Source organism: Cavia porcellus, unplaced genomic scaffold (genome assembly GCF_034190915.1).
Source record: "Cavia porcellus strain 051 isolate PalLab524CR breed Dunkin Hartley unplaced genomic scaffold, mCavPor4.1 scaffold_3, whole genome shotgun sequence".
NCBI classification, from domain to species: domain Eukaryota; kingdom Metazoa; phylum Chordata; class Mammalia; order Rodentia; family Caviidae; genus Cavia; species Cavia porcellus.
In genome coordinates, this window is record NW_026947486.1 from 19,723,561 (window position 1) to 19,795,649 (window position 72,089).

Sequence of the window (72,089 nt, forward strand, 5' to 3'; positions counted from 1 at the left end):
ATCCTTGCACCAGAAGGGATTAAGACTATTTTTAGTAGCATTCCAGGTATCTTTGATGTGCACACTGAGATAAAGGATGATCTTGAAGACCTTATTGTTAATTGGGATGACACAAAAAAGCACTGGTGATACCTTTCTTAAATATTCAAAGGATTTGGTAAAAATGGACCCTCCCTTTGTAAATTTCTTTGAAATGAGCAAGGAAACAATTATTAAATATAACAAGCAGAAACCAAGATTTCATGCTTTTCTTAAGTTAAACCAAGCTAAGCCCGAATGTGGACGACAAAGCCTTATTGAACTTCTCATCCGATCAGTACAGAGGCTACCCAGTGTTGCGTTACTTTTAAATGATCTTAAGAAACATACAGCTGATGTAAATCCTGACAAAAACACTTTAGAAAAAGCTATTGGATCACTAAAAGAAGTAATGATGCATATTAATGAGGATAAAAGAAAAACAGAAGCACAAAAGCAAATTTTTGACGTTGTTTATGAAGTAGATGGATGCCCAGCTAATCTTTTATCTTCCCACCGAAGTTTGGTACAATGAGTTGAAACTGTTTCTCTAAGTGAGCACCCCTGTGACAGAGGAGAACAAGTAACTCTCTTTCTCTTCAGTGACTGCCTGGAGATAGCAAGAAAATGGCACAAAGTTATTGGCAGTTTTAGAAGTTCTCCTGACCATACTCCACAGCCAACTTCTCTTAAGCATATTAACCTAATGCCCCTTTCTCAGATTAGGAAGGTGCTGGAGAGACAGAAGACTGCCATAATGATTTTGCCTTGCTTGTAAGGCCACCAACAGAGCAGACAAATGTGCTGCTTAGTTTCCAGATAACATCAGATGAACTTCCCAAGGACAACTGGCTAAAGATGCTGAGCCAACACGTAGCCAACACCATTTGTAAAGCAGATGCTGACAATCTCATGTACACTGCTGATCCAGAGTCCTTTGAAGTAACTACAAAAGATATGGATAGTACACTGAGTAGAGCATCTAGAACAATAAAAAAGACTTCAAAAAGGGTTACAAGAGCATTCTCTTTTTCCAAAACTCCAAAATGAGCTCTACAGATGACTCTCATGCCATCCCATAACTCAATGGAGGGAAGAAGTCCTCCCAACAATGATAAGCATGTAGTGAGTCGCCTTTGTAGCATCTCATCATTAGCAGGTATCCCATCTCCTTCCCTTGTCAGCCTTCCTTCCCTCTTTGAAAGATGAAGTCACACTTTAAGTAGATCAATAACTCACTTGATATAACACTATAGAAATTTGTACTCAAATAAGAAACTGACTTACATGGTACTTGTAATAGTTAATACTTGGTGAAAGCTGAAAAGAACATAGGGAACACTAAACTATGCCACTTGATTTTTCTTCTTGAAAGATTGCTTATCTCTTACATTGTTCAAATTAATGCCTTTAAAAATTATATTGATTTTGATGTAATTTATCTCTTTGCATATATGTCTTCTCTGAAGACCAGAATTTAAGTTATTCATGTTTTAGTATCTTTGTAACCTATTGTATAGTAAATACATTTTATTGGTAGGTGCCAGTTACTACTGTCAATCCGTATAGTATTCATGAATGAATTTATAGAAGTACATATTTGTATATCTCAATTTACACAGATTAACTGATATTATAATAATTACCAGAAAAACATCTGCATATATTTCCTATTAAATAGTAGGGCACTGGGCACTGTTTCATATGTATGTTTTGATGTACTTAAATGCTTTTTCAATGTTTATTTTCTTTTCAAATATCTTCAAGATCTTGAATTTGGATTCATAAAGATCTGTCTTTATTAATAAATATGAAGAAGATTGCTTTAAAGTATTTTTGCAAATTGAGAAAAGAAAGAAAAGCTTAAAAATATTGTATGTATTGCAAAAGCAAGATATAAGTATAAACAGATAATATAGCTCGGGTGATTTTAGCCACTAGCAAATTTTGATTTAGTTTTCATTGACAAGAATACCTTATCATCTATCCAGCATGCTTCAGAAGAACCATAACCAACAAAGAATGGGACTGAGACCTCCTTTATACACCTTTATAGAAGAAACAAAAATATGAGAAGAGGAAGCAACAAGAAAAAGTTCCCAGTCCCCAGATCCCAACCCTGAGAACATTGGTCCAGGAAAGGTAAATATAAAGGAGATTAAGGACAACAAATATGCAATATCAGACATGGCACCAGTAGACATAAAGAGATATCTTCAGGACCTCATAGATGAGTTCAAAAGTGAAATATTTAACCAAGTAAAGCAAGATATAAGTAGATTAATAAAAGAAATGCTAAGCACTTCTCAAGAAGACACAGATAGGAGAATGGGGGACAAAAAAAGGAGAGAATCATTTGATGAAGAATATAAAGAAAATATAGAATGTATGAAGCATGTTCAATGAGATTACCAGGAAAATAAAAACTTCATTGAAAGCTGGCAAAACTGCTTGAAAGAAACTAAGGACAGATTATCAAACTGGAGGACAGGTTTGCAACGTGGGATCATGAAAGGAAAAATTTCCTTAAAATAACAAGAAAACAGGCAGTAACAATACAAAGGCTAGAAGACAATAAGGGGATCTACAACTTGAGAATGAAGAATGTGAATGAAGAATTAGGGGTACAAAGAAAGGAACTACAAAGGCTATTCATAGAAATAATTAAGGAAAATTTCCCAAACATTGGAAAAGGAAATGATACTCTGATGTATGAGGCATGCAGAACTCCAGCCACCTACAACCAAAACAGAGCTACACCCAGGCATATAATAAAGATCCCAGAAATTCAATATGAGAACAGAATATTAAAAGCTGTCAGAGACAAGAAACAGATTACCTATAAAGGAAAACCCATCAAAATTGTGGCAGATTCTCAATACAGACCATCAAATCAAGAAGAGTTTGGAGTGAAGTATTCCAAACCCTGGAAGAAAAAAACCTATACCCTGAAAAACTGTCTCTGGAAATTAATGGAGAAACAAGATGCCTTCAGGACCAAGAGGAACTGGGGGAATTTGTGACCACCAATCCAACTCTACAGAGAGTTCAGCAGGACATTATATATAGAGAGAAAAGTACTAGGATTCCAGGAACAGTGGCAGAGAGGCCTCAATGAATGGAGCAGAAAACAGAATGAAGAAGATAAACACACAACTGATGGCAGAAAAAGAGCACAACAGAAATGAGGCAGAGAAGGTTGGCTATAATCTGTAATATAGATGGCCTTGATACACTAAAAAAAAATAAACACAGGCAGAGTAGATCAGGATGTAGGGTCCCCGAGATGCTCTTTATAGGAAATATAATGAACCTGAAAAAGGGTATATGCACTGAAAATCAAATATGAGAAAACAATACTCTATGTGACATGGAACCAGAGAGAAACAGGAGCAACTAGACCAGTATTTTTGGATAGGTTGGAAAGACAGGCTTTAATAGGTAAAGGAATACAATTAGAGATCAAGTCCAGGAGGGAGAAGGTTCAGAATCACTTAGGTAAATAGCAGGTTACCCCTTCAATCTAAAAACTGAGGGTGTTGGTGAGACCCAATAATGCACAGTGCACCCTGGGAAGTGAAAGGGGAGGAATATTCTTTTAAAAAGATGGAAGAAGATATTGTTAATAGTGTATCAGGATTTAAAACCCATATTACTTGGACCTCACTGCTTAGATGGATTATATTCTGTCCCAGTTTGTCTACTTGCACTAGATCTGAGGGCACAGACAGCTATCCCCAAAATAGCAGCATATAGTACAGTAATCATCTTTAATTTCCTATTAACTTAATCTGGAGCCCTGTATAACTTATACTGTTTTACCATGACTGATCTTAGTTAAATCTGGTTTGTTTGATTGCTGCTTGGAATCAATAAATTTTATTCAAAACTGTTATGATTGATACTATCAAGTTTGAGAGTATAGGCAACTACACTGAAGATGACAAGATTCACTATGATACCCATTCTGGTTTGATAACTATCTGTTTTGTAGTTTTACACTATCTACAAAGTTGTGTTTTTATTAATACTGTACTAATATATTCAATTATACTATGTCTGATGATATAGCCAATTCTATTGAAGATAACAAGAGACAACACAGTTACCATGGTAGAACTCCTTGTACAGTGGTTTCATGTCTTTTTTTTTGTTTTATATGTTTATAGGAATATGCGTTGTTTTGTTTCTCCTTCTTTTTTTTTAAATTTTATTTAAGAGGAAAAAGAGAAAAACACAAAACAAAACAAAGCGGTGTAAGGTTACACATAATACAGAACTACAAAAAAAACATAACATTAAGAAATCACCTGTTAATAGAATACATATTATCATCTTGGAAATAGTTGCTCAAATCACAGTATCAAAGAATACAAAGTGGACATTCAAACAGGGAGACTGCAAACAGCTGTGTTCAATGATCCAAAAACATTAATATAGTCAGCTACTCAACACCCCTAAACACTCTTGCTGTTATATCCGTTAGAGCTCTTTTTTTTTTCCTCCCTCTCTTTCTTACAACAAAATTTACACATTTTGGATTTTATTACTCCTTAGTTCTTATTACTTTTGGGGGGGGGAGAATAAAGTCAAATATGGCAAAACAAAGCTGTCAGTCAAAACCAAGGATAGACATAGCACATGATGTAGAACAGAGTACAAGGTTATCAACAGTGGTTATCGACGTCTCTTGTTTCCTTAAAAAGAATTGTCTATCTCATTAGATATTATAAAGTTGGACAAAACAGTAGAGAACAAGACCTATAAAACTGAGGCATTGTGTTTCTCCTTCTAATATAGAAAGGATAGAAATACATGTTAAGACTCATACATGCATAGAACCTATAAACAGTTTATGAGAACTGATCTTATGACACATGATGAACAAATATGGATAACTGCATGTATGTTTAACTGTATAGGATTGATAACCGTATTACTAAGTTTTTGTTGGATAGTTTAACAGAACCATTTGCAGTCTCACTGTTTGAATCCCCCCTTTATACGTTTCACTTTTGTATTTTGAGCAACTATTTATAAGAGGACATTATGTAATCATCAACTAGTTGTCTTACTGCTTACATTTTTCTTTGAATGTATGTATTATTTCTACTCATTTTCAGTTTTGTGTAGCCTTTCTTTAAATAAAATTTTAAAAAAAGAATACCTCATCAGCCTCTGCTTTTATATTTAGCTTGCTCATTTGATTATTCACTCTTCTATTAATAATTTTGAGCATTTATGTGTTTATATGTATTTTTCTGGTAGAAAACATAACCTTTATCATTTCATTGTAGAAGCATGAGTTTCCCCAGAAGGGTGGGGGTTCTCAGAGACAACAAATAACGTAATTTTCAGTATGAAGTTAGAAAAGTTTTGAATGTTCCCTGGCATATATTATAACTGGTGGTTAATTTTAACTTTGAACTTCCTCACTTTAAGTTTGCATGTATGCCTCTTCATGTATTGAGATTCTGAGTCATGTGTGGTGGCTAAATACTTTCTTCTCCGTTGAAAAAATAAAAAGACAAAAAAACAATAAAATTTGTTCTCCAAACTTTACCCTCTTCGAAAAAGTCATATTTACTCTACAAAGAAGACCCCAAAAACTCCACTGAGACTGCTAGATTTAATAAAATTCAATAGTGTAGCTAGATTGTAAGTCAATGTTCAAAACTCAATAGGCTTCTTATACACAAACAAAACATTCATTGAGAGAGAAATTAGGGAAACAACACCTTTGACATTAGCATCCAAAAAATTAAATATCTAGGCATCAATTTAATAAAGGATGTAAAAAACCCCTACACTAAAAAATACAGCATTCTGAACAAGGAGATTGAAGCAGATATCAGAAAATAGAAAGACATCCATTCCCTTGGAAAAGAAGAACGAATATAATGAAAATGCCTATACTTCCAAAACTGTTAGACATATTTATAGCTAAATGGATACAACTTGTAGGGATTGGAACATTTTCATATCCAGCATATCCCACAAAATTAGAGAAAACAATCCTAGAATTAATTTGGAACCAGAAGAGATTGAGATTAGCAAAGGCAATACTGAGTAACAAAGGCAAGGCAGGAGGTATAACAATTCCTCATACGAAATTATACTACAGGACACTGTGATAAAAGCAGTGTGTTACTGGCAAACAAAACAAAACAAACAAGGATCAATGAAACAGATGAGAAGGTGCAGAAACAACTCCAGACACACTAAACCACTTTATCTTTGACAAAGGTGCCAAACACATTCACTAGAGGAAAAATAGTCTCTAATAAATGGTACTGGAAAAATTGGCATCACACATGCTGGAAACTAAAATTGGACTCATATCTTCCATCATGCACTAAACTAAATTTGAAATGGATCAAATATCTAAAAAATAAACAGAAATGCTAAATCTGCTGAAAGATAGAATAGGTAAAAGTCTTGAAGACATTGGTGTGGACAAAGACTTTATGAATAAAACCCTGATCACACAGGAACGATCACACGGAATCAACAACTAGGATCTCATCTTATTAAATAGCTTTTGTGCGGCAAGAGAAACCACCAACAAGATGAAAAAATAACTCACGGTGTGGGAAAAAATGTTTGCCAGCTGTTCCTCACACAAAGGATTACTATTAAGAACATATAAAGAACTCAAAAAAATCAGATCTCCCAAATTTAAAGATCCAATCCAAAAATGGGCATCTGCGATGAATACATGCTTCTCAGATGAAGAAATAGAAATGGCAAATAAATGTATGAAAGATGTTCAAAATCACTGGTTATTCAAAAGATGCAAATTAACACAACACTGAGAGTCCATCTCACTGCAGAAAAAATGGCTATCATCACAAATCAACCAATGACAAATGCTGGTGGGGCTTTGGAAAAAAAGGAATCCTTCTCCACTGTTGGTGGGAGTGTACACTGGTGCAAACAATGTGGAAATCAGTGTGGAAATTCCTTTAAAAACTAGGATTAGAGTTCCCATTTGACCCACCTACTTCTCTTCTAGGTATCTTCCCAGAAGAATGAAAGACATCATACCACAGTGATATAGGTACACCCATGTTTACAGCAGCACAATTTGTAATAGCTAGATCTTGGAAGCAACCCAAATGCCCATCAACTGAGGAACAGATGAAAAAAAGTGGTCTTTTTATGCAATGGAATACTTCTCAGTCATAAAGAAGGATAAACTGGAGACTTTTATAGCTAAATGGATACAACTTGAGACCATACTCATAAATGAAATAAATGAGACTCACATATGTAAATATTGCATTGCCTCCCTAGTATGAGAAGCTGAAATAGTAAATATGATCCAAAATGTATAATTTAATGTGAAATGGTAATTAAATGCCTATGTCTGGTACTCTGAGTAACTAATGTAAATATAACAATACACAATGTATTAATCATTGTTACTCTCCTATTATCATGGTTTTTTTTCTTTAAAATAATTTTGTTTTAAAAAGCTGTATCCCCACCTGTTGGGAGCCGTGGCACTGTCAAGTCATCAGACGTGGTGATTGCGAGGCCTGTGGGAAAGTACAAAAGCCTGAGCTAGATTACCCCTCTCATCGAGCCCGCCTGTGTGGCACCTGTTTCTTATCACCCCACTAAGTTCCCGCCTCACAGGGTAGTCTGCCTAGCTATTAATCCTATATATAGCCAGTGCCTCCACCCCCGAGAGAGAGACTGAAGCACAAAAGGAGCCGCGGGGAGCGGACCGGTAGAGGCTTCGGGAGAGACTGAAGCACGGAAGGAGCCGCGGAGAGCGGACCGGTAGAGGCTTCGGGGCAGACTGTATAAGGAGAGAATAAAGAAAAGCCTGACCACCGCCAGACCTTGTCGTGTGTCTTTCCTGCCAGCCGGGAGCGACATCGACATTTGGTGGCCCGCACGGGGATTGATCAACCCCGAGACGCGGCGGTGGACTGCATTCTCCTACACAGTGCTGCAGCTGCAGGACAGGTGAGTAGAGGATAAGCCTGGGCCCTGGGTGGCGCGCACCTACAGGGTTTGTAGACTCCTCTCAACCTCACGCGTAAGTGGCGGGTTTCTTGGGCCTCACGCGGTGAGTATGAAACATAACACCAGAACTTAAGGTAATAAAAGAGTGTAAAACATAAACATAGAAGTAAAAATAACAGAAGATATATTAAAAATGGGAAACATGCCAAGTAAAGATACACAGCCTTGGTGTTGGTCCTTCGGAGACTCCTAAAGTCCAAGGACCTCAAGGTGGGGCGTAAGACTTTAGAAAATTTCCTTGCAGAGATTGACAGCTTTGCTCCCTGGTTTCTGCCTACAGGGCATGTAAACCTGCCCTCCTGGGAAAAGTTGGGCAGAGACCTTTCCCTAGCAGAGCGGGAGGGTAGAGCTTCAGTCTCTGCTCGTCCATTGTGGGAAATGATACACACGTGCCTAAAGAGTGAGGGTAGTTACGGGGGGAGCTCTCAAGAACTTGTAGAAGTACGCGAGGTGTTTGAACAGGCACAGTCAGGAAGCTCCCGAGAAGGGTCCGTCAAGGAGGGCAGAGATACAAAAGAGGAAGCCGAGGCGCGGTTTGTGTCTTTCCGCAGGAATCGGGACGAGAACCAATGTGGGTCCCAGAGAGGTTGACGCGACAAGTCCCTCGACTGAAGATCAGGCCTGTTCCACCAGAGGCCAACCGCAGACCCAACAACAAGATGAGCCCTAAAAGAACTGCAGGACAATCCCTTTTTGGGGGCCTGGAACGGCTTGCTCCCCTATGTGCTACCCTTGTATACGCATGGCTCGCTCGCATGGCCTACGACCGCGTTTAAAAGTGACAGGCTTCCCACATTCTCCTCCCTAGACAACAACATGTAGCAGGGTGGGTGAGTCAATGACGGGTAAGAGCGTGCCTCCCCAGCACGACTCAACCTAAGCCAGGCCCTACCACGTTCCGCTCGAAAGCCGCTGGATTGTTAGATAAATTTCTCTCCGAGGGGATTCGTGGAGAGAAATGAGTGCATGCCTATGTGCAACCAGGTTCCGTCCGGTTCATTCCTGGCCCTAGAAAAAAGGACGAGGGCCTCAAGGCCTTGGTGGACCCTGGGACGGCCGACCAGGGTCTACGCTAAGGGCCTACGGTGGGCCTCAGTTCGGGGCGTAGGCCTCTGCACTCTATCCAGGACGGGCTGCGATGCGCGTAGCCATCATTTAAAATAAAATAGGGGGAGATGTTGGGAGCCGTGGCACTGTCAAGTCATCAGACGCGGTGATTGCGAGGCCTGTGGGAAAGTACAAAAGCCTGAGCTAGATTACCCCTCTCATCGAGCCCGCCTGTGTGGCACCTGTTTCTTATCACCCCACTAAGTTCCCGCCTCACAGGGTAGTCTGCCTAGCTATTAATCCTATATATAGCCAGTGCCTCCACCCCCGAGAGAGAGACTGAAGCACAAAAGGAGCCGCGGGGAGCGGACCGGTAGAGGCTTCGGGAGAGACTGAAGCACGGAAGGAGCCGCGGAGAGCGGACCGGTAGAGGCTTCGGGGCAGACTGTATAAGGAGAGAATAAAGAAAAGCCTGACCACCGCCAGACCTTGTCGTGTGTCTTTCCTGCCGGCCGGGAGCGACATCGACACCCACCATCAATAACCCACCCCCCAAAAAAAAGGCTTTTGCAGCCCATATAGGGACAATACAAATTAATACCACCCTTTAAGAGCTTTTCTTTTCTTTTGCTTTTTGAGACAGGGTCACACTATGTAGTTCAGGCTGGTCATAAACTCACTTTGTAGGCCAAGCTAGCTTCAAACTCAGAAATCCTCCTGGACCAGCCTCTTGAGTTCTGAGATTACAGGCATGAGCCACCACACCCAGATCAAGGGTTTTTAAAACAGTGAATACAAAGAGTTTCAAAAATCTAACTGCAGTGTCTAGGAATTCTAAGTACAAAAGATAAAACTTCAAAAGCTTAATGCTAAAATAAAATTACAGGGTGAAGAGGGAGAGCTTTGCAGTATCACTGCAAAGAATCAGTCACTGATTGGGACTAGGAGTGTTTCAGATTTCAGAGATGTTGTTGTTTTGGGGGATTGGAACATTTTCATAGGCTCTACCAGTTGGACATCCTTCAGTCAAATATCCAAAATCACTGTGCCAGTTAGTGCACACCTGCAATTCCAGCACTCTGGGAGGCCGAGGTAGGAGGATCACAAACTCAACTTGGTAGATTTTCTCAAAAAAATAAATAAATAAAAAGGGCAGGGTATGTAATGTGGTGCGAAGGCTCTGGGTTCAAATTCCAGTACCACCAAAAAAAATCCAAACTCCAAAACCAGAAAACTGTTATAGCAGCATTCAAAATGTTTCAGCCTTTGCAGCATTTCATATTTTGGATTTCAGATTAGGGCTCCTCAACCTCTGTTGACACCGCCTGTATAGAGTAAAAGTACCCATTAGCTAACAGCACTCAGCAGCAGTGCTACAAAAAGACAAGCTCTTTACAGACACTGAAGTTTTAATTTCACATGTCACTTTCACATGTAACAAAATATTCTTCTTTTGATCTTCCAATAAAGAATGTGATAACAACTCTTAGCTCATGGCTATATTAAAAAGTAGCAGTCTGGATTTGGCCCATTGCCCACAGTTTTTCAATCTCTGATCTAGATGAACCATGACTGGTCATGAGTTGATGACCCATGAGACTCAGCAATGAGCATCATAGGGGTCTACAAGTCCCTCTAGTTTATGGGTGCTTGAAAAGTTCCATAGGAAAGGTTTTTATTTAAGCATTATCATAGAAATGCAGTACTGTAAGTTAATGGCATGGATACACAGCTGTGGAGGGAAGAAGCAAATCACAAAATGCTCCCAATTATTTAATAGCCAATGATCACATAGATCATGTATTCTTTTCATTCTCATTTTGTTTTTTATAGGTATGTTCTACCAATGAGCTACATCCCCAACCCCTTTTTATCTTGACACAGGATCTCACTAAACTATCCAGGCTGTCCTCAAAGTTATGATCCTCCAGCTGGGCGTAGTGGTGCACACCCATGAGGCAGGAACATTGCTGTGAGTTTGAGGCCAGGCTGTACTAAAAAGTGAGTTCAAGGCCAGCCTGAACTGCATAGAGAGACCCTGTCTCAAAAGAAAAACCAAAAAATGTATGACTCTCCTGCTTCAGTCTCCTGAATAGCTACTATTACAGGCATATATCACCATGTCTGCCTTGGATCATTTCATTTGTTTTTGTGTTTTTTGGTTTTTGGTTCTTTTTTCAATACTGGGGATTGAACTCAAGGCCTTTGTACTTAGCTACATCCCCAGTTCCTTTTTATTTTTATTGAGGCAGGCTCTCGCTAAGTCATTGAGTTGTTGGGCTTGAATTTGTGATCTTCCTGTGTTAGCCTTCAAGACTGCTGGGCTCAAAGATGTGTGCCACCATGCCTTACAGATCAAGTATTCTTTTTATTTGTGTACTTTTTAGAGGCAGGGACTTACTGTGTAGTTTAGGCTGCCTTGAACTCACTATGTAGCCCAGGCTGGCCTTGAATTTGTGAAGATCCTCTTGCTTCCTGTAGTCCCAAATACTGGGATTAGAAGGTTAGGGGTGCTACCACCTCCAGTTTGACTGTGCATTCTCAGTAGGGATATTGCCTTCAATGGGACCAAAATGGGTTCTTGGAGGCAAAAGAAAATCTTGGATATTACAATGGTCTGTGGCCCTCTAAACCTAAGCTCTACCTGACAACATCTTATTCTTTGGTATTTCTTTTTTTTATTTTGTTTTGTACCAGGGATCAAACTCATGACCTCATGCTTGCCAGGCAGGCACTTGTGCTACTGAGCTAAATCCCCAGCCCCTGCTTGGTGTTTCTTTTGCTGGATTTTCTTAGGTATCACAGGGGCAGTAGTAACCTGAGGTCATGGAAGAGCTATGAAATATACAAAATCAGTGCTACAAAACTATAAAAAACAAGTAATAATGAGGCACTAACATACTTAATTGTCATTCCAAACCTCACAGGGTAAGCCCTGCTATTATCTTAATTTCAGTGTGGAAACTAAAACAGAGAAATGTTACATGACTTGCCCAAGGCCATACACCCAATGATTAGAAGGTAAAGTGATTGAAGGACAAAAAGCAAAAAACTCCTTCCGAGCTGTGGCAACACCAAGAATTTTAGATATGCCACTTGGTCTTCTGCATGTTCTTAAAAATTAATTTCCCTCCCAAATTGCAGAGGATATTTCTAACTAGGGAACAACATCAATGCATTGTTTACATTGTGTTTTACTGTTTAATTAAATATTTCTTTTTCTAATGCTGGGATCAAATCTAGGCACTCGAAAGAACTATGCAAGTGTTCTACCACTGAGCCCTAATTTAAAATCTTCGTATTCAAAAACTCAATAAAGGCCTGGCATAGTGGCACACACCTGTAATCCCCACATCCACTACAAAGTCGTTGGTTTTTTTGTTTTGTTTTGTTTTGCTTTGTTTTGTTTTGTTTTGGTCTTTTTGAGACAGGATTTCATTATGTAGTTCAGGCCAGCCTCGAACTTGCAGTGACCCTCCTACCTCAGCCTCCCAAGTGCTGGGATTACATGCCTGAGCCACCACCATAGGCCTCAAAGTGCGTTTAAAACCAGTCTGCACTACACAGAGAGACCCTGTCTCAAAAAAAAAAAAAAAAAAAACAATGAACAAATAAAACTTGATAAAGAGAAGGGGCTGAGGATGTAGCTCAGTGGTAGAGCACTTACTTAGCATGCACCAGGCCCTGGATTCAATCATTAGCACCGATAAAAGAAAGATGAAATAAAAGAAAATCCAAAAATTAAGAAATTTGCAGTTGTATCACTGGTAAAGGAAAGGCATCCGATTTGGTATATAAAAACAACTCCTACATACCAACAAGTAAAATGTGGTGTGTCCTTTCATAAAAATGAGCAAGAGGTCTGAAGTAGTACCTCATGAAAGAGGCTCTCCTGGCGATCCACACCTAGGTTAAAAAGGTGTTGAAGCTCCACAGTCCTCAGGAAACCAGTGTAAATCCAAATCGCAAGTCACACTGGGGATGGAGCTCAGCGTCCCCGTGTCCCAATCCAGCACTGATCACGGATCCTCATCCCCTAGCCCAGCTCTCAGCCCCAAGGCAGGCCTACCCTCCAGGCCGACAGCACTCCACAACCCACCCGAAAAGCCCTTTCCTCTATGGTCCCTGGTAGCTGTGGCCGAAGCAGTTGCTTACTTTGCGCAAGCTCAGAAAGGGTTCGGAAGCCGAACTCTACCAAGAACACAGATGGCGTCGCGTAGCCAGCCAGGCCTCGCGCTGCTACTTGAGGATCCTTTACAGGCGTGAGTCTCTACACCCAGCTCGCGTGCTGTATCTATTTGGAGTTAGTCTTGAGGGTGCAGCTTGAGGCTTGAAAGCGCCACTATGCGCTCCTGGGCGGGACAGTGGGTTCCCGGGCTCCTGGAGAGGTAAGAGAGTAGCAGAGGCGCTGAAGCCCTGTAGGATGGGACCCTGATGACGGCCTTTGGGCCAGATGGCAAAGACACTGCCTTTGACATCTGGTCCAAAGGACATTCCTTTGCAGAAGCCTTCTTTCTAGAATGTCGAAAAAACGATGAGAGCCAGGTTTGGTGGCATACTCCTGTAATCCCAGCACTCGGGAGGCTGAGACAGGAGGATTGTTACAAATTCGAGACCAGCCTGGGCTACCGCATAGCGACACCTTACCCTCCCCCACTCCTACAAAAAAGGAGAGAGTGAGAAAGTGATGAGATCTTCCACATTATGCATCCGTTTAAGGGAGGCTCACACACATGTGACCAGCCACTCACAAGCTGGCATCCTTGCTCTTCTGCAATTCCAGGGCTCCTTTGAGGAGGCACACTGTGTCATTTACTGCCCTCTGGGCCTTCCATTGACGTCTTGTGATCTTTTGCAGCCTACGGCAAAGCTGAAGCATTAAGAAAGAGAGAAGAGCCTGTGTGGTGGCACATTCCTGTAATCCCAGCACTTGGGAGGCAGAAGCAGGAGGATTGCTGTGAATCTGAAGCCAGCCTGGGCTACATGAGATCCTGTATGGAAAGGAAAAAAATAAAAATAAAAAAAACATTTTAAAATAAAAACCCAAGGCAAGCTAAGTAGCATTGATCTTTAGAAGACTTAACCAAGAGTTTGATTGGAGGTCAACTTGGAAGGAGGTAACAGACTTGACAGTCTTAGGTTCTACGGTTCATAAAACGGAGGAGCTCTGATGCTGTTATTGTTGCAGGAGGCTGAGTTAGTTAGAAATATTATAGGCAGCCAGACAGGGCTGGATCCTCCATGGAGCTAGTACAGATACCTTGCAACTGTGGGGGAGACAGACACCTCCTGCTGTGGGCCAGGCCTCAAGACAAAAGATCAAATAAATGCATCCACATCCTAAGGACTGATTTTCTAGATAGTTCCCTATCATCCTGAGGAAGCCAGGAGTCACCATTCCAACCCCCTAGGGAAGAGTCACTTGTCGAAATCTGATTGACTTTCTGGGCTGTCTTTGGATGGATCCCAGCTCCCAAGACCCTAAAGTAGGCACCCCTGCATATATACATCTTCCTTTTGTTGGGCTTTGTTTGACTTTTTCTTGCATTTTTGTCTTTGTCAAGGCCTTGTCTCTGGGGTTTACAGATTAGTCTGAAGATGCCTTATAGAAAGTTAGCTTATAGAGTTCATGATTTTAAAAGGGGATGCATACATATCTACTGCAGTAGTATAGTGTGACCCTAGAGTGAAAAAACATACAGACTCTGCCAAAAACATATATACACACTCCAGGGAAAAAAAACTTACATAAATATTTTAATACTAAATTTATTGAGACATCATGAGATTAATGCAAGTAACTTTGGCCTCTAGCTCTAGGTCTAGAAGCTAATGGCTCAAAGTGTCATTAGCTTCTAGACATTCATTAGTTCAGTAAACTGCTGCTTGGGTCACCTTGGTCATGGAGATTACTGCACATGCATTTTCAGTTTCTTCTCTAATGGCCAGCTCTGTAGTGGGTTATCTGTGATCTGGGGCATCCTCTAGGATTCCCCATACTAAGGTAACACCACCTGTTATGAAAACATCATGCTATTTTTCTTTATATACATGCATGGGTGTGAGTATATATATATATATATATATATATATATATATATATAATATACATTTATATATTAAATAAGAGTTTTCCTTTATATTAGGTAGTGACCTCTTATCTCCTTTGCATTTTATTGGAGGTGAGAGAGTGGCTATCTTGGTTTCTGGGCTCCTGGCTTCCACGTGCTTTGCCTGTCACCTCTTTCCCTGATTGATACCTTCGTTAGAGAGAATTCCTTCCTTTCTTGTAAATTCTTACACCATTTGTGTTGTCTGGTACCTTTCTATACCTGGTTTTCTTCTCTTTCTACCTTTGTCCTTTTAATTGCTCCTAAAGGAATTCCTCTGGTAAGTTTAACCTTTGATCAGAATCAGTCAGAAAGCCTAATGAGGCCCTTATTCTATTTTTCCCTACCTACAGACTTCTATCCCTACAGAGTCTCATAATTCCTAACCATACTTCTGTGTAAAAATATAGTTACTAACTACAGTATTTGCTTACAGTTCATTTGTTTGTAATAGTCAGTCAAGATATGTGATTGTTTTCTAAAGTTACTTAAGCTAGTTGTTTTCTTCCCCATGCCCTTAAGTGGGGTTATGTTTTGATTTACCTCGACTTGCACAGTAGGTTCTTTCATTTCCTTTGTTTCTATTTCTGTTCCATTTTAGGTTCCTCCCAACCCTTGAATCCTGGTTCATTTTAATGTATGAATTTTTCATCCATTTCCTTTTTTTATTTTATTTCCTCTTTCTTTTTTTTAAAGATGTAAAATATTACTACTGGATCTGAGAGTTAAAACTCAACAAAGAAATATACTTAGAAGTGTTGTTCCCTGCTCATTGCTAGTATCTATCACTTCCCTTTGCCACCGTGTTGTTGCACAGCTATATTTGTTAGATAATGGATCTCATTTATTATTATTTTATCTTCATGCTCGAAGTGGAAGTGTACCCCGAAAGGTGAGCTCTCTGTGATTCCAGTTTCCAACGCTCTTCTGCAGTAACTATCTTCAGAATCTTGACCTTTGGGATCCTTGGATTCCCTGAGTGTGATTTGTTGAAAGCAGGTGGGAAAATTCAGCTGTTCTCCTAGTTGTGGAGTCACCTAGAAGTTGAGGAGTTTCACTATTTTATTTAAATTTAAATTTAAGAAAGATAGTTTGCCAGGCATGGTAGTACATGCCTGTAATCCCAGCTCCTTGGGAAGCAGGTACAGGAAATTCTTTTTTTTTTTTTTGTCTTTTTCCTTTTTATCGGTACCAGGGATCGAACTCAAGACTGCTTGCTTGCAAGACAGGCGCTTATGCCGCTGAGCTAAACCTCCAGCTCCGTAAAGGAAATTCTTAAATTCAAAGCCAGCCATTTAGTGAGATACTGTTGAGATCAAGTAATAAAAGGTAAGACAGGCAGATTACAATATAAAGGGCCTGAGTAAACTAACTGAGTAACTTAAGTAAGTAAACTAATGGTGAAGACCTTAGTAAACTAAAGATAATCCTTGGGAAATTAGAATGCAAAGGACAAAGGACAAGTACCTGAGTGAACTAATAGAAGCCTTGGAGGGCCAGAATGCAAGAAACAAAGAAATAATACAGCCTGCTTTCCAGACACCAAAAGCCTGGCAGCAGCAAACAACAATTACCTCCCTGCATTCTCTCTCTGCATTGCTTTCTACACCAAAGACTGTAGAAACCAAACTTCTGTGTAAACTGTCTGTTTGGAGCTGAGTGACTCTTTGCTGAGGACTGTACTGTGTTTAGCAGCATCCCTGACCTCTACCCACTAAATGCTAAAGTCTACCGCCATTCCAATGGTGACAAAAATTTTCTTGGGATATTAGTGTTGTACACTAGCAAAAAGAGCTTTTGTTATATTTGTATTATACCAAAATACCTGTACTGTGGCCTACTGTTCTATATGAGTGTTTCTTTTCCTCTGGGTGACCTAACTGATATGTTAATCAATGCTTTCCTCTGTAAAGAATTGTAAAACCTAACCTAATTGATATGTTAACCATTGTTGCCCTCTACAAATAACAGATGTGGTGCTAAAATAAGGTAACAAAAGATTGTTAATTGCTGCTAGACTCCTCTGTTCTCTGCTGAGGAAAACAAAGGTCTTCCTCATGAACAGATTTACTGACCCACGCCCATAACCCTTACTTTGTGAGCTGTGATGTGTACATAAGGGCGGCAAGTGTAGAGCAACGACACACAGCTTTTGCAGTTTCCAATTGCACTCTGTCGCTGGACCCAGGATAAAATAAATCAGCACTGCTTTTTAAAATATGTTTTTGCCTCATTTTTTGAACTCGAGTTTGGGGGCTTGTTTGTGGATTACAAGATTTGCGGGCTTACTAGTTCTGTAGGCCCAAAGGCTTGGGGTAGCGTGGTGCCAGAGTCTCAGTAGCTCCAAACATAGAAGGGGATTTTCAACAGATCCTGAGGAAGCTTTCAAATAACACTTGAAACACAGAAATATAGGAAAATGACAAAACGAAAGACTAAATTACAACCTCAAACCTCCAGCCCATCTCAAGAAACCCTAGGAGCGATGTATATAGAAGAAAATATATCCCATCCACCTCATATATCGGACACAATAGCCACTGAAATTGACAAGCAACTCCAGGAAGCTTTAAAGAAATTCAAACTCGAAATAATCTCCCAGATAAAAGAAGAAATGATAAAAGAAATGAAAGAGATTCTAAATATATCTAAAGAAAACACAGATAAAAAATTGGAGGAACTAAACAAAAAGATAGAATCCCTAGACGAGCAATATAAGAAACAAACAGAATACATAATGCAGATGCACAGAGATATACAGGAAATAAAAAACTCCACTGAAAGTTGTAAAAACCGCCTTAATGAAAGTGAAGATAGAATTTCAGACCTTGAAGACAGGATTGCAGCTAGTGAACAGGAAAGGAAAGATCTTTTGAAAATAACAAGGAATCAGGAAACAACAATTCAACAACTGCAGGACGATGCAAAGAAGAATAACATAAGAATGATAGGGATTAATGAAAGAGAGGGAGACAACATGAAGGATGTCAGGAGGATATTTAGAGAAGTAATAGCTGAAAATTTCCCAAGCATGAGATCAGAAACTGACATCAGAATCAGTGAAGCATATAGAACTCCAAACAGTCATAACCAAAATAAAACTACACCCAGACATATAATAATCACCATCCCAGAAATCCAACACAAGAATAGATTATTAAAAGCTGTCAGAGAGAAAAGACAGATCACTTATAAAGGAAAACCTATCAGAATCACAGCAGACTTCTCAGCACAAACAATAAAGTCAAGAAGAGCATGGAGTGAAGTATTCCAGATCCTAAAGCAAAACGATTTCCAACCGAGACTGATATATCCTGCAAAACTATCATTCAAAATAGATGGTGCAATACGATACTTCCATGACAAAGAACAGCTGAAGAACTTCATGAACACCAAACCAATCCTGCAAAAAATATTGAAAGACAGTTTAGATACACAAAGGAAAAAACCACTAAGCAAAGCAAATAATTAAACAGAACAGAAAGATAAAGATGCAACAGCAGAGAGATAACATTCCTACAATTAACCAGCATTTAACAGTAATAACCATTAATGTAAATGGTCTCAATGCACCAATTAAAAGAAACAGACTAGCAGAATGGATCAAGAAACAAAATCCAACCATATGCTGTTTACAGGAAACCCATCTAACCCAGAAGGATACTCACAGACTGAAAGTCAAAGGATGGAAAACAATTCTCCATGCAGCAGGAATCCAAAAAAAGGCAGGAGTAGCCATTCTGTTTGCAGACAACGTGAACTTTAAACCAACAATGACCATAAAGGACAAAGAAGGTCACTACATACTCGTAAGGGGAAAACTCCAAGAGGAAGAGATAACTATCTTAAATATATATGCACCAAACTCCAGAGCACCCAGTTATATAAAACAATTATTAACAGAAATGAAAACTCAAATTATCAGTAACACAATTGTAACAGGAGACCTTAATACACCACTGACACCAAGGGACAGATCAACCAGACAGAAAATGAGCAAAGAAATAACAGAACTGAATCACACCTGTGAACAAATGGGTTTGATAGACATATACAGAATGTTCCACCCAACAACATCAGAATACACATTCTTCTCAGCAGTACATGGATCATTTTCTAAAATAGACCATATATTAGCTCACAGAACATATTTAAGCAAATGCAAAAAAGTTGAAATCATCCCTTGCATATTATCAGATCATAGCGCTCTGAAATTAGAAATTAATGACAAAAGATACTGCAAAAATTCCACAAACACATGGAAACTAAATAACACACTCTTGAGTAATCAGTGGGTCACAGAAGAAATTAAAGAAGAAATTAAACAATACCTAAAAGAAAATGAAAATGCAGATACAACTTACCGGAATCTGTGGGATGCAATGAAAGCCGTTCTGAGAGGAAAATTTATTGCACTGAGTTCCCACATCAGGAAAACAGAACGAATACAAATAAATAACTTGATGCTACACCTCAAACAGCTAGAAAAAGAAGAGCAAGTCAAGCCCAAAGCCAAAAGAAGAGAGGAAATTATAAAAATCAGAGCAGAAATCAATGCAATAGAGACTAAGAAAACAATCCAAAGAATCAACGAATCAAAGAGTTGGTTCTTTGAAAGAATAAATAAAATTGATAAGCCCCTAGCCAACCTTATTAAAAAAAGGGAAGAAAAAGCTCAAATTCATGCAATAAGAAATGAAAAAGGAGAAATCACTACAGACCCAATAGAAATACAGAGGATCATCAACACCTATTTCGAAAACCTCTACTCTCAAAAGTTTGATAACACAGAAGAAATAGACAGATTCTTAGAAGCATATGAAGTACCAAAGCTAGATCAAGAGGATATAAAACTGTTGAATAACCCAATCTCTGCTAATGAACTTGAAAATGTAATTAAGGCCTTACCCACCAAGAAAAGCCCAGGCCCAGATGGATTCACTGCAGAATTCTACAAGAAATATAAAGAAGACCTAATGCCGACACTCCTCAAACTATTCAATGAAATTGAAAGGGAAGCAATCCTTCCTAAGTCATTCCTGGAAGCAAACATTACTCTAGTACCAAAACCTGAGAAAGACCCAACTATAAAAGAGAACTATAGACCGATCTCCCTAATGAACACAGATGCAAAAATCCTCAATAAAATATTGGCAAATAGGATCCAGCAAATCATCAAGAAGATTATACACCATGACCAAGTGGGATTCATCCCAGGAATGCAAGGATGGTTCAACATACGCAAATCAATAAATGTAATCCACCATATCAATAAAGCCAAAAATAAGAATCACATGATCATTTCTATAGATGCAGAAAAAGCCTTCGATAAGGTCCAACACTTATTCATGATAAGAACTTTACAGAAAATTGGAATAAATGGTCTTTACCTCAATATAATAAAGGCCATATATGACAAACCAACAGCCAGCATCATACTAAATGGCCAAAAATTGAAAGCCTTTACTTTAAAATCGGGCACAAGACAAGGATGTCCTTTATCACCACTCCTATTTAATATAGTACTGGAAGTACTAGCCAGAGCAATTAGGCAAGAAAGAGAAATAAAAGGGGTAAAGATAGGAAAAGAAGAAGTTAAATTATCATTGTTTGCAGATGACATGATACTCTACATAGAAGACCCCCTAAACTCCATTGAAATACTCTTAGATACAATAAATAAATTCAGTAATGTGGCTGGATACAAAATCAATACTCAGAAATCAATAGCATTCCTATACACAAACAACAAAATTACAGAGAGGGAAATAAGAGAAACTGGACTATTCACATTAGCAAGCAAAAAAATGAAATATTTAGGAATTACTCTTACGAAAGAAGTGAAAGACTTATACAGTGAAAATTATAATACACTGAAAAAGGAAATTGAAGATGATCTCAGAAAATGGAAAGACATCCCTTGCTCATGGATAGGAAGAACAAACATTGTGAAAATGGCCATTCTCCCAAAACTGTTATACAGATTCAATGCAATCCCAATAGAAATTCCATCAACATACCTTATAGATCTAGAGAAATCACTCCTAAATTTCATCTGGAACCAGAAGAGACCCAGAATCGCAAAGGCAATTCTAAGCAGCAAAGACAAAGCAGGAGGCATCACAATCCCTGACTTGAAGTTATACTACAAAGCAACAGTAGTAAAATCAACATGGTATTGGAATCAAAACAGAGCCGAAGATCAGTGGAATAGATTAGAAGATACAACCACAACTACGAACACACTCAACCACCTTATCTTTGATAAAGGAGCCAAGCAGGTTCACTGGAAGAACGACAGTCTCTTTAATAAATGGTGCTGGAAAAACTGGCTCTCCATTTGCCGAAAACTAAAGCTAGACCCATGTCTATCACCATGTACTAAATTAAAATCTAAATGGGTCAAAGATCTGAATATTAAAACAGAAACACTAAATCTATTGGAAGACAAATTAGGTAGAAACCTTGGAGACATAGGAGTAGGTAAAGAATTCATGAACAGGACTCAAACTGCACGGGAAATACTTCCCAGAATCAATAACTGGGACCACTTCTTATTAAAAAGTTTCTGCATGTCAAAAGAAATCTGCAGCATAGTGAAAAGAAAACCCACAAACTGGGAAAAGATTTTAGTGAACTCTCTCTCAGACAAGGGCCTCTTGTCTAAAACATATAAAGAATTAAAGAAACTCAGACCTCCAAAATTCAAAGATCCAATCCAAAAATGGGCATCTGAGATGAATACCCAATTCTCAGATGAAGAAATGCAAATGGCAAATAAATACATGAAAAAATGCTCATCATCATTGGTCATTAGAGAAATGCAAATTAAAACCACACTGAGATACCATCTCACTCCTGAAAGAATGGCCAGGATCAAGAAAACCGACAACAAATGCTGGAGAGGCTGTGGGGAAAAGGGAACTCTCCTGCACTGCTGGTGGGAGTGTAGACTGGTACAGCCTTTGTGGAGATCTGTCTGGAGATTTCTCAAAAAGTTGGGACTGGAAGTCCCATTTATTCCAGCTATTCCACTTCTAGGCATATTCCCAGAAGAACTGAAAGCATCACACCACAGTGATATATGTGCACCTATGTTTATAGCAGCACAATTTGTAATCGCCAGATCATGGAAACAACCCAAGTGTCCATCAACTGAGGAATGGATAAAAAAGTTGTGGTATTTCTATACAATGGAGTATTATTCAGCTATAAAGAAGGATCACATTGAGATATTTATCAATAAATGGGCGCAGCTTGAGACCAAACTCATAAGTGAAATAAATCAATCTCGCATGTGTGAATACCGAATAGTTTCCCTAATGTAAGTAATGATTCAAATATATAAAAATATGTGGTAATCATGATTCCCCATTAGGTGGCCTTGGAGCCTTATAAAGTTTTCACTCATTAATTAGAAAGGCTTTATTCTGGGCTTCTTGATTTGAAAATATTTGAAGCTAGAGTATATGAAGTTTTATCCAAATATTTCAAGGAAAAAGACACTATGGTAACTACTATTAAGTCAGGTTATATGGTGGTGAAGTACTAGGTTGTTGAAACAGTCATGCTGTGACCTCTATTGTTATATTGTTATGTCCTGTTTTATCTCAATCTCCCCCTTATTGTTTTAAAAAAATTAGTCATTTCTTATGTTTGTCTTAATTAAAGAAAAAATTCAAATAATTAGGATATATAAATAATAACTCTTTTTGATTTCCTATTAACTTGTTTTGAAGTCCTGTAGTACTCCCACGATCTTGTTTTGACTGATTAGACTCTGTTCCATTCTATATGGTAGTATCAAGTTTGAAGACATAGGCAACTACTTTGAAGACAATAAGATTCACTAAGATACCCATTCTGGTTTGACTATTGTCTTCTTTGGAAGTCCTGTAATGTTTACAATGCCTAAGTTGTATTGGTCTTGTTCTCTACTGTTTTGTCCAACTTTATAATATCTAATGAGATAGACAATTCTTTTTAAGGAAACAAGGGACAACGTTGATAACCATAGTTGATAAACTTGTACTGTGTTCTACACCATGTGCTATGTCTATCCTTGGTATTGACTGACAGCTTTGTTTTGCCATATTTGACTGTATTCTCCCCCCCCCCTCCCCAAAAGTAATAAGCACTAAGGAGTAATGAAATCCAAAGTGTGTGAATTTTGTTGTAAAAAAGAGAGGGGAAGAAAAAAAAAAAGAGCTCTAACGGATATAACAGCAAGTGTGTTTAGGGGTGTTAAATAGCTGACTGTATCAATGTTTGTGGATCATTGAACACAGCTGTTTGCAGTCTACCTGTTTGAATGTCCACCTTGTATTCTTTGATGCTGTGATTTGAGGAACTATTTTCAAGATGATAATATGTAATATACTAACAGGTGATTTCTTACTGTTATGTTTTTTTTTGTTTGTTTGTTTGTTTGCTTTGTTTTTGTTTTGTTTTGTTTTGTTTTGTTTTGTAGTTCTGTATTACGTGTACCCTTACACCGCTTTGGTTTGTTTTGTGTTTTTCTCTTTTTCCTCTTAAATAAAAAAAAAAAAAAAAAAAAAAAAAAAAGATTTGCGGGCTTGCTCGGGATTAATGGGTGACCCCCCCCCAAATTATTTTTTCACTGATTGATTGGCTAAACATCTGTAAGTATTTGGGGTTTTTTCTTTTTTGCCTGTTTGTAATCTGAGTGCACATATTTATAACTGCAGATAAAATGAGACAACATCTGGGGACCTTTTACCCCTTTTTGTATTTTAGGACTTTTGGGGCCCATTCATAACTTTGGGTTTCGGCCCATATGGGGTTTTTTGGCCCATTTGTAATTGGATGCGTGCAGTGACTGCAGATGAGCTAGGGCTCTTTCTGCACTGGACTCCGGGGGCTATTGCCCGTTTGTAATGTGGTTTAAACATTTGTAATGGGGTTTAAACCCATATGTAGAGCTTAGGCCCATGTGTAGGGCTTAGGCTCCTGTGTGTGACCTAGGCCTGGGTGGGGCATTGGGGCCCGTTTGTGTTCCTTTAGCTGCCAAACTGGGGACAGGAAAACCCTCATTTGTGTCTTTAATGTTGGTCTTGTCTTTTGTGGCGCCTTGTTTAACGTTTTAGTCCTCAATTAATTACTTGTAACCTCGGCATGCCTTTTAAAAAGTATTTTTCTTTCTGGTTAAAATGTGAATATATGTGCATATATATATGTATATTTATGGTTTTTAAAAATCATATCAACTTTACCAAGTAAAAACCAGGTCATACTGTAATTGAGTCAGTTAAAAAGGTTACAGTTTTTTTTTAAAAATATAGCATTTTAATATGGTAAAAAGACATAAAATGATTAAATATGTTTTAGACTACTAAAATGGTCATTTCAAGGATTTTATTAAAGGTTTTAATGTTGTCTAAAAAGCAAGAGAAAAAGTAATTGACTAGTAATAAGTGTTAAAAAAGTGGTTTTGTTTTAAAGTAAAAATATAAAAGAGAAAAAAATTCATCTTATACTGGAAAAAGCCGATCTAAATTTAAAAGAAATAACTATTGTGCCTAATGTGATTGGTGATTATAGAAATAAAATACAAGTTCTTGCATGTGCTGTGGACATCTGGGAAATTATGCAGCAGAATTAATTTTGTTACTTATGAAAAAGCCCTTTTTTGTTAAGTATGTAATTTCAGTAAAACAGTGGCCTGCCACATGGCACCCTGGGACAAAAAAGCAGTATGCCATCCAGTTGAAGCCTGCCCTCTGATCCGGAATGCCAGAACCATGTTTTCCTTTTTTCCACCCTGATTGGACAACCAGAGGTAAGGAGGTTCCCCAGTATCGCCAGTTGTTCTCAGTAGCCATTAGGGCACCCTTAAAAACCCACCAATTTGCCCAAGATAGTAGAGATGAAAAAAAATGGCTAATAAGTCTCCCTCAGGGTTTTCTGAAAAGACTGTAAAAGGCCTATCACATTTATACATCGGTAGCGCCTAAAAATGCAAGGGCCATTAATATTCCCTTTGTAACTCAGTCAGCCCCAGATATTAGACAAAAATTGCAAAAGTTTGAGAGATTTGAGGGAATGCCCTTCGGTCAGTTATTAGAGGTTGCTTAAAAGATATTTAACAACTGGGAGGACCCTAAAGATCAGCTATGAGGTGTCATGGTTTATGTCTGTGGCCCCCAATCCTCATGTGTTTGAATTGTGCATAACAATTCACTCATTGTCTAGTGCTTAGATTGATGGTGTCAGTGCTCCACCCACATAGGGGTGGAGCCAGGATGTGATGTAATGGCAAGAAGAAGGTGTGTCTTGCTCTTTGCTGGTTCCTGTTTGCTGTTTGCAGCCGCCATGAACTGTGGCCCAGCCATGCCCGCCTGCCTTGGAGCCAACTGAGTGTGGACTGAAACCTCCAAAACCTATAAGAAATAAACCTTTCCTTTCCCAACTTTGGGCTTTCAGTATTTTGTCTCAGCCACGAGTAAAAAGTAACTAAGACAGAATTTGGTACCAGGAGTGGGGTCGTTTGCTGTGACTATACCTGACCATGATTTTCGAGAGGCTTTGGAAATGGCTTGTGGGCAGAATCTGGAAAGGTTCAGACATGTCAACTGGATGCATAGAGCTGGAGAAGCTTAGGCTGTTCTGTAGAGGAGATTCTAGTCAGAGCTCAGGAGACCAGAAAGCTGATAAAAAGCCTGATGGTAAAGACCAGGCTTGGGAGGTTTCTGCTGGGAAGAAGGACTGCATTAGTTATTGGACTCCATATGATGTGTGTTATGGCTTGGCAGAAAGTTTGTCTGCATTTTGCTCCTGCCCAGAGACTTTGCCTGAGACTGAGACAAAGCACAATGGACTGATTAATCTTGAAAAACAAATTAAAAAGCAATCGAACATTGAGGGTGTGGCATGGCTATTGTTGGGGGCTTTCAGCCAGCTATATGTTTCAAATCAAGAGCAAAGAGCCCAGAAGGATAATTTACAATGCTGTGAGTTTGGCCAGAAGGAAAATTCCAGGAAGGCTGTGGATTGTAAAGAGAGAGTTAAGATTTTGATTGTTGATGGGGAACAGAGAGATAAGAAAGATGGCCCCGGGGCATCCCAAGAAGCGGGTCCCCACCCTTTGCAGCCTCACTGCAAAGGTAAAGGAATTTGTTCAGAGGAGAAGGCTGCAGAGCACCATGCTCCAAAATGGTGACAGAGGCCATATGAGGTTCCAGAATGGTGACAGAGGCCACATGAGGTTCCAGAATGGAGGCAATGTAGAGAAGCTTTTTCTCACAATCAGGCAAACAGAACCCTGTGATCCAGGCAACTGAACCCTACAGCCAAGAGAGAGAAAAGCCAGGCTACTGCTTCAGCTGGCAGCAGACCTTGGTGGCATCCACAAGGTGCTGTTTTTAGGTGCAAGGAAAATGCACAAATTCTGAGGTAAGACGGCTTCCACTTCGATTACAAAGGGCCTGGGAGGCCAAGCAGTGTGCCCCTGGGAAGGCAATTTGTGAAGATGTAAAGGTGAAGCCAAAGATGCAGTGGAGACCCCAAAAGTTTGGAAAAGCCAGGAACGTGGGTGATCCAAGGAAAACTGCAAAAAGTGAGCAGAGAGGATTTAAGAGAGAAGCTGCCAGAGCTGATATCCCTGGAAGTGCCCTGGGGGTGGAATCACCCAAGCCTTTTGGAGCTTGCAACCAGATTGCTTCAGATGCTGAGCATGGAACTCTAGGACTTAATGTTTGTCCTGCTGGATGTTGGACTTGCTTTGTTTCCAATACTTTATATTCCCCTGTTTGTAACTTTTGGAATGGTAATGTTTATCTTGTGCCTTTGCATTTCAGAATTGTTTAACCTTGTTTCCTCTGTACAGGGGGTTACAGTTAAGAGTTTGCCATAGATCTTGGAGGAGACTTGCAACTTGGACTTTTCAGCAATGCTGAAGTTGTTAGGACTTTGGCAACTCTAGGAGGTGGACTAAATGTCTTTTGTATGAAGGATATACATGAGTCCTGGGGCCAGGGGTGTCATGGTTTATATCTGTGGCCCCCAGGCCTCATGCGTTTGAATTGTGCATTTGTTATTCGTTCATTGTCTAGTGCTTAGATTGATGGTGTCAGTGCTCCACCCACATAGGGGTGGAGTCAGGATGTGATGTAATGGCAGGAAGAAGGTGTGTCTTGCTCTTTGCTGGTTCCTGTTTGCTGTTTGCAGCCGCCATGACCTGTGGCCCAGCCATGCCCGCTTGCCTTGGAGCCAACTGAGTGTGGACTGAAACCTCCAAAAACTGTAAGAAATGAACCTTTCCTTTCCCAATTTTGGGCTTTCAGTATTTTGTCTCAGCAAGGAGTAAAAAGTAACTAAGACAAGAGGTTTCTGCTGGGCAGAAAGACTGCATTGCTTGTTGGACTTTCCATTTTAAAAAAAAGACTCTTTCCTCCCGGTGGATACACGCCATCCAACAGATTCCAGTCTCTGTGACTAAAAGGCAAGTGCAAAAATTTCTAAGAGCCATAGGACTGATCCAGAGTTTGAGACCCTGGCAGAGGCCTGTTGCCTATCTTTCCAAGAGACTTGATTATGTGGCAGCCGGATGGCTACCTTGCCTGCGGGTGATTTCCTCGGTGGCCCTCCTGGTAAAAGAGGCTTAAAAATTGACTTTTGGAAACTCTTAATTGTCCTGTCCTATTTGCTGAAGGCTCTCATCAAGGCTCCACCAGACTGATGGCTGCCCAACTCCCAAGTCATGCATTATCAGGCGTTACTTCTAGATCTGACTACCATCAGTTTCAAGGGAAGAGCAGCTTCAAACCCTGCTACCCTGCTGCTTGATGATGCCCCTCCTTGCCCCTCCAAGACTGAATTGGGGACCAGACTTGACAGATGTGCCACTATTCAGTTACTTTATATTTATCTGATGGAAGCAGTTACATCTATCAAGATAAGTGGGTCGCGGGAGCTGCCATTACCACAGACTCTCAGATTCAATGGGAACCAACCTTGGAGCCAAAAACATTGGCCCAATGGGCTAAACTCATTGCCTTCACTGAGGCCTCAAGTTGTCAAAGTATGCATTTGTTACTGCCCGTGTTCATGGGGCCATTTATCAAGAATGGTGCTTATTGACTTTGGGGGTCAAAAGATTAAAAATGCTCCCCAAATTCTGGACTTATTGGCTGCCATATGAATGCCAAGGAGAGTGACTATTATCCACTAAACAGCCCACTAGGCAGGAGATGGCCTTGTTATACAAAAAATAATTTGGCAGACACCACCGCCCAAAAGGCAGCCACAAAATCAGTGGGGATTGTGATGGCCCTGACATTACTGCTGATCCCACCTACTTTGTCAGAGCCTATTTACACTTAAAAAGACTTGCATCTAGCAGCTCAACTTCCGAGTGATCCCTGGGGACTAATATCAAAGTTATCCCAGTCTGTGAGCCTCAGATGCCCTCAGTTCCAATTGGTGAACCCAAAACAACTGCAACAAATAGAAACTGATCACTACATGAGACTATGCCTAGAAAACATTAAGCTTGGACTTCAAGAAAATAAGTACTTATTAGAAATGATAGATGGGTTACAACTTTGCCTACTAAAGTCTGAGTCAGCCCTGATAACTGTTTCCCTGTTTTGGCCTCCATTTTTATCCATGGGGTCTGACAATGGCCCGGATAACTTAAAAACTAACCTAAGCTTTGCAGATCAATTGGAAACTCCATTGTGCTTACCAGCCTCAAAGTTTAGGACAAGCAAAAAAGATAAGTCAGATTTTAAAGACAATAATTACTAATGGCCTTAAAAACTAGCGAGAACTGGGTATGTCTCCTTCTTTTTGCTCTTTTGCATGCATGATGTACCCCCTACGTTGCAGGTATTTCCCCTTTTGAGGCTTTGTATGAGAGGCCTCTTCCTCTTATCCTTAAGATTTCTAAAGAAAAATTAGCTAATTTGGCTAATCAAGATCTTATTAAGTCCCCCCCCCTGACTTTTCAGCCATTTCTGACTTCCATCCACTGGTTATTTCGCTGCTGCCCACTTCGAGGACAAACACCCTGCTGTGGAGCCTGGACACCAGTCCTTAGCAAGAGGCATCAACCATAAATCTCTTGAGCCACAATAGACTATCAAAGTAGCCAAAAAGCCTGCCTGGATTTATCATTCCCATTTCAAGCAGTTCCCAGCTTCCAAAGGCAATCAGTCTACAAATAAGTGGGCTGTCATTCCCTCCAAGAACTTTTTAAAGCTTGAGATTGACAAATGTAAATGATAATCTTGTGTTCTCCCTTATAGAGACCCCAAGGAAGCGTCTGTCTGGCTTTAAAAAAAATTGTTACTTGTATGACAGAATAGAGTAAATTTAAATGTTAGTTTTCTTTCTCCTTTTGGTGAACAGCTCTAATAATGACAGCTGCAAGACCTTTGTTAATCCTCCTATGGGGCCTTGTATTGTAAACAAGTTGATAAACTATGTCAAAGGTCTTAAAGCTTATGATTTTAAAGACGCAAGGTTATAAACAGAAACCTAACAAGCCAATGATTTGGATCACAGACCAAAATCAGTTGGGGAATGTTGCACACTAGCAAAGGAGCTTCATTATATTTGTATTATACCAATAGACCTGTAATGTGACCTACTGCTCTATATGCATGTTTCTTTTCCTCTGGGTGACCTAACTGATATGTTAATCAATGCTCTCCTCTGTAAAGAATTGTAAAACCTAACCTAATTGATATGTTAACCAATGTTGCCCTCCACAAATAACAGATGTGGTGCTAAAATAAGGTAGCAAAAGATTGTTAATTGCTGCTAGACTCCTCTGTTCTCTGCTGAGGAAAACAAAGTTCTTCCTCATGAACAGATTTCCTGATCCACGCCCATAACCCTTACTTTGTGAGCTGTGATGTGTACATAAAGGCGGCAAGTGTAGTGAAATGACACACAGCTTTTGCAGTTTCCAACTGTACTGTGTTGCTAGGACTAGGATAAAATAAATAGCACTGCTTTTAAAAATATGTTTTTGCCTCATTTTTTAGACTCGAGTTTGGGGGCTCATTTGTGGATTACAAGAATTATCAAATGTCCAATGGGGAGCAAAGTCATCCCTGATTGAGAATCACTGTTCTAATGGTTTATTAACAGTGGCAATAAATACTAAGTAAAATATTTTGTGGATGACTTCTGTTTTCATTTTTCTATGCCATATTTTAGGAAAAAAACATTAAGTGATGGGTATATTAGAATGACAAATCTGTGGGTAAAACTCATAGCTTAAAGAAAAAAATAATGTCAGGCCTGGTATGGTGATGATCTCAGCAGTTTGGCAGGCTGAAGCAGGAGGATCACAAGTTTAAATCCAGCCTGTACAGTTTAGAAACTTGGCAAAATTGCTTCAAAATAAAAAAGTTTTAAAAGGTTTGGGTGGGGCTGGGGATTTAGCTCAGTGGCATAAGTGCCTGCCTTGCAAGTGTGAGGTTGTGAGTTCGATCCTGGTACTGATAAAAGCTAAAAAGACAAAAAAAATTAAAAACAAAAGGTTTGGGTGTGTAGTTCAATGTAAAGACCCTGAGTTCAACCTCTAGTGTTGTAATAATAATCAGAATAATGTCAGAAGGGTTGGTAATTTAGCTCTGCAGTAGAGCATGTCTCTAGCATTTGCAAGGGCTTAGACATTATCCCTCCAAGTACAAATTAATAGTAATTTCAGAGATGACATGATCATCTATATAGGAAATCTGATAGAAGTCATTAAAATGCTAGTGATACAGTTAATTTCGCATTAAGTAATGCTTTGATATAAATTTGACTTCAAAATTTTGTTTTTGTTGTTTTTTTTTTTTTTTTGGAGATCTGTCTCCATAGAAAACAACCACAAGCCAAGGATTGCTTACTTGTATCCCGGACTGGCCTTAAACTCTCAGTCTACTAGCTTCAATCTCCTGAGTGTTAGGACTGCAGAAATTTGTCACCACATCTGGCTTAAAGTTTACTTTTTTAAAAAAGAAATAGAAATACATTGTACCTAATGAATGGGCTCAATGAATAATACTTTTGGGAAGTCCCAAATAGCTCCCAGAGCTATCTACTGCTGGCCTTTCCATCTGCCTTTTAGGAATCAGAAGATCCACAGGATGCTAAGTCTTAGCACAGTGGCTGCCATTATGCAGAGGTCTGTCACCAACATCTGGGCAGAGGGGGTCTCCTATCTTCTTTGTGGAAAGTTACTGCACACTGAGAACACCACTATTCTGATTTTCCACACCATAACCTGCAGCCCTGACAGTCAGTAAGTCCCCAGACTCAATTGGCCATAGACTTTCCTGCTTGAAAATGTATTCTCTATCATCTAGACACACTCTGTACAGTCAATGGGTTTACAGCCTTCTCCCATGGTAGAGACTAGCATCATGGTGAAGGATCAGCCATGCAGAGTCCTCCTATAGATCTGTGGCATGGGCCAGTATGACCATCTATATCACATTCATGGGGAGTATGTGTTAAGATCTCTTGTAAGGGTCTAACACTGTGCTCTGGGATAGAGCTCTGGCTTAACATCTGCAGGCCTTGGGTTCTATCCCTAGCACTGCAGGGGAAGAAATGATTCCTTGTAGCTAGGCATGTGATGCATGCCTGTAATCCGAACACTTTAAGAGATAAGGTAGGAAGATCACAGGTTTAAGCCCAGCCTGAATAACTTATCAACTTAGCAAGACTCTGTATCAAAATAAACTCACTGACCTCTAGACTTTAGAAAAAGACTTCTGCCTTACTCCTTGTAGCAGATTTCCCACTGGTCCCCAAAGATATTATGTCATAGTAGTTGAAATCTGTAAATGTTACTTTATTTGAAAATGGTTCTTTTGAGTGTATGATTGAGATTATTCTAGACTTTCTGGTCCTAAATATATTTCTAAGTGTCCTTATCATGCAGAAGCAAAGGAAAATTTGACACAGACAGAAGAGACAGTCACGTGACTATAAAGACAGACACTGGAGTGTTGCATCCACAAGCCAAGGATTGCTGGCAGTCACTGGAAACTAGAAGCAAGGAACAGACTCTCTTAGAACCTCCAGAAAAATGCAGTTCTGCTGACAGCTCAATTTCAGCCTAGTAAAGCTGAATTCATAGTTTTGATCTCCAGAACTGTGAGAGAATAAATTTTAATTATTCTATGTTATGCAAATTGTGACAATTTGTTTCAGCAGTTAGAAGAAATTAAAAGTATCTTATTGGGTGTTATAAATTATGTTGTACTGGCATAGGAGAAATATAACTCTGAACCTGTTAGATGTTGGATGTGCTGAATTCATGTCCCCCAAAACCAGAGAATCAGTTATAAGGAACAGTGGAGGTTAAGAATAGAAAAGGTTTATTGAGAGATAGCTCCTGATATACAGGAGAGGTCCCAAAATTGGGTTGCCAATGAAGCCCTTTGTCAAGGGTAATTTATACAGTACAGTCACAATGTGGGTACAATGTGGGTCAAAATGCAATCTACCTATAGGGTTACAAGTATAGCCTTTTAGCCAATATTGACTCAATATGGAAGTGAGTCACATAACAAAGATATATGGAAAGAACAAAGACATTTTTGGGAAAGGATGGGTCCAGATGCTCTGCTCAATCTCCTGGGTGACTGAGGCTTAGCTGGGCATCCTGGGCCACGTGATGCTAATTATGGTATAATCTTAAGTCACTGCTTATCCCTTAGGGAGGCAGGTAGGCCTGGCTCTCGTATCTTTGTCTTGAGACTGGTCTTCTTCAGATGCATCTCCAGTCACAATTCTGATGTCTTTACTTTTTGCTGACTTCCTTGAGAGATCAGTCCCTCTCTAACTATATATTAATTTCTATCTAACTTAGATCCCTGTAATAGTACTTTTTTGTATTAAGATGAATTCATTGATTCAATCCACCAATAAATGTCACAAGCTACTGTGGATTCTTCGCCACATTAAGGTGGAAATCAGCCCTGGGCTGGTTCTTAAACTTGATGATGTCACCATCATCATTGTTCACCCTGTTCTTTGGAGTCCTCATACTAGCTTCCAAAATATCACCAATCAGCTGAGGGTTCTTCCTTAATTCAAAGGGAAGGCACAAATTCACAAGCTACCTTGATGTTAGCAGCTCCCAGCTTGAGTGTCAGTACCTCTTAACTCCTACTGCTACAACTGTTAATATTAAAGTTCCTGGTGTCTCTCAGCTGCCCCACTTAGCAGCCGGAATTCATAGGCCCCTTGGGAGCATTTTGGAACTCTTCATCAGCTCCTGACATCTCTCCAGGGCTCTTTTGCAGGACTCTGAATGTTTCCACGGGTCATTATAGGTCTCTGAATCTCTTCAGCTTTCCTCTGGCTGCTAATCACGCTCAGGGATTATAGCCTGTAGTGTTACTAGCTCTTAGCGCAACCTTCTTAGCCCACTCTACAAGAGATAAAAGTTACCAGTAGCCAGTAAGATCAGTAGAGCTCAAAAGAGGCTTTGCTATGACTTTCATTGTGAAGCTTTATTGTAGCACAGGCAGTGTGCATTTTGCTGACATGTTTTGAGACATTCAGAATAATAGCATGGACTGTGCTCTCTCTCACTGTGGTCCAGTCCAACCCAGCAGACCTTATTCTTCTCCTGCTTATAATTGGTCCACACTCACTCTGCAGAGCCTGTTTCATTTTCTACTTCTAATAACTGTAAAACCTCTCTTTAAAAAGTAGTGGCATGTAGAGCAATCATCTGGGATAAGTCTTTATAGGAACCCTGCTATAGTAAAGGCAAATATTTCCCATGGGAGTAGCCATGGGTGTCTAAAAGAGCCTCAGGTGTCATGGTGTTGCCAGACAACACAGTTTCCAGTGATTCTGGGCTCTTTCTGTTCCACCCAAAGAATTATCTGGGATTGTCAATGAGCTGTTATCTTTTATCCAAAATTTAACACAACTTTTATTTAAAGTAAAAAAAAAGAAGGCAAGGAAGAAAAGGAAAGAGTGAGGAAGAGAAAAGCATGAAGAGATACATCTTACAAGCAGGTCAGGCCACTGCAGAAACAGGAAGCCAGCAGACCAGCAAGAGAACAATGGCTATGAAGTCAGTGGCCTCCATCTTTCATATCCAGATCCAGTCCATCAAAAGTTGCTCTGCCCACACATCCTGGCTATGATTGATAGATCATATCCTATTGTTCAGCCTGCATTTCAGCTTGTTACATCCCTTTTCCAGCCAGCCTGCCATTCCCTAATCTTCTGCCTCAACAATGCTAGATCACCTGAACTGCAGAAGAGGCTGCTTGACTGGCTGCTTCCATGGAAACAGGGAGGCTTAGGTTTCAACTGCGGCAAATTTCCATGAGTTTCCAGGAGCAGTGATATTGATTATGGCCCAGGAGTGTCAGGAATCTGGGTCTGAGAGATTCCAGAAGCTGAAATATGCAGTAGATTCACTGGCTCCCATTGAAGAAAAAGAATTTTCAGGATGTATCAGACAGAGGCACTAAAAGGTTCATTAGATGAAAATGCACTGAAGAGCACAGTTGGGGTGCCCAGAGAAATGAGACAAATTACAGGTTGAAACTAGGAACATTATTTATTTGAGGGGGTGAGAAGTCTGGGAACAGGTAACTCCCCTACAAAGGTACTATCATATTCCATAGGGTAGTCTTCTTCCCCTTCTTCCTTCTTTCTTCTTCCTTCCTTTTCTCCTCATTCTCTCCCTTCCCCTTACCATCCCCCTCCTCCTTTTTTGGATAGGGAATTTAAACATTCTTTAGATTCTTTCAACCATCTCCTTTAATTTAGGGTCAACCTCTTTCTTGGTTTCTTTGGGGTTTTTTGTTTGTTTTTCTTTGTTTTTTGGCAGTGTTAGTGTGTTTTCCCTGTCACTGTTGTTGTTTTTAGGAGGCTGGTTTTTTTGAGACAGGGTTTCACTTATATAGCCAAGGCAGACCTTAAATGCATGACAATCTTCTTGCCTCGGCCTCCTGAGTACTGGGGTTACAGGCATGTACCACCATGCCCAGCTGTTTCTCTCTTTTTTTCTCTCTCTCTTTCTTAATTGAGACAGTTTATGGCCTTTTAGTGATGGACCTGGTAGGGAAAGAGTTTTAAATCAACCCAAATGATGTTGACATGAGGCAACTTTAACTGAGTCCTGAAAGTTGAAGTCTTCTTAAAAGTACTGTGTATTTATTTATATTTTTGTTTTTGTTTTTGTTTTGAGATAAGGTCTCACTATGTAGTTCAGGCTGGCCTTGAACTCAGCAGTCCTCAAGTGCTGAGATTATAGGGGTGCATCATCACTCCTAGTTAAACATACAGTTTTTGGTTATGATTTCATGTCTGTTTCTAACATTTTTATTTCTTTTATACTACTTCAGTGGGATTTGGAAAGATTTAGAGTTAAAGCCTTGGGCCCCTGTCCATCTCTGATATTGCCCTCTGGAGGATGATCCTCTGGCCACACCCCAGAGAATTGGTAGCAGCAATTGAGCAGCCCAGAGAAGGGAGAAGAATTGTAGCTGTCATCCAAGTCGTGGCCTCTGTCAGGGCTGCAAGAGCAAGTGGCTACCAAGAGAGCCCAAGAAGATGCTGTAGTTTTTCACCTGGGTCATCCTTGAGAACAGGGAAGGGAAGGGGCTTGAAAGCTGTCCTGAAATCACACACTGTCTAGCTGCCAAAAGGAAAAGAAAAAGGTGAGACCATGCTTTCCTACCTAACAAATAGTTGAAACAATGTGGAATAAAAGTTAAAACCACATTTTGGACTCAATTCAAATTGGGAGTGAATCACAGTTCTGTCACCAGCTGACTGTGTGATCTTAAACTGATTGCTTAATTCCCTGAGCTGCAGACTAAAAATTTTTACAAAGGGAAATGATAACTGCACTTAACTCAAGAAAAGGTAATGAAAATTAAATAAAAGGTTGCACAAAAGGAGCTTTGTTTGGGGCCCAAGATTCACTGCCCTCTCCTTGTCATGATGGAGCTCTTTGTTATTCTAAGGGGCAATTTAGTTAGATAAGAGCTGTAATGGAAAGCCCAGAGGACACTGGGGCCTACTAGAGGCACTATTGGCAGGGGTAGACTTCCCAAAGGAAATTATTTACAAATCCCTTGAGGAACACAATAAAGCTTTAGTGTGGTAGATACTGTGGAGTACCAACTTGATTGGGTTTGGAATACTCCCTGAGGATTGGTGAAGCACACTTCTGGGTGTGTCTGGATGTATCATGGAGGCATGGCCTTGAGTTCTTTGTCCCTGACCTCTTCCTCTTTGGCACTGTTTCTTCTCTCTGCTTCCCAGTCACCATGAACCATGTAATTTTGCTTTGCCACACCTGTTTGCCATGGTGTTTATGCCTTGGAGCCAGGTGACTATGGACTGAATTCCCCCAAACCATTAGCTAAATTCTTTCCTATTTCAAGTTATGGGTGTTAGGTACTGTGTCTCAGCAATAAGAAAATGACTAATATACCTAATTATATGGCTACTGTTTTTAATATCATTGCTACAAATATAATGAGTATCAAAGAATAAAATATGTAGAAGCCATGCTGGGTCTGGGAGGAATATGACAAGAAGCCAGTTCACTCTTCCTGTGAGCTTCACAAAGCATGTGAGGCCCAGGAAGAGAGACAAGCCAATTTGCTCTTCTCATGAGCCAACCAGTGCATGGGCTTTAGCACTTTCTTTAAATCAAGAATACAACCCCCTTACACCCATAAGCAACTGGCTGATTTGGAGAATAGCAACTGAGGTACAAAAATAACTAAATGTTTGTATTGTTTGATTGGCTTTATAGATGGAAGACCAGTAGTCTGAGCATCTATTAGGAAGACAGCAGCATATAATATAAAAATATGGAGAACTGTTTGTGAAATCCAATATGGTTCTCACTGTTTTGTTTTGTTCCAATTTATTATTTTGTTTCATTCAATGTTCTGTTTTGATTGGCTTTATTATGTTTTACTTGATTTTACTATGTCTGATGGTATGGACAACTATTTTGAAGACAAGATTTATTATGGTAGCCATTGTTGATTTCGTACCATCTTGCTTTGAAGTTCTGTACCATTTTCACTGTTTTGATTTGATTGGCTTTATTCTGTTTTATTTTGTTATGTTTTATTCTCTCTCTCTCTTTTTTTTTTTTTTTTTTTTTTTTTTTTTTTTTTTTGTCTTTTTCCTTTTATATTGGTCCAGGGATCGAACTCACCACTGCCTGCTTGCAAGGCAGGTGCTTATGCCGCTGAGCTAAATCCCCAGACCGGTTTTATTCTCTTTTTTAAAAAAAGAATAAAATATGTTTCTTGCTGTTAGGTTATGAAGAAAAACATTCATAGATTTTTAAACTTTAAACTTGCGTAATTTTGGCAAGGGAAGAGAACAAAAAGTCAACAAGAAGTAAGCCCTCCCTGCGAGTCAGCACCATGTGTGGGCTTCTAGGGGGAGATCCAGACACCAACCCCTTCCAGCCTATGGGCTGGGAGACAAGAAGAGCCAACTCCCTCCCCTGACTATCCAGCGATAAGCGATCAGCTGATCCAGAGAAACACAGGCTACAATGATAGCTACTGAGGTAAAATACAATTTAATGCTTGTAGTGTTTAGTGTTTCATTGACTTTGCAGGTCTAAAGCTGGTGGTCTGATCATCTATTCAGAAGATAACAATATGCAATGTAGCATCTATGGGAAATCTCTTTCTGAAGGTGGTAGCCATTGTTAATTCCGTATTATCTTGTTTTGAAGTCCTGTATCATTTTTCATTGTTTTATTGGGTTGGATTTTATTCTATTGTGTCTCATTTGATTTTATTATGTCCAATGGCATGAGAAGCAATTTCATGGATAACAAGATATATTATTGTAGCTATTTTGGATTTACTATTATCTTGTTTTAAAGGCCTGTATTGAGTTATTTCCTTTTTATCGGTTCTATTCTGTTCTAATTGATTTGATTTTTACTATGTCTGAAGTTATGGGCAGCTACATTGAAGACAACAGGAAGCATTATGGTAGCCACTGTTGATTTCCTATTGTTTTGAAGTCCTGTATCTTGTTTTGAAGTCCTGTATCACTTATGCTGTTTTGGTTTGATTGGTTTTATTCTGCTTTATTTTGCTTGGCTTTGTTGTCTTTAAAATAAAAATTACTGGGAGGAGAAGGAAAGATAGTAGACAGATAACAACTTGATACAGAGGCTCCTTGAGACAGTCAACATAGAATTCAACATAATACAGTGGGGAGCCCCAAACAGAGGAAGATGAATTCTCTTGTCCAAAGAAGACATTAAGGTGAGAAGAACCAACTAAACATACACTCCCAGTGCTATTATTGGGACAGCTAAAGGTTCAGTGTTTCTGCTGCAGGTGACTTGCTGATTGTCCAAGGTCCTGCTGCAAATTGCTGAGGTCCCGCCATGACTTGCCGAGCCGTCCGAGGTCCCGCTGCTTCAACTCACTGGAAGCACAGTTACGCTGAGTTCAGGGGTCGGTGAGCTGAATGGAGAGCTGAGTTGGCAGGGTGCCTACACTGACCTGTGGTGAGTGATGGGAGTGGAGCCATTCCTCAGCAAGAGGGGCTCTGGACGACAACATTCTGGGACTGGGCAGGACTAGCAAGTACAAGGGGCAGCAGTGACTTCAGTCTGTTGTTCCCTTCTTGAATGGGATTGGTGGAGTAAGCCAGGCCTGGGTCACATGACCGGGCTGAGACCCAATACATTATCCTAAATCAAGTCCCTACAGCGGTAGTGCACACTAACCACACTAACCCAGTGAAGACTCAGAAGTTTGACTCATCCTGAGGGGAGGTGGCACAAAGTAATACAGTGCAGACCACAGCAGTTTGACTGACCCAGATGGGAGGCAGCACAAAGGAATACAGTGCAGGTCACAGCAGCTTGACTGACCTGGAGGGGAGGGGCCAGTATACACTGTCCTGGTCTGCAACTCACTAGCACACAGCACTGGGAAGGGTCATCTAGCCAGCACACCTCAGAAGAATTGTAACCAACAAAGAAAGAAACTGGGGCCTCCTGGAAGAAACAAAAAAGATAGGAAGAGGAAGCAACAACAAAAAGTCCCCAGGTCCCAACCCTGAGAACATTGACCCAGGACAGGTAAATACAAAGGAGAATGAGAACAGCAAACATGCAGTATCAGACACAACACCAGTGGACATAAGGAGATATTTTTGGGACCTCATAGAGGAGTTCAAAAGTGAAATATTTAGCCAAGTAAAGCAAGATATAAGAAGATTAATAAAAGAGATGCTAAGCACCCCTCAAGCAGACACAGATGGAAGAAGGGAGGAACTCAAACAAAGGAGAGAAATATTTTTAAAAATACAGAATATATGAAGCAGATTCAAAGAAATTATCAGGAAATTAAAAACTCTACGGAAAGATGGCAAATCAGCTGGAAAGAAACTAAGGATACATTATCCAAACTGGAGGACAGATTTGCAATGTGGGAACATGAAAGGAAAAACTTTTAAAAATAACAAGGAAACAGGCAGTAACAATACAAAGGCTATAAGACAACAAGAAGATCTATGACATAAGAATAAAGAATGCGAATGGATAAGCAGGGGTACAAACAAAGGAACTACAAAGGCTATTCACAGAAATAATTAAGGAAAACTTCCCAAACATAGGAAAAGGAAATGATATTCTGATGGATGAGGCATACAGAACTCCATCCACCTACAACCAAAACAGAGCTACATGCAAGCATATAATAATCAAGATCCCAGAAATTCAATATAAGAACAGAATATTAAAAGCTGTTAGAGAGAAGAAACAGATAAGCTATAAAGAAAGGTACATCAGAATAATGTCAGACTTCTCGACACAAACCATCAAGTCAAGAAAAGCCTGGAGCAAAATATTCCAAGTCCTGAAAGAAAATAACCTCTATCCCAGATTGATATACCCTGATAAACTGTCTCTAGAAATTAATGGAGAAACAAGATGCTTCCAAGACAAAGAGGAACTTGGGGAATTTGCAACTACCAATCCAACACTGTAGAGAATACTGCAATGCATTCTAGAAAGAGAGAAAAGCACTAGGATTTCAGGAACAATGGCAGAGCGGCCACAATGAATAGAGCAGAAAACAGAATGAAGAAGATAAGCAAACAACTGATGGCAAAAAAAGAGCATAGCAGAAATGAGGCAGAGAAGGTTGGTTATAATCTCTAATATAGATGGCCTTGATACACTAAATTAAAAAACAGAACCACATGTGGAGTAGATCGGGAGGCAGGGTCCACCAAGATGCTATTTATAGGAAATATAATTAACGTGAAAAAGAGTACATGGACTGAAAATCAAATATGAGGAAACAATGCTCTATGTGACAGAGAACCAGAGAGTAATAGGGGCAACTAGACCAGTATTTGTGAATAGGTTAGAAACACAGGCTTTAATAGATAAAGGAATACAATTAGAGATCAAGTCCAGGAGAGAGAAGATGCAGAAACACTTAGGTACATAGCAGGTTGCCACCCAATTTAAAACCCAGGGTCTTGGTCAGACCCAAAATGTACAGTGTACCCTGGGAAAGTGAAAGGGGAGGGAGAGTCTTAAAAAAGATGGAAGACGTTTCCGGGAGAACATGGCGGACAGATAACAGCAACTACCGGAGGCTCTCTGAAAAACTAGGCTCAGAAGCCAGGTATGGTGCGGACTAAAGAGACATAAGCAGGTGGAGTTATGCTCTGCTGACTCAGGAACGAACTCGGCTGAGAGAAACCAACTTGGAATGCAGTCCTGGTGCTAAAACAGGAACAGAAAAGTCTCGCTGCTGAGGCTGGACCCTGCGCCATTGGAAGCCGCGATTTGGGTTTCCCACCGCGCGGTGGCTGGCTGCCTCTACATCGGCTCGGCAAGGAGAGAGACACGCGGAAACTCTGAGAACGGGAGTCTGAGAACGGAGTCGAAAACAGGACAGGCAGGGAGGCGTGCACTGACTTGTGGCGAGGTGAGTGAGAGAAACTGACACTCCACCACAGTTTGACTCCAGCGGACTTTCTGGGCCCGAGCAGTCCTGCGGGAGCAGGGCGCAGTGGTGACTCCAGCGACACATTCCCCTCTCGGGCGGGATTGGTGAAAAGTGCCTGGCCTGCGTGACGCTGCCGGCGGACCCCGTAGGCTGGCCCAACCCAGATCCCAGAGCCTGACGGAGGCCGGGAGGGGCAGGCCCCGCGTAGGCTGCCTGGTGCGCAGTGGTGAGTGGGAACACCTAACCGGCGCAATTCGATCAGACTGTGGCTGACAGGGAGAGAAGCTGGGCCTCTCATATAAGCTTGCATATATAAGGAACAGAGAATATGGGAAGAGGCAGCAACAAGAAAGGCTCCTCGGCCCCCAATTCTGAGAAACAGGCAATAGCGGACACCGCACCAATACACATAAAGCACCATATAGAGAGCCTCATAGACCAATTCAGGAATGAAGTTATCAACGACCTGAAGCTAGAAGTATGCAAAATAGTTAGAGAAATGCTAAGCCCCACCCAAGAAAAAACAGATGGTGGAATGGAAGAACAGAAAAAGAGGGGAGAATTGTTTGATGGAGAAAACAGGGAAAGCATAGAATACGTGAAGCAGGTTCAAAGGGACTACCAAGATACTAAGAAGTCTATCGAAGACTGGCATAACAGCTTGAAAGAAACTAAGGACAGACTATCTGAACTGGAGGGCAGAATTGTAATATGGGAGAATGAAATGAAAAACTTCTTAAAAATAACAAAGAAACAAACAGCAATAATACAAAGACAAGAAGATGATAAGAGGATCCATAACTTAAGGATTAAGAACATAAAAGAAGAAGTAGGGACACAAACAAATGAACTACAAAAGCTACTCACAGAAATAATCCAGGAGAATTTTCCTAATTTAGCAAAAGGTAAAGATACTCAGATGTATGAGGCATACAGGAGCCCAGCTACCTACAACCCAAACAGAGCAACACCCAGGCATATAATAATAAAAATTCCAGAAATTCAATACAAGAACAGAATATTAAAAGCTGTCAGAGACAAGAAACAGACCACTTACAAGGGAGCACCCATCAGAATTACAGCAGATTTCTCTGCACAAACCATCAAATCACGAAGAGCGTGGGGGGAAATAATTCAAGCTTTGAAAGATAATAATCTCCAGCCAAGTTTGAGATATCCTGCACAACTGTCCCTGGAAATTGATGGAAAAACAAGGTGCTTCCAGGATAAAGAGGAACTGGGGGAATTTGCAACCACCAATTCAACTCTACAGAGAGTATTGCAGGATATTCTAAAAAAAGAAAAATACAAAGAATCCAGAAATAGTGGAGGCCACAACTAATGGAGCAGAGAACAAAGTGAAGAAGACAAACTGACAGCAACTGACAGAATAAGAGCTCAACAGAAATGAGACAGAGAAGATTGGATGATAGGAAAAGCTATTTTGGAGAAAATGACATCTTAATAGGTAATACTGATTTAGTATCATCTTGTTTTGAAGTCTCATCTAGCTTTTGTCCTTCTGTCTCCAATGGTCTAAATAGGTTGTATCTTACTGCATTTTATTATGTACGATAGTATAAGCAAAAACCTTTTAAAGACAAGGAGATTATACAGAAACCATTATTCATTTTCTGTTAGTCGATTCTAAATACTCTGTAATGCTGTCATTCTCTTAAATGGTTTTACATTGTTTTGATATACTTAATGCTACAGTATACGAAGTTGTACTCAAGGATTTCAAGGAAAGAGACAATATGGTAACTACTTTTAGGTCAGGATTATCTGATGGTGAAACACTATTCTGCTTAAATGGTTATGTTTTGATCTGTGCTGTTTCGTTGTTATGCCCTCTTTTATCTCAATCTCCACTCCATTATTTACTTTTTTAATACTTTTTAAAAAATTTTTATCCTTTTAATTAAAGGAAAAAAATAGCAGGATATATTATAGTAACCCACTTTGACTTTCCATTACCTCGATTTAAAGCCCTGTATTACTCTCACCATCTGGTTTTTAACTGATGTTCCCCTATTCTGTTTTGCTGGATAGTATCAGGTTCGAAAATTTAGGCATCAGCTGTGAAGATAATGAGATTCATTATAACGCCCATTCTCGTTGACTTTTCTCTACTTTTGAAGACCTACAATGTCTCCAATGGTTTGGTTTTGTCGGTTTTGTTCTTTACTGTTTTGTTCAATTGTATTAAAACTAATGGTATAGGCAATTCTATTAGAGATAGCGGGAGGCATTATGGTAACCATTATTGATCACCTTGTATTATGTTTTCACATTATCTATTATGTCCACCCTTTTGCCTTGACCGATTCTGTTCTGTTATGTCACATTTGGTTTTACTCTCTTCCAAAAAAGTAATAAGAACCGTGAGAGCAATGAAACCCAAAATGTGTAATAGTCATTGTACAAAAGAGAGGAAAAGAAAGTGCTCTAAACTATATAACTGCATGTATATTTAAGTGTATAAGATAGAATATGATATCACAGAGTTTTATTGGATCATTGAACAGAACTGTTTGCAGTATCATTGATGGAATGTCCACTTTACAAGCTTTAATTTTGTGACTTGAACAATTATTTCTAAGATGACAATATGTAATCCATTAACTAGTGATTTCCTACTGTTCATTTTTTTCTGCAAATCTGTATAACTTGTACCCTTTCTCTGCTTTTTTTTTCTTTTCTCCTTAAATAAAATTTAAAAAAAAAAAGATGGAAGACGATATTGTTAATAGTGTATCAGGATTTAAAACACACATTACTCCCACCACTCTGCTTATATTGAATTTATTCTTTTTTTGATAGATTTTGTTCTGTTCCAGTTTGTCTACTTGCATTAGATTTGAGGGCACAGACAGCTATCCCCAAAACATCAGGATATAGTACAGTAATTATCTTTAATTTCCTATTATCTTAATCTGGAGCCCTGTATGACTTATACTGTTTTATCATGACTGATCTTAGTTAAATCTGGTTTGTTTGATGGCTGTTTGGTATCGACAAATTTTATTCAAAACTGATATGATTGGTAGTATCAAGTCTGAGCGTATAGGCAACTACACTGAAGATTACAAGACTCTATGATACACATTCTGGATTGATAACTGCTGGTTTTTGAAGTTCTATACTATATACAAAGTTGTGTTTTTATTAATACTATTATGGACTGATACATTCAATTATACTATGTCTGATGATATAGCCAATTCTATTGCAGATAATAAAGGACAACTCAGGAACCATGGTAGAACTCTTTGTACAATGGTCTTAATGTTTTTTCATTTCATATGTTTATAGGAATATGTTTTGTTTTGTCTTGCTTTGTTTTATTTCTTCCTCTAATATAGAAAGGATAGAAATACATGTTAAAACTCATGCATGTGTAGAATCTATAAACAGTTTGTGAGAACTGATCTTATGACACATGATGAAATGAACAGATACTTTGAGGAAAAACAGACACTAAAGTACCCAGTGCTGATAGTGGAGTGTCATAATGTGACACCCAGCAATAGTATTGTTCTTTTTACAGTGATTTAGCCTGCTTGTGTTTATTCAATCTCAACATAATTGAAGATATGGATAATGGCATGTATGTTTAAGTGTATAGGACTGATAACCATATTTCTAAGTTTTTGTTGGATAGTTGAACAGAACTGGTTGCAATCTCAATGTTTGTATCCTCTCTTTATATGCTCCACTTTAGTAACTTGAATAACTATTTGTAATACGACAATCTGTAATCATCAGTTAGTGATTTCTTTTTATTTTTTTCTTTGAAATTATGTATTATTTCTACACATTTTCTGTTTTGTTTAGTCTCTCTTTAAATAAAATTTTTTTAAAAAGACACTACAGTACCCAGTCTGATCCCGGAGTGTCATGATGTGAAATCCAGCAATACTATTATTCTTTGTTCAGAATGATTTTAACCTGCTTTAGTTTATTTAATTTAAACATAAATGAAGATATGGATAACTGCATGTATGTTTAAGTGTATAGGATTGACAACCCTGTTAATAACTTTTTGTTGGACAGTTGAACAGAACTGTTTGCAGTCTTCATGTTTGAATTCCAACTTTATATGTTCCACTTTTGTATCTTTAAAATTTGTAAAATGTCATTTGTAAAATGACAATATGTAAACATCAAATAGTGATTTCTTACTCTTTATTTTTTCTCTGAATGTATGTATTATTTCTACTTATTTTCTGTTTTGTTTAGTCTCTCTTTAAGTAAAATTTTTAAAAATAAGGTAAAATGAAAATTACTTGTCTGGGGATTTAGCTCAGCAGCTCAAGAGCTTGCCTGGAAAATGCAAGGTTGTGAGTTCGATCTCTGGTACCAAAAATAAAAATAAAGTAAAATAAAATAAAAATTACACAAAAGTTGATATTTTTCTTAAAAACTTTAAAAAATATCTTAAGTTATTATGAATATCCTAGGAAATATTCTAAGAAAATTAGAGACTGATGGAATGATTAGAAATGATCCGCATACATACAGGTATGATTAAAAATATGGAGAATGTTTAATTTAAAAAAAAAATATTACAGTGAAAGGCACAATGCCATTAATCACCCTCAAAATACATTGCATTGCTGCAAACATTATTATGCCATCATTCTTGCCACTTTCTGAAGCAGTTCTGAAGTCTCCTTTCATTAGTATCTTTAGTTGCACAGTTGTGACTGCCTTGATGTCCTGAATTGACTCAAAATGTTTACATGTCAGGGTCATTTTGACTTTGGGAAGAGTCAGCAGTCATGCAGTATCAGGTCTAGTGAATAAAGTAAATAAGGACACATCAGTAATGTTTTACAGCCTTCTTTTTCTATCGAACGTCACTCATTACAGCAGTCACAGTATTTTCCATTACATCCTCTAAAGACACTCACAAAAGAGAACTCATAGAACTATTTCAGAAAGTACCAAGAGCAATGAGATACGCGTGTTTGAAATCTGAGAGAGTATTTTGAGACAGATTAATTGCAATGTGGACTTTTTTTGAGGTAGGGTTTCTCTACATGGTTCAGGCTGGCCTTGATCTCATTTTGTAGCCCAGGCTGGCCTTGAACTCACAGTGATTCTCCTGACTTAGCGACCTGAGGGCTGGGATTACAAGCGTGCACCACCACAAGCCGCAATGTATTTAGTAATAATAAATTCATTACCATTTAAGCATACATTCTATATTTTGATCACTCATTTTATAACTTATTAAAATAAATAAATGAACAAAAGATGGTAGGAAGATGGAGTATGAACTTTGAAAGGGCAAATCTGAGATATGGACCGGCATTTTTACAAGGCAGCTGACACGGGAGTAGCCCATGCCAAAGAGAAGTTGATTTTTTAATGTAAACAATAGGGCCTACACTTTTCCTTCCTGCAACCTAGCCAATGCGCCACTTTCTTGCGTCCATGCTCCACCCACTTTCCAATGCCTGATTGGTTAGGTCTAATTCACTGACTCCCCTGATTGGTCAATTGGCATTGGGCCATTTCATAAATCAGCTTCCTCCTGTAATAGAGCGCCAGGCCGCCATTGCTGTGTTGAGCCGCCTCGTCCGAGGTAGGTATCATGAGAGCGATGTCCGGGACAAGGGACAGAGGGGAACAAGTAGGAAAGCTGGAAGTCTGTATGGCTGACTCAAGTCCTTTTGACTTCGTCATAACCTCCAAGGTCCTGAAAATTCTTACCCCTGCAGTTAACCAAAGCCTTTCGGGACTACCCACTTGGCGCAGGGACAGAATTAAAACGGCATTTGATTTTCGGGGAGTTCTTAAGTGCATTCCTGATGGGTGGAAAACCCCTCTTAGCCTGAAAAACCACGAATCAGCCAGATGCTCCTAGAATTCCTCATGCCAAGTAATCTCTCTGCATGCGGGACTACTTAACCACCGTAATTACCGTTAGTCAATCGGTTGAGACAGGAAAATCAAAAATTTCAGAGAAACATGGAAACCTTAGCAAAACCCTGTATGAAAACTGGAAACTGTAAAAATGGCCACCAGTGCATGTCGGCACTCCCTCAATTCAGTCTTCAGTTGATGAGAAAAAGCACACACGCACGTGCACACGTGTGGGGGAGGGGAGGGTCGCCTCTGCATGGCTTCAGCCATGTTGCAGTGCCATCATGTGCCCGAGAGCCCAGACCTCTCACGTGGTTGAAAGGCTCGGTGCCAGTTAAGTCCCCAGCCCTTCTTTATTTAATTTTGAGGTGAGGTCTTAATACATTGCCCAAGATGGCCATGAACTTGTAGTACTCCCACAGCCTGGAAAGGAGCTTGGATTTGCAGGTGTGTGCCACCGTGCCTAACGAAATGGAAACTTTTTGTTTGCGTCAGCGTGTCCCTAAATTGCGCAGGCCGAGTTTAAATTTTCAGTCCTCCTGCCTCAGCCTCATAGAGTGCTAGGATTTCAGGCATGTACCACCATGCACAGGTTTTTCTTTCTTATTGTAAAAATTCGCTGTAAATTTTTAAGCTTTAGAGAAATAAACTTTAACTTCAAAAATGACACTGTACACTGCTTGCTTCTCCAGTAAGAATTTATCCTGACATCTTGTTGTTCATTTTTCTTGACATACTGTACATTTTTATGGGGTACAGTGTGAATATTCTTATTCTTTTGAGACAGTGTCAGGCTACGTAGTTCAAGGAGACCTTGAAGTCTCTTATGTAGCCCAGGCGAGCCTCAAACTCACGGTGATCCTCCTGTGTCAGCCTCCTGAGGGCTGAGATTACAGGCAAGCACCACCACCCCTGACTCAGTATGGGGTTGAGGATTTAACTCAGTGGCACAAGAGCCTTCCTGGCATGTGCAAAGTTAGGAGGGAGATCACCGATACCCCCACAAAAGATCCAGTGCACGCATATAATGTGTACTAGGTCAAGTTCAGTGATTAGCATTATTCCTGTACTTAAACATTTATCCTGTCTTTGTAGACTTCAAACTCCTGTCTTTTGGTTCTTCGTGAATATCTAAGAGGTTGTTGGAAACACCAGCTGCCCTCCTGTGCTGTAGACCCTGGAGCCCCCTCCCCTCTGTGTTTTTGGCATCTGTCAGACAGTCTCTCTCTCCTCTCCACCCCATTCCCAGCTCCTGGGGCCTGCTCCTGTGCTCTGGTAGAGGATGAAGTCAGTTGTGCCCCAGCCCTGGGGAGCCAAGCCCCGCTCACTGAGTGGCATTCCCAGCCCCTTCTTCCCCACTTTTTTGTTTCTTTGTAATTCTCTGTGTGCATGTGTATATCCTATAGGACATAAGATCTTCTCACTGAACTACATCTACAGGTTCTTTCTTTTCTTTCTTTCTTTGCTATGTGTGTGTTTGTGACTGTGTGTGTGCGCGCGCGCACGCATGCATTGTAGATTAAGACCAAGATCTTCACACTGATCTAAATCCCCAGTCTTTTTTTCTTGGTTATTCTTCTCTCTCTGTCTCTGTCTCTGTCTGTCTCTGTCTGTCTGTCTGTCTCCCCCTCTTTCTCTCTGGTGATGGAGACTGAATCAAGGGCCTTCTCCTTGAGCCACTTCCACAGCCCTTTTTTCTTTTTCCTTTTTTAAAAAAATTTTCTTTCTTGTTCTTTCATTCATTGTTTTCTTTTTTCTGTCTTTCTTTGAGGGTGTACTGGATGTTTTGTGCGGAGACTTCACTGTGAGATGTATCCGTGTACTTGTGTGTGTTTGCTTGCACTGCAGAATGAACCCAGGACTTTCTCACTGAGTTACATCTCCCCCGGGACTTTTATTCTCTTCTGTTTTTCTTTCTTTCCTATTATTTCCTTATTTTGTTTTTTGAGACAGGCTGTCGTGTGTAGTCCAGGCTGGCCTTGAATTCACTATGTAGCCCAGACTAGCCTCCAACTCCAGGGAGTCCTCCTACCTCAGATTCCAGAGTACTGGAATTGTCTTTTGTGCATGTGGTAGTTACAGCTGCACCAAAGGTCTCACTGAATTACTTCTGCAACTCTTTCTTTTCCTGTTTTTTTTTTTCTTTAGTGTTCCATTTATTCTTTTTTTCTCATTTTTTCCATGTTACTGAAGATGGAACCCAAGACTTTACCACGGAGCTACTGCCACAGCCCTTTTTCTTTGCTTTTTTATTAATTCGTTTCTTTTTTTGAAGTTTTGTTTGTTTTACTAGAGACTGAGCTTAGAGCCTCTGCACTGAGGTACAATCCCAGATGCTTTTTCTTTTTTTGTTGTTTGTTTTTGTTTGTTGTTGTTGTTGTTGTTGCTACTCTGGATCCAACTCATGACCTTGCACTTGTCAGGCAGGCCCTTATGCGGCTCAGCCTAATCCTCGACACTCTCAATATCTTTTTCCTGTTTTCTTTTTGTTGCTCCTGTTTGTGATAATGTGTGTGTTTGAGTGTGAGTGTGTGTGCGTGCATGCACGCGTGTTACTGAAATTAAACCCAGGGCCTTCACACTGAGCTACCAGACCTGGCCATTTCTTTCTTTCAAGCCCATGTGTGTTTGTGCATGTGTATATGTGTCGTTTCAAATCGTACCCAGGTTCTTCCCACTGACCTATGACTTTTGCCCTTTTTTTTTTTCTTTTCTTTACTATGTTCTCTTTTTCCTTTTTATCGGTACCAGGGATCGAACTCGCGACTGCCTGCTTGCAAGGCAGGCGCCTATGCCGGTGAGCTAAATCCCTATTCACACCCCTTTTTTGTTTTTGTTTTACTCTTTGATGGATTTTTTGGGTCTTTTTTGAGGCAGGGTTTTCCCACATGGTTCAGGCCAGCCTTTAACTCACTTTTTACCCAGGCTGGCCTGGAACATGTGGCAATCCTGGCTCAACCTCCTGTGAGCTGGGATCACAAATGTGCACCATGACACGCATTTTATAATCTTTTTTCATACTGAAGATTGAACTGAGGACTTTGAAATAACATCCACAGCCATTTCTTTCTCTGTGATTGTGTGTGTGTGTGTGTGTGTACATTTGCTTCACTTAAAATTGAATCCACGGCTTTCACAGGAAACTCATTTTCCCTCTGTTTTCTTCCTTCTTTCTTTCATTATTCTGTGTATGTTCGTGTGCAGGCACGTGTGTAACTGGAGATTGAACCCAAAGACTTGCCCTGAGCTTTAACCCCAGCCCCTTTCTTTTGTTAAGTTTTCATACAGAATCTCACTAAGTGGCTCAGTTGGGCAGTTTGGGCTCCACTTTTTACCTTTTATAGGTAAGCGATGACAGGGGATGTTTGTCCTTCTGTGCCTGGGATACCCGATAAGTGTCTTACATTTCTCTTTCACAACGTGTGGGGTTTTGTTTTTGGTTGGTTTAGGGTGCTGTATTTGTTTATCAGGCAGGATGTCCCTGTGTAGCACATATAGTACTATAATATGCGCTCTTCAGTCTCAGCCTCCAGAGTGCTGAGATTATAGATGTGGCCAGCATACTCAGATTTTTTTCATGTTTGTTAGTTTTTTCTAGTTGGGTTTTCATTTTGTTGTTGTTCCAAAGTGGAGACTGAACCTATGGCCTTTCCACTGAGATGCATCTGCAGTTTTCTTTAAAGACAGGGTCTCACTGGGTAGTTCAGGCTGAATTTGAACTCATTATGTAGCTCAGGTTGACCTTAAACTCACAACAATCCTCCTGCCTCAGCCTCCCAAATGTTCGGATTACAGGTGTGCAACATCTTGTTGAGGTTTTTGTTTTGTTTCTTTTATTGTGAAACGAGGTCTTGGTAACTTGAATTTGGGACCCTCCTGCCTCAGCCTCCCAGAGTCTGGAATTACAAGGGCTATCATATCTGGCTTTTTCTGTTAGGTTAAGACAAGCTCCACTGAGGTAGTAACAATAGTAGCCACCTTCTCTAAGAGACTAACGGCCCTTTTGCGTGTCCCCACAGAAAACTTGTCATTCCTAACCATTACTTCTCCAAGACCCCAGGCGCTTGTGCTCACCTGATGTCCGCTTGTGTAATTATTCAAGCTCATATGAGCCCCCAAGATGGAAAAAAGTAGAACTTCATTCCAGATGACTGGCAACGTGCAGCCATCCTCCTGTGCTTTCTTCCTCCACGCGACCTTGCATCTTGTGACTGGAGATAATCAGGTTGTGTCTCTTCCAGGTCACACTGTTGCCAGGGTCATGAACACAGACAGCTCCTTTGCAAAGAGCCCCACGGAAAATACTGTGAAACCACAGAAGAAATACAGGGTGAGACGATCTGCAAGGGCAGAGAAGTGGCCAGGTAACAGTGCAGGGTAACTAGATTTCTCTGGACATAAGGACAGAGGCACAGGCGATTCGGTATGTCTGAGGTTTCTCACCCTCACTCTGTGCTCCCCTAGAGTCTGGAGCGACCACAAGGCCGTGAGCCCAGTGTGTTGGAGAAGAGGGGAGGGGAGAGAGCAAGGCAACGACTGGGTGTCCAAGGAGAGCTGGTCACTGCTCCCGCTATTGTCTCAGTCGCGGTGTCACCCAGGGGGAGTCATCTCTACTTCCCAGATCCATCAGATTTGTCCTGCAGCAGCAGAGGTGACCTGGGCCGAATGGCATCCCCTTCTCACTGAGTGACTGCCAGAATGTACTTCTTCTTTTCTAGGCCTTTGCAGATATTTCCAAATACTTCTCTCGGAACCAGTGGAAAAAGATGAGCTATTCTGACAAAGTCACCTGTGTGTATTTGAAAAGAAACTACACCACCATGACTAGACTAGGTAACGGGGTCGTGGGTGCAGAGGAGCCTGGGATATCAGGGCACCCCTCAGACCCCTTCCACACTACAGCCTCTTATTAGCCCAGAATGAGCACCCTCTCACTTTGGAGGGTCCTGTTCCTTGACGTCTCACGCAAGACTAAGGACAGGGAGCAGCTGCCATGAACTTAGATGCATGTTCTGAGCAGTTTTGTCCCTTGGCGGTGGCTCTCTTGTGCTTTCCAGTCCCTGCGGCCCCCCCAACAGCTGCCCTTTCCCTCCTCCTCTCAAGAATAGACACTGTTCTTATTTCTAGGTCTGAGAGTCTCTCTGCCAACTTTCATGCGTGGTCATGAAAGGGATGTGCCAACTGATGATCCTCATGAAGGGTCCAGCCGCGGGGCTCAGGGTGAGTGAACAGGAGGAGGCTGCTTTTCTGTCCGGCTTCTCCCTCACATGGGTCAGGCCTGTGCAAAGAGTTGGAGCAGAAAGTCAAACGCAGCGGTCATTTGTAGAAGATGGAAAAACACAAAACAAGAATATATGTTTTATGCATAATAAGAGAGTGGCATATATATGAAAACCTGAGTGAGGCCAGATGTGGTGGTGCACACCGGTATTTCTTGCACTTGGGAGGCTGAGACAGGAGGATCAGATTCAGTTTGGGGCCAGCCTGGGCTACACAGTGAGTTCAAGGCCAGCGTGAACTACACAGTAAGACCTTGTCTCAGAGAAGGGGCAGATGGATGATGGAGCAGAGGTCCCTGTGCATCAAAGTAACAAGTAATGAATAGTCGTCAGAAAGGCAAGAGGAGGTATTCACTCACTGCTGACTGTGTAGCTATAAGAAACGGGGTCAGAATCTCCAAACTCTCTGGCAGATCAGTGACTGCACTGTTGAACAAGCCAGATCCCACAAGCTCTCACACTCACAGTAAGAGGTCTGAAAATCCAGAGCCTTAGTCAATGCAAAGGGTTTTTGGGTTTCTGGTTTTTTGTTTGGTTGTTTGCAATACTGGAGATTGAGCCTAGGGCCTACCGGAGCACTGAGGTGCCTCGCAGACCTTGCCCTTTTCTATTCTCTGTCTATTCTCTCTCTCTTTCCCTTGCTCTCACTCTCACTCTCGGTCTCCCTTTCTTTCTTTGTTTGATACAGAGAGTTGAGCCCAGGAACTTCACATTCAGCTACGTGCCTAGCACCATGTTATTTGTTATTTTGAATCAGGGACTCAATGAATCATTCCATTGTCTGGGGTGTTTGGATCTTTCAGTCCTCCTGCCTCAGCCTCCCAGAGTGCTGAGATTACAGGTGTGTGCCACCATGTCCTGCTTTTAGTCCACATTTTATAAATCGTCGGAAGGAAACTTGAATGTTACAGATAAGTGCGAGGCCTTTATGAAAGGTAACTGAGAAGCCACTCCTGCCCTGTGAGTGCTCTTGAAACCCTGCACTGCAACATCCTCTAGTACTGTAGATATCTGGCATTTGGAATATGCACCGAGGAAGAAAAGCTCTGACCTTCTGTCCTCTTTCAGATAATCCAGCTAAGAGGACTCAGAAACGTCCGAAGGTGAGTGTGTTCCAAACCTAATGTACCAGAGCACCTTCGCACTCCTTAAATGTCAATATTGCTAAGAGTGGGAGAGTAGCAAAATGTCCCAGTCCTTGCTGCCTCCTTCCTCTTTTTGCTTTCTTTCCTTTCGTTCCTTCCTTTTTCGTGGCAGGGTTGAAGCCAGGCCTGATGCGTGTCAAACACACAGCCTCCCGCTGAGCCCCACTCCCAGCCCCGCCCACCGCGTCTTCACAGTGCCTGATGGAGCCACAGCAGCTTCATCACACCTACGACAGCCCTGACTGCTAATACTTCTCTGATTTTCATAGGAACACCAGCTGTGATTTCAGGCAACTCCCATGGATTTATATGATCGTTAGGAAACGTCTAAGGCGCTGTTTGTGTTACTACCTCTAAATAATCGTGAAGATGTGTTGTTTGCAGTGCCGGGTTGGAACTGAGGACCACATGCATGCTAGGCGTGTGCTCAGTCACTGAGCTCCTCCACGGGTCCTCTCCCTTTCATGTTTACATTTACCGTCTCACTAGCCATCCACGAGCTTACGAGGGATCTGCTGTACTTCATAGAAGTTCTTCCTTTCATGGAGGTTGTGGGTTCCTAGAATGCTTTTCTTTCCCAAATCTTCTGATACCACATTCTCAATTACATGTATACTTTTTCTGTTTGTGATGTCGGTCTGCATGCACCATGGAGCAGATGCTAGTCCTTGAAATGCCTTGCAGTTAGGCCATTCCCATGTTTTCAGATCTCCCAGGTTTCTCAAAATTTGGGTACTGATAATACTATGATCTTCCAGAGGTGACAAAAGCATTAATTAAGGTAAAGCATGCAATCCAGGGGTGGTGGGGCATGCCTGTAATCCCAGCATTTGGGAGGCTGGGGCAGGAGGATTGCTGTGAGTTTGAGGCCGGCCTGGGCTGTATAGTGAGATGTACCTCAAGAAACACACACACAAACAAGCAAACAAACACGAAAAGTAAAACAAACCAAAAAAAAGGTAAAACATGCAAAGACACTCAGTAAGTTCTCAGGTAGTAGAGTAACGTTATTGATACTGTTTATATGTGGCCTTGACTTTAAGATGCCCAAAAAGCCAGCAAAGAAAAGCCATGATGTAAAGATAGAGCTAGAGGATGAACCTGAGGATGAACAGGCTTTGAGAGCGCAGTGCGCCTCAGGAGAAGCAAGCACCTCTGGGAGGAACGATTCAGAGATACCTGGTAAGAGACCACAGCTGGGGAACAGCGCTTGGGGCTTCCCTGCCTTTGTGTCAGGGTGTGATTTGGAAGTGTGGCATGGACCCAGGCCCAGACTGGGTTGAGGAGCCCAGCCAGCACCAGCTGAGACATGAGAAAATGCTTTCAGAATCAGAAGCTTGAGCTGTTATGCATCTAAAAGCCATGCAACTTTGGGCATGTCTTCTGAATTTTCTGTACTCCAAGCTGGCTATGATGATGGTGAATGTCCATAATCCCAGCACTCTTGGAGGCTGAGGCGGGAGGATTGTGAACTCAAGCCCCACCTGGGCCACCTAGTGATATTGTGAGGCCCTGTTCAAAGTTCTTTAAAAAAAGATTTAAAAGTCCCAGAGTGGGAGCTCAGTGTAAAGGCTCTGGATTCAATGCTCAGCATCATGAAGAAAACAAATTCTCTGTGCTCCAGATTCTTAGTTCATCAAATGGCAATAAAAACTCCTAAATCATTCAGAAACATTATCTTTTGAATCTAGAGGCTTCACAGTGTGAAATTTGCTGAGCTGATGGTGCTGCATGATAACCTGGAAGCATACTCTGTCAGCTTAGTACTGGACACAGACTATGCCCTTCACAAGTCTGTGCTGAGCAGCACAAGGGCCGAGGGGTGTTCTGGTGAGAAAAGAGTTTGGGAATCTAGGCCTAACAATGGGAGGGGGCAGAGCCTTGCCCTTGAACTGGCATTTGGTCTCTACTGGTGTGCTGGGCCTCTAACATCTCAGCTTCTAGAAGCCAGAGGATGTGCAAAGCAGAGCACCCGGAAGGCCTGCAGGCTCTAGGAGTGGCAAGGCATCTCCTCTTCTGACAAAGCAGGACCTGCGAGTCCCTACACTCTCAACTCTCACTCACCAGCCCTTCCCCATCCTCCATCTCAGGCTTCAGGCAGAGAATGGTGAGTAGCTGGGACAGCCGACTACGTGAACGGACGAATCGCGTAGTGTATGAAGAGATCAGCGACCCTGAGGAAGAAGCCTGAGTCCGTAAGTGAGTCCTTGCCATGGCTCCGTAGCACTGCAGATGTGCTGCTCTGGTATGTTCCTGGCATCGTGTCCAGTGCCCTTTCCTCCAAATCATTTCCTTCTCCCAGTGCCATGGAGTGCAACAGGGAGGCTCAATGAGATTCCCCATTCTTTTTCTACTCCCTGCCCCGAATGCTGTGGCCTCTGCAAGCCCAAGCCGCTCCTTACTGCAGCCTAGCAATGCTCTAGCCAAGCAGAGTCACTCCAGCCAGGCGAACCTAGGGCTTGCCTGGAGGAGCGGAGGCTCTGGAGTCAGGTAGAATGGGAGCTTATGGCTCTGAAGGTCAGGAGGACCTGAGCTCTGAGCATCTGGGCGGTGGGAACTCACTGTCTCTGCTTTCCTTCTCTCTCCTTGCCTCAGGCTCAGGGATATCCGTGATGAGAAGAAAACCTGGTGGCCTTTTGCAAGCAGTAATCACGGATATGGCTGTAAACTCCTGGCCACCAGGTATACAGCAAGTGAAAAGAAGAGTTCATGCCAGATACAAGTTCCGCATTGGTCTTACCATGTGCCACGTGTTCTGTTAGCACTGTTCTTGCTGTTTGATAAGTGTTCTGTTAGCACTGTTCTCTTAGCACTTACTTGTGATAAGCACTCTGTTAGACTTAGTATTTTAATTCATTGTGTAGAGTGGCACGCTATTGAGCATGCTAATATACCTCATGCACACTTCCGTGTACCTCGTTCCATGCATCTACCTTAAAGAGCAAGTACTGTATGATCTTCTCAGCCCTACTCATCCCTCGCCACAGACGTGACTACTGAGAGGAGTTGTAGGCACTTCAATCCAGATTTTCCTCTGCACTTACACACCCAGTTGGGCTGCATGAGCACCTCTCGCCTACCTTGCTCACTAAACTAAGGTACTTGGAAAACTCCTGGCTTTCAGTTACCTTGTATTAATTACTGACAATTAATAAACTCTTGCAGTATTTACCAGTAGTTGGATTCTGTTTTTTGGTGGGTCAGGGGCTGAGGTAGGGTCTTGCTATGTAGTTCAGGCTTGCCTTGAACTCACTTTGTACCCAGGCTGGCCTCAAAGTCACAGTGATCCTCCTGTGTCAACCTCCCACGTGCTGGGATTAGAGGCATGTGCCACTACACCCAGCCTAGACAGTCTTATTCTTGTGCACACAGCACTATGCATTGTGTGGGTAGGTGTGTTGATTTTTGGACAGATTCTTGAATGCACATTTGGCAGATCAGAGGAGTCATTCATTCAATGCCTGATGAGCAGAGGCTGAGCCAAGCACTAGGTCCGAGGTGCTGAAATATATCAGGGAGTGAGGCAGAGCGATATCCCTGCTACATGGGCTTGGTGCTCTAGCAGAGGATATTTCCAACTTCGACATGGATGGATGCTATATGCGCCAGTCCCGGGGTAGGATTTGCAGGAGGTGGTTGAGTGCCTTGGACCTTTGCTTTCTGAATGACCTGAAGGTAATAGGGCCTGGGAAGGACCCTTTTGGAGCGTGTGGAGGAGGCAAGTAAAACCATCAACTGGGGAACATGGGGGAATTGAGAGAGCATTCACTGTGCCCATGTAGTGGACATAAAGAGAGAAACCTCCTTGGTCTCAAAGTAGGAGGGTGACTGGACAAAGCATGAGACTGGCCATGAGGGTTTCCCAACCCAGGGCTCAGTTGTAGGTGAGGACTTGGGAGAGAAGTACTCCTGTCCTAGCTAGGCTGTGGCAGTGCATGCAGAGGAGACAGCTCTGGGGAAGGGAGGTGCAGTCAACTTTGGAAGAAACAGTTTTTTGTTGGGGGACATTAAAACCCCTACTTGTTTGCTGGAGTATGGCTCATTGACAGAACTCATGCGTAGCATCATGAGGGCCTGGGTTCAAGCCCCAGTACCCCAGAAAAAGCCACCAACACATGTGAAATGCTAGCCCCAGATGATGCAGGATTAGAGCCATTTGATCTCGGGCATCTCAGCTCCCACCTGACCCTGGAAGGCAGGCACCTTAGGCCGAGAATGTGCAGTCTTTCCCAAACCCTTGTAGCCAGGATGTGCAGCCAGAGACCGGAGGGTGGGGAGAGTTGGGGTTGTTCCCGCTACTGCACCAGATCTCAGGGTAGAGCACATGGGGCATTTCCTCAAGGTGGGGAGCCCTCAGGGTTGAAGTCTAGAGGAAACAGAAAGAAGAGCACAGGAGTTTGTAGGTGAGCAGAGCAGCCAGGGGTACCCAAGACCAAGTATGGACTCCCAGAGCCACCAGAGAGTGCGTGGGGAAGTTGTGACAGGTCAGCTGAGTCCTGGGACAAAGGGTGTGAGTGTGCCCTGCCTGGCAATGCAGGGAGTGGTGAGTGCTGCCCAGGTTAATGAGGGCAAAAATTACATCTAACTCTAGTATAGGTGTCTGTGTGTGTGTGTGTGTGTGTGTGTGTGTGTGTGTGTGTGTGTGTGTATGTGTGTGTGTGTACACTGAGGTCTTCTCTCACTCCCAGAACTCCATACTATGTTATTTCTCGTGGGTTTTTAATCTTTTTCTTATTTTTAAGCATAGCTCTAAACTGCTAAGCTGTCCAGGCTGGACTCAAACTTAAAATCCATGTGCGTCAGCCTCCCAGAGTTGTGACATTACATATTTGTACCTCTATGCCTGGCTTCTACAAGGATCTGTGTGTGTGTGTGTGTGTGTGTGTGTACTGCTGAGGACTGAACTACACCCCAAGCCCTTGTGTTTTTTATTGTGGTACTGGGTATCAAACCCAGGTATGCTCTATATACACAGTCCTTCCTATTTTTGTTTTAAGATTGAATTTTTCTAAGTAACCCAGACAGGACTCCAACTTGTGATCCTCCTACCTTGGCCTATCCAGTAGCTGAGATTTATAGTCATAGGCCACTGGACCTGGCCCAGTAGCATTTTATATTACACATATATATGTTCTGCAGCTGGAGAAACATTTTATTTCTCTTTCTTCCTTGGAAGACAGATGTGTGGTTGGATTTCCCAGTGCCTGAGACTGGTTGAGGGAAGGGTGGCTCCAAGATGTTGCATCACCACAGAAAATATTTTCCATTAGGTTACATGGGCTAATGACACTCCCCATAGCCATTCTTCCTTGTCCTCCTCCTTTCTATCCTACTACTGTACAGATGCAATTTTTGTGAAGAAGGAGGCCCTGGCTTTGTGTGATCCCACAACCAGCCTTCCACTCCCCCCAAACCTGGGGTCCATCACCAAGGATATGGTGATGCATACCTCTAATTTTACCACTCAGAAGGCTGAGGCAGAAAGATCGCTGTGAGTTTGAGGCCACCAGAAACATGACAAGAGATAGAAATTTTAAAAAATCACCAGCTGCCAAACCTGGGAAAATAAACCCAGAGGAAGTAAATACAGAAGAGAACCAGCACAGTAACCATCCAATACCAGACACAGCATCAGCAGATATAAAGAATTACATTTATGACCTCATAGACAAATTTAAAACTGTACTTCTAACCCAAGTGAGGCAAGATATAAGAAGATTAATTTAAGAAATGATAAGCCCCTCCCAAGAGAACACAGATGGAAGAACAGAGAAAATCAAAAAAGGGAAATCTCTGGTGAAGAATTTAAACATAACCTAGAATACATGAAACAAAGGGATTACCGATCCAAAGGGATTACTAGGAATCTAAAAACTCCATTGAAAACTGGTGAGGGGTCCCAAGAGGGGGCAGTGCCTTGACAGAAACTAAAGTTAGCCTTTTGAAACCTGAAGAGAGATTTATGATATATGATTGCAAAAGAAAAGACCTCTTAAAAATCACGAGGAACCAGAAAGAAACAATTCAAAGGCTAGAAGATGACAAAAGCATACATAACTTAAGAATAAAGCACAGGAGCGAGGAAACAGGAGTAACCAAAAATGAACTACAAAGAATATTCACAGGTATGTTAAAGGAAAATTTCCCAAGCATAGGAAAAAGAAATGATATCCAGATAAATGAGGCATACAAACCCCAGCAAGCTACAACCAAAACAGATCTACACCCAGACCTATAATAATCAAGATTCCAGAGATCCACCAAAAGAACAGAATACTAAAAGCAGCCAGGGAAAAGAAGCAGATTACCTACAATGGGAAAATTATCAAAATAACAACAGACTTATCAACATAAACTCTCAAATTGAGAAGAGCCTAGAGGGAAGCTATCCAAGCTCTGAAAGAAAATAATTTGCAACCAAGACTGACGTAGCCAGAAAAACTCTCAAAATTGATGGATAAATAAGATGTTTCCAAGACAAGAAGGAACTGTAGGAGTTCATGGCCACCAACCCAACCCTACAGAGAGTGCTGAAGGACATTCCAGAGAGAGAGAGGAAGGGATACCAGGATTCCGGCAACAGTGGCAGAGAGGCCTCAATGAATGGGGCAGACAGTGGAATGAGGGAGTAAGGTGATCCATCCCGTGAATCAGTCTGTGGGCCTTGCCTGGAGAGGGGATGGAGATGGAGGGCTGGGCAAGAGAAAAGAGAGACGGAGACAAGGTGGGATTCCATTCAAGTCTCGTTTATTCTTAAAATGGCTACAACTTATATAGAGTGGAGGCAGGCCAATATGGCAGGAAGAGGGCACAGAGTGTTATCTGATAGGTCATTGTCACATCCGGATATATGATGTAAGCAGGAGAGGATTATGGGAGATGTAGGCTGAAGCAGGAAGTTGCTCGCATCATGCACACTGTAGGCAAAGGGAGGATCATGGGAAATGTAGGCTGACACACAAAATGCCCTCAAGTGGGAGGGGCAGGGCAGCAGCAGCCATTCTGAGTTGCTCCCTACATCTCCTCCCTTATTATTATAGATTTTTTAGGAATATGACAGGCCCTGGGAGGACAGCGCCTGTCTTGGGTCAAGGACTCCTCATATGAACCCAATCGAGCCTTACCTGTCGTGGACCTGCAGGACAGCTGTTGGTCCTGGGCCTGTCTTAGGTGGCCAATGGCACAACATATGTGTCCTAGTTGCCCACTTCTGGCTGCCTGTCCAGTGCCTCAGGGCATTTGGGCCACAGTATCATGTGGGCCAGCGGTGGGTGTTCTTTCCTGATAAGTTTGTTGTTCTGCCATTTCTAAACAGTGATAATGTACCTGAATGGGTTTTGCCATAAATGTGTCAATCCTGTTATTAACATTATTAATGAGCGTCATGATCCTCTGAAAAATACAAGGTCCTACAGTAAGCAGTAATAGCAAGGCAGCAAGGGGTCCCAAGAGGGGAGCAATGTATGGGAAAAGACCCCCACACACACATGGAGGAGAAGGTGGTTTCTCTGAGGCACTCCTTTTCTCTCTCTTTGAGACACTCCCTTAGTTTATTCATGGACTCTTTAACAACTCCTGAGTGGTCAGCATAAAAACAACATTCTTCCTTGAGGGCAGCACATAAGCCACCCTCCTTTAAAAATAGGAGGTCTAGCCCTCTCCTATTTTGTAAGACTACTTCAGACAAGGATGTTAAGGACTTGTGTAGGGCCGTTATAGATGTTTCTATTTCTTTTAGATCTTGCTCTACTGCCACCTGTAACTGGGACAAGCAGGCATCTTGTGTCACCAGTGCTGCAGTTCCTGTCCCCACCCCTGCCGCGATCCCCAGCCCTAGCAGCACAGCCAAGGTTAGGGACACAAGTTCTCTTTTGACTCTTTAAGCAACCTGTAAATCCTGGAAAAAGAGATTGTCAGAATGGTAAACTATACGAGGAAGGACCTGGACAAGAATGCAAAAGTCAGCTGATTGATTAAAGACATTGGTTGATATGCAGGAGGAAAGGCCAGTATTACAGGCCCAAAGTGTTCCTTGGGGTGGGATATGGTATTGGTTACTAGGGAAATCTGTGTGAAATCGTGCACACAGTTGTCTTTGATGTGGGGGCCAGTGATCTTTCTTACCAAGACAGGTACCCTGTCCAGAGATGTCAGGGAAGGTTATTTTATTGTGGATGGTCCAACTGCAGGCACTCGTGTCAGAGGAAGTAACGAAGGTCGCATTGAGTACCTTTCCTTCGTAATATGGAGGAGGGGCAGCCAAACACAACCAGCAAGACTGGGTCAAATTAGGCTGCATTAGATTTAAGGCATGATAAGCTCCTGAAATTAAGTCAAAGAGATTAGAACCTGAAGGATGAGTGGGGTCCTTGGATGGGGATGCATGGGGGGGGTGTTTAAAGTGGGAGTCTGAATTGGTGGGGGATTGGTTTGGGGATCATGAGGCCTTGGAGGGTTGGAGACTTTAGTGGGAGGGCCTGACTTTGGTTTAAGGACTTTATTTGGGCCCACTTTCATAGTAGGTAAGGGTAATGGCTCTTTTTATGTAAATAAGGCCTCCCCTGTCTGTGCTCTGTTCATAATATCAAAAACCCCAGGTTCGTCCCTGTAGCCAGGCGGGGTCATTGGGTGTGGTGACATTGATTTCTAGGTATTGACAGGTCACTACTCCCACATACCACCAATAAAATGGTTTGCACCCCTGTGGCCACCATCCTAATTGGAGGTCTTTGTCATGAATAGAGGGGGTCCAGCCTGTCGCTGTGGTTTTGCAGCCCCAATAGGCACAATAATAGTGTCCTGGGTAATTGCAGTATGTTCTACCCCCAGTGGAAGCATGGCAAAGGTATATGGGTATTAAGTTGAGGCATGGATCTATAGGAACAAGGTCACAGGAATAGGCTTTAAAGTTTGGGTTTCCTGATCCCGTCCAGGTGGTGACAACCTTATGGTTTTTCCAACGTCCAAGAATCCACTTCCAGGGCTGATGTGGGTCACTGTGCTCTTTTGTCAGGTGCAGTTGCATTAGGAGTCCAACAGTGATCCACATGGAAGCCAGCATTGTCTGTAAGAGAGCACAAAGTGGTTGGGCCTCAGGAGATGGCATCACTCCTGGGCATCATCTGGATTTTTAGATAAAGGACTGTCTATTTGCTTTACAAGTCATTCAGGTAGCCATTGGGCTCCCTTTTCCTGTTTGGAGTAAACACAGACTGAGCCTCAACCCCAGATGAGAACAAGGTCAGGGCCATTTCAGGTATTGGTCATTGGATCTCGCCACAACACAGAGGCGAATTGTGTCTGTGTCTGTGTATGCCAAAAGTGAGATGCTGCTGAGCAGCCTAAGGCATCCAGGGATAGAAAATTCAAATAAAGAGAGCATGTGAAAGAATTTTTTAGGAGACCCTTGGGTGGGTACCAGGTTCCCCCTTTTATTTTATCTATGGTAGATTTGAGGGAGCGATGTGCACGTTCAACAATACCTTGCCCTTGAGGATTGTAAGGTATACCCGTGGTGTGGAGAATATTAAGGCACTTACAAAATTTGGTGAAGGAGGTACTAGTATAGCCTGGGCCATTGTCTGTTTTGAGCTGTTGGGGACATCCCAGAACTGAGAGAGCTGATAGCATATGGGCTATAATATGCTTAGTAGCCTCTCCAGTCTGGAGTGTGGCAAAGATGAAACCGCTGTATGTGCCAACAATTACATGTATATATTTTAAGCTTCCAAATTCATTAAAATGAGTGACATCCATTTGCCATAAGGCATTGGGGATTAAACCTCTTGGTTTGACTCCCAGATGTTGAACAGGCAAATGAACAGCACAGGAGGGGCAATGTTTTACAATTTGTCTGGCTTGTTCCCGAGTAATTTTATGGAGGAGGTGGAGAGTCTGGGCATTGAGATGGTGTAACTGATGAGCCTGTTGGGCCTCAGATATCTTGGAGTCATCTATAGGCTCAGAATGGGCCATGAATACCTGTGTCCATGTGGCAATATCAGCTAAATGATTTCCCTGAGCAAGGGGACCTGGGAGGCCAGAATGAGCTCACAAGCGGCCAATGAAAAACTTATGACTGCAAAGCCGAATCATGTCTTGCAATTGTTTGAATAGGTTTGCAGCTGGGGAGGCATGGCTTATGGTTGCAACAGTTTCTAGTAATGGAACAGACTGGGCAAGGTAGGCACTATCGGTGAACAAATTGAAGGGTTGATTGGGGTAAGCGGTGAAAACCGCCAGGATGGCCTGCAATTCAGCCAGCTGTGCAGAAGAGGTGTCTGTCTGGAGGGTAAAAACATTGTCTTGAGCTACATAGGCAGCCTTACTGGAGGAGGAGCCATCAGTAAAAAACACTGGGGCACCAGAAAGGGGCTATGAAGCTGTAATTTTGGGGAATACAAATGGGTGACAGTTAGCAAAATCAACTAACTTATTTGGAGGGTAATGGTTATCAATGGTCCCTGAGAAGGAGGCTATAGCAATAGGCCATGCCTCAGTGGTCTGGAGTTGCCAGTCCACTTGAACTTTGGTGAAGGGTTGAATGATGACATCTGGTTCCTTTCCAAAATAACATTTTCCTAGCCTTCTGCCTTGAATTATCAGGTCAGAGACTGCTTGGTAGTAAAGCAATAATATTCTCTTTGGGGAGACTGGCAGATGAAGCCACATAAGAGGAGCTTGTTGCCAAAATACTGCCATGGGAGAGAGTTTTGTATTAAAAATGAGATATTGTAGTGGCCTATTATAATCTATGAAGGAGACAGTTTGTTGAGCGATAGCCTCTTCTACTGTATGGAGTGTTTTTCTAGCATTGGGTGTAAGCTCTCGGGGGGAAGTTGGGTCAATGTCTCCTTGGATGATCTCATGGGGTTGTAAATCATGTTTGGTCAATTTTAAATAGGGTAAAAGCCAATTAATATCACCTAGAAGCTTTTGAAAATCATTAAGTGTCTTAAGGCCACCATGCCTTAGTTGAGGCTTTGGAGAAAACACCTGAGTGCCTTGTAACTGAAAGCCCAAATATGTATATGGGTCAGTAACCTGGATCTTGACAGGGGCTATTTGAAGGCCAAGCCTTTTGTAAGGCAGCTTGTAGTTCCTGGTAACACTGTAAAGTCTGGTCTTGACTCTCTCCTGCCAAGAGGATATCATCCATATAATGGGAGATATATATATTTGGCCAATGATCTCTAACTATCTGTATTGCGGCAGCGACAAAAGACTGGCATAGTGTGGGGGAGTTAGCCATACCTTGTGGTAAGACTCGCCATTGAAATCTCTGCATAGGGGCTCTAAAATTAATTGATGGGAGACTGAAGGCAAAACGCTTTTGGTCATTTGGATGTAAGGGATGTAAAAGCAATCTTTAAGGTCTATGACAATTTTTAAAAATCCCAGGGAAATGGCACTGTGTGAAGGGAGGCCTGGCTGTAGGGGTCCCATTAAGACCATAGTCTTATTTATCGCCCTAAGGTCTTGTAGCAGCCTCCATTTTCCCGACTTTTTTTGAATAACAAAGATAGGTGTGTTCCAAGGGGAATCATTAGGGACAATGTTGTCTGCATCTAACTGGTCCTGCACCAGCTGTTGTGCGGCTGTAAGCTTTTCAGAGGTAAGGGGCCATTGATTGACCCAAACAGGTTTGTCTGACAACCAGGTAATCTCTTTTGCATGGGCTGCAGGAATGTCAATGACCCCTATTGAAAATGGCCTAGACAAAAAAAAAAAAAGGGGGGGGGGGGCTGGGGGTTTAGCTCAGCGGCATAAGCGCCTGCCTTGGAAGCAGGCAGTCATGAGTTCAATCCCCGGTACGGATAAAAAGGAAAAAGACAAAAAAAAAAAAAAAGAAAATGGCCTAGGCCTGTTTTAGAGGGGTTTGGAGTTGGGGAAATAAGAACTTTAATACCTGAACTCTGTTTACCTAAACCTTGATTAGGAAGGAATCGCTGAGTGAGCATTTGTTTGGTGACTATAGTATTAGGGCTGCCCATCATCATTCCCATTTGGGTTAGTAAATCTCTGCCCCACAAATTAAGGGGTAGCCCTTCTACAATATAGGGCTGTATGTGCTCTTGATTGTTTTCTTTATCTTTCCAGGTAAGTAGACTGGCACTACGTTGTGGATTTTTAGATTGTCCAATCCCTTGCAAATGTGTCATAGCGGTTTCTAAGGGCCATGTGGGAGGCCAGTCCTCCTTTCTAATGACTGTTACATCAGCACCTGCATCTATGAGCCCTGAGAAACTTTTCCTGTTAAGCAATAAATCCATAAGAGGTTTATCTTTGGAAATGCATTGAGCCCAATATATATCTGAGGATCCAAGGAAAGAATTTCCCCTGTAGGAGGCCACAGCTGCATTAGGAGTTTGGACTAAAGGCAATAGCACCAACTGAGCAATACGTTGTCCTTGGCCAATGGAAACCAAGCCAGAAATAGAGGATGCTATGACAGTAATTTCACCAGTATAGTCATTATCTATGACTCCTGGAACAACTTGTAATCCTTTTAAAATTGTACTACCAAAAGACAAAAAATAAATAAATAAATAAATAAATAAAATTGTACTACCGTGTCCAAGAATTAATCCACATGTGTCATTGGGAAGAGGGCCATAAATCCCGGTAGGGATAGCTTATATTCCCATGTCAGGAGCTAACACTGTATTGGAGGCGGAACAGAGGTCCAATCCTGCACTTCCTGGTGTGGCGCGGAGGAGGTTTGAAATGGATTGTTTTGTGCCAGGTTGTGTTGTGTCGGGTTATTTGGTTGTGGGACAAACCTGATAGCCCCAGAGGTCTGTCTGGGGTTGGGGGTCTGGGGCTGACCCCAAATCCCGTTTCCCTGCTGGGGGAGGGATTGACATCTGCATCTGTCTTTGACCTGCATTCACTAGCCCAATGATATCCCCTTCTGCATTTTGGGCATAAACTTGTGGGTCTTGACCTTGGGTTATTGTAGTGACACTTTTGGGCCACAGGGTAGTCTCTGGCAAAATGGCCTGTCTGATCACATTTAAAGCATTTGCCTTTATTTGTTTTCCCTCCTTGCTTGTTTGCAAGGAAGATCTCTTTTACAGCTGTAGCCATAGCTAAGCCTTGATGGTAGGTGAGGCCTATGTTAGCACACAAGCGAATATAACCCGAAAGATCCTCTCTTTTTCTATATGGTTTGATAGCAGCCTGGCAGGCAGGAGTAGCATTTTCATAAGCCAGTTGCCTAACAAGGCCAGTGTTATCCTCGGGCAGTGCCAAAGAGACACTCAGTTGCTTGGAAGAGGTGATCAACAAAATCAGAGAAGTGTTCCTCGGGTTTTTGTTTTATTTTTGTCAGGGAAGAAGCGGCTCCACCAGAGGGGAGCCTTTGCTACACTCTGCTTGCTGCTAGGGTGATCTGAGCAAAAAGGCCTGCCTCATATTGCATTTGGGCTTGTTGTGTAGCGTATCGGCCTGTTCCCATTAGCATGGGAAGGGTGTAATGATTCTTCATGTTAGTATTGTCTTTAGCTAAAAGTTCACATTGGTCTTGAAATTCCACCTTCCAGAGCAGATAGTTGCCCCCTGAAAGTGTAGCTCTGGCTAAATCCCTCTAATCATTAGGCGTAATCCAGCCTTGGGTTAAAGAATCCAAAACTGCAAGGGTGAAGGCTGCTGTGGGACCATATTGGGATACTGCTGTTTTTAGTTCTTTTAGGGCAGTTACTGGGAATGATGTATGGGCCCTATTAGCTCTCGGCGCTAGGGGCAGTGGGTCTGTGTCTGTATTACTACCATGTGAATCAGAGTCATCTTTTTCCTCGCTATTATCAGTTTCTATATCGTGTCTCTGTAGACGTGGTGGCTGTCTTTTCTTATTTCCCCTTGTTGTTGTAGTGGCCTGTATTTTATCCCTTCCATGTTCCTGACTTGGGGATCGATTCCTGCGTCTAATTCTCCTCTTTTGTCTCCCCCTTTCCCTAATTGTTTCACTGCTGCCCTCTTGTGGACTGGCGCCACCTTGGGCGGGTCGAGTCATATCCCCGCCATCGTGTGAGCCATCGCCACACGCACCAGTTTGGGCAATTTCTGTTATAGGAAACAATAAGGGATGCGCTACTTTTAAGGCCTCTGTTTTGGGAGGGCAGGTAGTCTCTGTTACCGGGAACATCATTGTGGGCAGACCACGTGGCGGACCTGAGATAGGCGCCATCTTAGGGAGTGGCAGACAGAAGATGGCCACCATTTTACGGGGGTTTGCATGTAATGTTTGGAGCTCTAAAGCAAGCCTTTGTATATCCTTAGTTACCTGAACTTGCTGTTGCAGATCATGAAATTGTTCCTCCAATGAAAGAAGGGCAGGAGACGGGCCGGGCGGTCGCTGAAGACTGGGGGGTAGTTTTGCAGCAATGGGAGCCACAACCAGGGGGAATGGTATTGGGCAGCCTCTTCTACTAATTGTGACCAATCAACTTCCTGGCAATTGGAAAGGTCAGGGTAAATAGGGCAGTATAGAGGAGGGAGTGTGGCGGTGCCATTTTGAATATCGGGATGGTGCGCACCATTTTGAGTACCTTCGTGGTCTCCAGACAAAGGGAGTGGCAGCACGTTGCCGTATTGAAAAGGCTCCAGGATATCAAGGACCACAGAGCCAGGAGGGCTGGGTGCCTTAGATAAGTCTGGTGGTGGCGGAGTACAATTGCGGGAGGCAGCTAACGCAGCCTCACCCTGGGCGAGGGTCTCCGTGACCTGGGGATCTGCGTGACGTTGTGCCAGCAGCTCAGAAATTAAAGTCCAATATGAAAAAGCGGTTACTGGGATCTTTTTTGGGCCAAAAACCCCATAATAGTCCTTGAGAGAATCTCCTACTCTTTTCCACTTATTTAAATCGATGGTGCCCTCTAGAGGGAGCCATGGACACACCGAATGTATAAACTGAAAGTACTGTATCAAATCTTTTGTCTTAACCTTAATCCCTCTAAACTTGAGTGCCTCCCTGAGGCCATTCATGAACAATTCATGCTCACTAAGTGCTTACCCTATGCTAATCCCGTTCACCTATCGTGATTCAGGTGAGACGTAAGGTGGCCGTCCGCACAGATCACAGGAATGAAGTCCCGAAACAGTCACGCCGGCCAGCGCTTTACCCCCATGAATGGTCCCGCGTCGTTATCCCTCATGCCAGGTCTGCCCCATGTTGGGCACCACTTGATCTGTCCCACGGATTGGTCTGTGGGCCTCACCTGGAGAGGGGATAGAGATGGAGGGCTGGGCAAGAGAAAAGAGAGATGGAGACAAGGCGGGATTCCATTCAAATCTCGTTTATTCTTAAAATGGCTACAACTTATATAGGATGGAGGCGGGCCAATGAGGCAGGAAGAGGGCACAGAGTGTTATCTGATAGGTCATCGTCACATCCGGATATATGACATAAGCAGGAGAGGATTATGGGAGATGTAGACTGAAGCGGGAAGTTGCTCACGTCATGCACACTGTAGGCAAGGGGAGGATCATGGGAAATGTAGGCTGACACACAAAATGCCCTCAGATGGGAGGGGCAGGGCAGCAGCAGCCATTCTGAGCCACTCCCTATAGTAAGGTAGACAAATTACAGCAGTAAAGTGGAGTAGCAGACATGAGGCAGAGATGTAAGCTATAATCTTTAATATAGATAGCCTTGATACACTAAAATAAAAAAACAGGCTGAGCAGATTAGGAGACAGGCTCCATCAAGATGCTCTGAATGGGAAATACACTCAACCTGAAGGAAGGTTAATAAACTGAAAGTCAAAGATGAGAAAGCAAAGCTATATGGGACAGGAAACCAGAGAGAAATAAGGACAACACATCCAGCAGCCACAGAAAGATTGGAAAGCTATGACACTTTTGGGCAGCGTAGAACTACACAGCTGGAAGGAAGGAAAACCCTATGACTTTAGTGAGTAAAGGAGTTCAGCTCAAGATCAAGCTCAGGGGTAGAAAGGTTCAGCAACACTCAGATAGCCAATGGGCTGGACCCCTAATCTAAAACCTAAAGGGGCTAGTGAGACCCAAAACATACAAAGCATCCTGAGAAGGGGAAAGGTGAAAAACAGCCTAAAAAAGGAATGCAGAGGTCATTATTAATAGTGTATCAGGATTTAAAAGTCACAGTAGTCTTATCGCTCAGTTTAGTTTGATTTTATTTTGTTCTGGTCTGTCCACTCATCAGATTTGAGGGCACAGACATCTAACCCAAAAATAGCAGGCTATACCATAGTAACTATCCTTAATTTCCTATTAACTTAAACTGAAACTCTGTATTACTTACATTGTCTTACAGTGAGTGATCTTATTTGAATCTGGTTTGTTAGACTGTGGTTTTGCTATGGTTGATTTTATTCGAATTTGGTATGCTTGATAGTATCAAGTCTAAAAGTAGAGGCAACTACTCTGAAGATGACAAGATATAAAAGATATCCATACCAGTTTTGAATATTAACCGCTCTCAAGTCCTACAATGTTTTCAAAGTTGTGTTTTTATAAAAATAGCTATGTAATACTACGCTTAACTATATTAAGCCTGATGATGTGGACAAGTCTATTGAAAATAACAAGAGAAAGCATAGTAACTATGGTAGATCACCTAATATTTGTGGTCTTATGTGTCTTTTTCATTGCATGTTTTTCTAGGAATTTGTTTTGCTGTCTTGTTATGATTTGTTTTTCCCTATAATACAGAGAGGATAGATATACATGTAGAAATTCACACATGGGAAGAATTTTTTAAACTATTTACAGGAACAGATTATATATTGCAAGATGTAATGAACAGATACTCTGAAGAAGAATAGACACTAAGATACCCAGTGCTAATTCTGTAGCATTATGATATAAAATCTAGCAATACTATTATTCACTGTTCAGAGTGATATTAGTCTGGTCTCTTAAGTTCAATTTCAGCATACATAAAGATGAAGACAACTACTATGAAGAGAATGAGGGACATTATAGCAGTCATTATTGTCTTCCCCAATGTCAGATCTTTTTTTTGGCTTTTTTTTTTTTTTCATTTTTATCGGTACCAGGGATCGAACTCACGACTGCCTGCTTTCAAGGCAGGTGCTTATGCCGCTGAGCTAAATCCCCAGCCCCCCAATGTCAGATCTTGAAGACCTAAAAGGCCTTCATCATCCTGTAATGATTTGATTAGTTCTATAATATGCAGTATGTATTCAATGTGTGCGAAGATGGGAACAACTATTTGGAAGAAAGCTAGAGATAATAAGATAGACAGTGAAAATCTCCAGTGGACTTGCTTTGAAATCTGTATTTCTTTAAATTGTTTCTTTCTGAACTGTTTTGCTCTGTTTTGATATATTTAATCTTACCCTCTTTAAGATAAAAAACAAGTGTGTAGGACTCATAACTATATTACTAAGTTTTTGTTGGACCATTCAAGCAGAACTGTTGGCAGTGTCACTATTTGAATGTCACTTTACATACTTTAATTTTGTAACCTGAACAACTATTTCTAAGATGACAATGTGTAACTTATCAACTGGTGATTTCTTACTGTTTCTTTTTCTGTAATTCTGTATTACTTGTACCCTCTTTTTTTCTCCATTTTTTTGTTTCTTTCTCTTTAAATAAAAAAAAGAAAAAAGAAGAAGATTTAATGCCAACACTCCTCAAACTCCTCAATGAAATTGAAAGAGCAACAATCCTCACTGACTCAATACTGGAAGCAAATATTACTCTAATACCAAAACCTGAGAAAGACCCAACTAAAAAAGAGAACTATAAGCCTATCTCCCTAATGAACACAGATGCAAAAATCCTCAATAAAATATTGGCAAATAGGATCCAGCAAATCATCAAGAAGATTATACATGGTGACCAAGTGGGATTCATCCCAGGCATGCAGGGATGGTTCAACATATGCAAATCAATAAATGTAATCCACCATATTAATAGAGCCAAAAATAAGAACCACATGATCATTTCTATAGATGCAGAAGTAGGTTTTTATAAGGTCCAACACTTATTCACAATAAAAACCTTACAGAAAACTGGAATAGATGGTCTTTACCTCAATATGATGAAGGCCATCTATAACAAACTAACAGCCAGCATCATATTAAATAGCCAAAACCTGAAAGCCTTTACCCTAAAATCAGAAACAAGACAAGGATGTCCATCACCACTACTCCTATTCAATATAGTGCAGGAAGTACTAGCCAGAGCAATTAGACAAGAGAGAAAAATAAAAGGAGTAAGGATAGGGAAAAAAGAATTTAAATTATCATTATTTGCAGATGACATGGTACTCTACATAGAAGACCCTATTAAAAGATGCCTAGGCATAAAAAATAAATTCAGTAATGTAGCTGGATACAAATTCAATGCTCAAAAATCAATTGCATGCCTATACACTAGCAACAAAACCACTGAGAGAGAAATAAGAGAAGCCACACCCCTCACACTAGCATCCATGAAAATGAAATATTTAAGAATTAATCTAACAAAAGAAGCAAAAGATATATTCACGGAAATTATAATATCCTGTAAAAAGAAATCAAAGAGCATCTCAGAAAATGGAAAGACATCCCTTGCTCATGGATAAGAAGAACAAACATTGGGAAAATGGCC

General features: G+C 41.4%; 1 protein-coding gene and 1 pseudogene across 1 annotated transcript; both read left to right on the forward strand.

Moving 5' to 3' along the window:
* The window catches only part of LOC100716036 (protein ECT2-like), a 2,234-nt pseudogene extending 968 nt beyond the window's left edge, over positions 1-1,266 (forward strand).
* A 12,270-nt stretch (positions 1,267-13,536) lies between these two features.
* LOC101789335 (putative protein SSX6) lies at positions 13,537-55,674 on the forward strand. The gene is made up of 8 exons (XM_063246656.1): positions 13,537-13,647; positions 46,721-46,778; positions 51,301-51,389; positions 51,778-51,892; positions 52,187-52,279; positions 53,407-53,441; positions 54,527-54,665; positions 55,574-55,674. The coding sequence occupies exons 1-8, from the start codon at positions 13,537-13,539 to the stop codon at positions 55,672-55,674; spliced, it is 741 nt and encodes a 246-aa protein (XP_063102726.1).
* Positions 55,675-72,089: the final 16,415 nt, after the last annotated feature.

Coding starts and splice junctions, on each gene's coding strand:
- LOC101789335 (XM_063246656.1), top strand. CDS start 13,537: ATGACGGCCTTTGGGCCAGATGGCAAAGACACTGCCTTTGACATCTGG. Junction 13,648..46,720: donor GAAAAAACGATGAGAGCCAG/GTTTGGTGGCAT, acceptor TTCATAAATCAG/CTTCCTCCTGTAATAGAGCG. Junction 52,280..53,406: donor GTCCAGCCGCGGGGCTCAGG/GTGAGTGAACAG, acceptor GTCCTCTTTCAG/ATAATCCAGCTAAGAGGACT.